This window comes from Phalangium opilio, unplaced genomic scaffold (genome assembly GCF_054372755.1).
Source record: "Phalangium opilio isolate 3A_F unplaced genomic scaffold, DU_Popi_V2 ptg000077l_1, whole genome shotgun sequence".
Taxonomy (NCBI): Eukaryota; Metazoa; Arthropoda; class Arachnida; order Opiliones; family Phalangiidae; genus Phalangium; species Phalangium opilio.
Window position 1 is genome coordinate 8,824,490 of NW_028324185.1, and position 70,522 is coordinate 8,895,011.

The 70,522-nt window shown below is 36.5% G+C and overlaps 2 protein-coding genes, 2 long non-coding RNA genes and 21 other non-coding genes across 27 annotated transcripts; 22 read left to right on the forward strand and 3 right to left on the reverse strand.

Moving 5' to 3' along the window:
* Positions 1–8,728: 8,728 nt before the first annotated feature.
* LOC149657576 (uncharacterized) lies at positions 8,729–10,905 on the reverse strand. Its single transcript, XM_089844804.1, has 7 exons — positions 10,751–10,905; positions 10,518–10,594; positions 10,354–10,461; positions 10,089–10,285; positions 9,811–9,879; positions 9,644–9,739; positions 8,729–9,581 (listed from the first exon to the last, which is right to left on the reverse strand). The coding sequence occupies exons 1-7, from the start codon at positions 10,851–10,853 to the stop codon at positions 9,311–9,313; spliced, it is 921 nt and encodes a 306-aa protein (XP_089700930.1). The 5' UTR covers positions 10,854–10,905; the 3' UTR covers positions 8,729–9,310.
* A 2,101-nt stretch (positions 10,906–13,006) lies between these two features.
* Positions 13,007–13,328, reverse strand: LOC149657577 (uncharacterized). The gene is made up of 3 exons (XR_016370063.1): positions 13,245–13,328; positions 13,125–13,181; positions 13,007–13,070 (listed from the first exon to the last, which is right to left on the reverse strand). It is a non-coding gene; the product is annotated as an uncharacterized LOC149657577 (long non-coding RNA).
* Positions 13,329–13,977: 649 nt separating this feature from the next.
* TRNAE-UUC (transfer RNA glutamic acid (anticodon UUC)) lies at positions 13,978–14,049 on the forward strand. Its single transcript has one exon. It is a non-coding gene; the product is annotated as a tRNA-Glu (tRNA).
* A 79-nt stretch (positions 14,050–14,128) lies between these two features.
* On the forward strand, positions 14,129–14,200 carry TRNAE-CUC (transfer RNA glutamic acid (anticodon CUC)). Its single transcript has one exon. It is a non-coding gene; the product is annotated as a tRNA-Glu (tRNA).
* Positions 14,201–14,279: 79 nt separating this feature from the next.
* Positions 14,280–14,351, forward strand: TRNAE-CUC (transfer RNA glutamic acid (anticodon CUC)). The gene has a single exon. It is a non-coding gene; the product is annotated as a tRNA-Glu (tRNA).
* A 7,797-nt stretch (positions 14,352–22,148) lies between these two features.
* TRNAE-CUC (transfer RNA glutamic acid (anticodon CUC)) lies at positions 22,149–22,225 on the forward strand. Its single transcript has one exon. It is a non-coding gene; the product is annotated as a tRNA-Glu (tRNA).
* A 79-nt stretch (positions 22,226–22,304) lies between these two features.
* TRNAE-CUC (transfer RNA glutamic acid (anticodon CUC)) lies at positions 22,305–22,376 on the forward strand. Its single transcript has one exon. It is a non-coding gene; the product is annotated as a tRNA-Glu (tRNA).
* A 230-nt stretch (positions 22,377–22,606) lies between these two features.
* On the forward strand, positions 22,607–22,678 carry TRNAE-CUC (transfer RNA glutamic acid (anticodon CUC)). Its single transcript has one exon. It is a non-coding gene; the product is annotated as a tRNA-Glu (tRNA).
* A 79-nt stretch (positions 22,679–22,757) lies between these two features.
* Positions 22,758–22,829, forward strand: TRNAE-UUC (transfer RNA glutamic acid (anticodon UUC)). The gene has a single exon. It is a non-coding gene; the product is annotated as a tRNA-Glu (tRNA).
* A 219-nt stretch (positions 22,830–23,048) lies between these two features.
* On the forward strand, positions 23,049–23,120 carry TRNAE-UUC (transfer RNA glutamic acid (anticodon UUC)). The gene has a single exon. It is a non-coding gene; the product is annotated as a tRNA-Glu (tRNA).
* A 79-nt stretch (positions 23,121–23,199) lies between these two features.
* On the forward strand, positions 23,200–23,271 carry TRNAE-CUC (transfer RNA glutamic acid (anticodon CUC)). The gene has a single exon. It is a non-coding gene; the product is annotated as a tRNA-Glu (tRNA).
* Positions 23,272–23,641: 370 nt separating this feature from the next.
* TRNAE-UUC (transfer RNA glutamic acid (anticodon UUC)) lies at positions 23,642–23,713 on the forward strand. The gene has a single exon. It is a non-coding gene; the product is annotated as a tRNA-Glu (tRNA).
* A 79-nt stretch (positions 23,714–23,792) lies between these two features.
* On the forward strand, positions 23,793–23,864 carry TRNAE-CUC (transfer RNA glutamic acid (anticodon CUC)). The gene has a single exon. It is a non-coding gene; the product is annotated as a tRNA-Glu (tRNA).
* An 80-nt stretch (positions 23,865–23,944) lies between these two features.
* Positions 23,945–24,016, forward strand: TRNAE-CUC (transfer RNA glutamic acid (anticodon CUC)). Its single transcript has one exon. It is a non-coding gene; the product is annotated as a tRNA-Glu (tRNA).
* A 79-nt stretch (positions 24,017–24,095) lies between these two features.
* Positions 24,096–24,167, forward strand: TRNAE-CUC (transfer RNA glutamic acid (anticodon CUC)). Its single transcript has one exon. It is a non-coding gene; the product is annotated as a tRNA-Glu (tRNA).
* Positions 24,168–24,246: 79 nt separating this feature from the next.
* TRNAE-UUC (transfer RNA glutamic acid (anticodon UUC)) lies at positions 24,247–24,318 on the forward strand. Its single transcript has one exon. It is a non-coding gene; the product is annotated as a tRNA-Glu (tRNA).
* A 220-nt stretch (positions 24,319–24,538) lies between these two features.
* TRNAE-CUC (transfer RNA glutamic acid (anticodon CUC)) lies at positions 24,539–24,610 on the forward strand. The gene has a single exon. It is a non-coding gene; the product is annotated as a tRNA-Glu (tRNA).
* Positions 24,611–25,099: 489 nt separating this feature from the next.
* TRNAE-CUC (transfer RNA glutamic acid (anticodon CUC)) lies at positions 25,100–25,171 on the forward strand. The gene has a single exon. It is a non-coding gene; the product is annotated as a tRNA-Glu (tRNA).
* A 380-nt stretch (positions 25,172–25,551) lies between these two features.
* Positions 25,552–25,623, forward strand: TRNAE-UUC (transfer RNA glutamic acid (anticodon UUC)). Its single transcript has one exon. It is a non-coding gene; the product is annotated as a tRNA-Glu (tRNA).
* A 79-nt stretch (positions 25,624–25,702) lies between these two features.
* On the forward strand, positions 25,703–25,774 carry TRNAE-CUC (transfer RNA glutamic acid (anticodon CUC)). The gene has a single exon. It is a non-coding gene; the product is annotated as a tRNA-Glu (tRNA).
* A 79-nt stretch (positions 25,775–25,853) lies between these two features.
* Positions 25,854–25,925, forward strand: TRNAE-CUC (transfer RNA glutamic acid (anticodon CUC)). The gene has a single exon. It is a non-coding gene; the product is annotated as a tRNA-Glu (tRNA).
* A 386-nt stretch (positions 25,926–26,311) lies between these two features.
* TRNAE-CUC (transfer RNA glutamic acid (anticodon CUC)) lies at positions 26,312–26,383 on the forward strand. Its single transcript has one exon. It is a non-coding gene; the product is annotated as a tRNA-Glu (tRNA).
* Positions 26,384–26,462: 79 nt separating this feature from the next.
* Positions 26,463–26,534, forward strand: TRNAE-UUC (transfer RNA glutamic acid (anticodon UUC)). The gene has a single exon. It is a non-coding gene; the product is annotated as a tRNA-Glu (tRNA).
* A 26,571-nt stretch (positions 26,535–53,105) lies between these two features.
* On the reverse strand, positions 53,106–54,416 carry LOC149657599 (uncharacterized protein F54H12.2-like). Its single transcript, XM_089844711.1, has 2 exons — positions 53,812–54,416; positions 53,106–53,619 (listed from the first exon to the last, which is right to left on the reverse strand). The coding sequence occupies exons 1-2, from the start codon at positions 54,414–54,416 to the stop codon at positions 53,106–53,108; spliced, it is 1,119 nt and encodes a 372-aa protein (XP_089700837.1).
* A 524-nt stretch (positions 54,417–54,940) lies between these two features.
* On the forward strand, positions 54,941–56,835 carry LOC149657600 (uncharacterized). 3 transcript variants are annotated; one of them, XR_016370066.1, is made up of 4 exons: positions 54,941–55,346; positions 55,406–56,174; positions 56,235–56,348; positions 56,692–56,835. It is a non-coding gene; the product is annotated as an uncharacterized LOC149657600 (long non-coding RNA). The 3 variants fall into 3 exon arrangements; XR_016370064.1 differs by having other exon boundaries at positions 55,406–56,348; XR_016370065.1 differs by lacking the exon at positions 56,692–56,835 and having other exon boundaries at positions 56,235–56,465.
* Positions 56,836–70,522: the final 13,687 nt, after the last annotated feature.

Sequence of the window (70,522 nt, forward strand, 5' to 3'; positions counted from 1 at the left end):
GCCACCATCAACAATCTGTACGAGAAACTAAATAAGCACTTCGAGCTAAAGGACCTAGGAAACGCCTCTTATTACCTAGGAATCCAGATTGAGCGAGGAATTGACGGAAGCTTTACAATCCATCAAGGAACCAAAATAGCGTTCATGCTCGAAGACTTCGGCATGCAAGATGCGAAGATATCCAAAACTCCTATGGATCCCTCTTATCCAAAATTGTCTGGAGACGAAGATATCCTACCTAACAACAACCGGTATCGAGAACCAATTGGAATACTTCTACACATCGCTACCGTTTCACGACCAGACATTGCAGTTAGCATCAGCTACCTATGCCGAAGAGTCACAAAGCCGAGAGAAAGAGATTGGACGGCCGTCAGACGAGTAGTGCGTTATCTCAAGGGAACAAAAGATGTCCGACTTCATTTCCCAGCTTTGAAGGAAACACCAGAACTTGTCGGCTACGTCGATGCAGATTGGGCCGGTGATCATCAAGACCGGAAATCAACGAGCGGATACCTATTCCAATTCGGATAGGGAACGATCGCATGGTCATGTCGGAAACAATCAACTGTCGCGCTCTCATCGACAGAAGCCGAATACGTCGCAGCAGCTCATGCCGCCCAAGAAGTCATTTGGCTACGACAGCTTCTCGAAGATGTTGGATTCCCGGCTACCACGCCAACCTACTTATTTGAGGCAAATCAAGGATGCATCAAGATGAGTCTTTCCCAACGGATCAGCGCTAGGACGAAACGCATTGACGTCCGATACCACTTCCTCAAGGATATGAGAGAAAACAACATCGTCGATATCAACTATTGTCCAACCAAGGAAATGGCCGCCGACATGTTAACCAAGTCTTTAACAAAAGAAAAACTAAAGCACTTGATGTCCAAAGCCGGATTATCCGATAATCGTCGAGAAGGGGTGTTGGGGAAATCGACTCTTATCTACTCGGATTATATTAACTCTGTACCCTAAGAAATGCGATGTTAGTTTTTTAACCGGTTAATAATATCTTAATACTGTTTTTTAGTAACTGCTATAAATAGCAATGTTATGTTATCATTTATATCACTCACTCTCTCACTTGTTTAATAAACAGTTCGTTATTTTATTTGGTCAATCTCTTCCTTGTGGATTATCTCTTTAATATAAGTTAGGTAAAAGGCTATGAAAATCTATCATATATCACAGAAGAAGAAAAAATATATACTAAAAAAATTAATTATCTTAATGAATGGAGAAAAAAATTAGAATTTTCTGTAACGAAAATTAAAATATTAGATGAACCAGATCATAATTTAAGAGAAAGAAAAAGAAGATATAAGGAGAATCTTCAAAAAATAATTGAAAATGTCAATAATGAGATGAATGAGCTAAAGGTATTTTATTTTTCTCATTTTCATGGCTATGTAAATAATGAAATGTGTTTTATTGTTGCATGGTTATTTTGTGTGACATAAAATAGACTATTTTGAAAAAATAAGACGAAAAATCTATTCAGTAAATAAAATTAAAATTTATTATTTGATCATTAATTTAATCGGCCCACTATATTTTAAAGTAAGTCTTGTGCGCCATCTATACATTTGTTTTTATTTTTAATATTAGAATTTAAATACAAAAAATAACTGAAGTTGAATGTAAAAAATTTTGTTTTGAAACGTAAGTACTAAAAATGAAAACTGAAGTTAAATGATATCCAGTAAACACATTGAAACATATCTCCGAGAGATAAACCCTAACAAACATACTTCGGTCAAAGTTGGGAAATACAAATGGGAGTAACAGAAATATTATATCCAGTCAATGTACTAGGGATGGTATTATAAAAATCTCCCTGCTTTGTACAACATTATACATCCCGGGAATATACACAAGGGATCGGATATTCTCGGGATATGGGTACCTTGGAGGGATATCCGTAGGAGATATGTGTTTGCTGGGTAGTGCGTTCTAGAAAACAGCTCTAAAAATGGTATTGAGGTAGAGCAAGTTGTTTTGGTCCACGAGGATAAGTTTCCAAAACACATGGGGAATTTTGGAATCATAACTGAGGTCGTAAAAGGTAGAGATGATCTAATAAGGTCTTTTTTTTGTTAAGATCGATAATGGAAAAACCGTTAAGCGACCGATTCAGTTATTATATTTGCCAGAATTAAAATGATCTTGCTAAAGTTAAAAGAAAAATAGCTGAACGCAATTTTGGCGTGGAGTGTTAAAACTTTAGCATTTTTAAGTTTTGGGTTTTGGGGTAGGGATTTTTGTATTTGTAAAGAGAAAGGTGAGTTACCATCTCGTCAACCATCGAATTTAGATGGCAATGATAACAAGGTGGAAAGGTTTACGGAAGGTTCGAGAGGTCGCGGAACTCTGCTTCCCTATGGAAAATCACTTTTCTTTTTTTTTGTAAAGCCTGGGTGGCCAAAGGATTAAAAAGAGTAACCCAGGCTCAGTTGAAACGACACCTTTTCTGTATTCTTTGAATCGAGAGGTCGCTGTATCGCAGCGAAATAAAATGTTGTTACTGTTAAACCGAGTTTTCAATTTATTCTAAATACGATATCAACGGCATTATAACCGAAGCTTAAGTTTTTCAGTCGGCGTAAACGATGTGGTAATTTCCTTACCTGCTCTCCCAACAAATAAGAGCTTTCGCAACAGGGTTACAAGAGCTCGTTTCATCAAAAAGGTAATTCCAGAAAAAAGCTCACCCTGCTAAACATCCGTTCATATGGAATGACTTGCATTGTAAACCATTCAAGCGTTTCGGACATAAATCTGTAACTGATTGCCCATTTCCAAGAAGCGCTGCTGCCATAACAGGAAGAGAGAAGAAACTATAAAACTAAGATTGAAAACCTTCGTTTCCATGAAAGAAAAAACTACGACCCCTTCACGACGATGCGATATTTTGTACGTAGGTAACCTCGTATTTTAAGCTTAAGTTGATACTGAGAATAAACTAAGGGGGGATTGCCGCTGTGAAGACCGCGCGCTATTAGTGACGCGGGAAGCTCCTATTTTGATTGCCGACTGACGACGGCTATGCTCTAAGCCTTTGCTTAACTGAATTTTCACTTTGATTAAAATATTAATTTTTCAAGCTAAGTATAATTTTTGTTATCTAAGTGAGACCATTTTTGTTCGTAATATATTTTTTTACTAATAGCTCCTAAGAAGATTGCGTCGTGTTGTTAATTTACTACTTTAAGAGGAGTTTTAGCATGACCATTGACGATGGTCAAGCAAAACTGTATGAGGCCATTGACCAACGTTCACTGAGCCGCTTAATCACATTATCTTACATTATCACATGTTATTATAACTCGTATATTCTGTTAGATTGTTTGAAGTTGCTAACTCTCGATTTTGAAGTTATCTGCTGTTTTGTCACACATGAAGTTCCGATATAATTTTATAAACAGATTAGCATCATTAGCCGACATTGTAAATTAACCGATGTCAATATGAAAGTTTAACCAATATTTTTTACACAATGAATCTAAAAAAAACAATATAATCTTTAATATTTAATATTTAAAAAATATTCAGGTAGTATTTATGCAATATTAATTAAAAGACGCAGTAATTGTCTCGATTTGTAAAATCAATTATCGGTAAGTGTACTCATACAAATGGGCAATTGAATTAAGTTCCTGTATAGAAACTAGATCAAATAAAACGAAAATTATATATTTCTCCTTTAATATCAGAAAACGTTAAAATTTCTATTTTAGAGTTGAAAAAATTTTGCGAATTAAGCTTAGAAGCTGGAAGCTTATCGTAGTGTAGTGTATGCTGAAATAAAAATTCGCAATGAAGGAGGAAGTGACGTACATATGGGATGGGTAAATGTTTGGCTGGAGATTCAAAAATCGATTTGGATTTGGGTTAGAAAAATAAGAGAACACGGTATTAAGCGCCCTCTTCATATGAACCCAACCCTATTATTTAGATTTAGATTTGGATTTCTAATCATTTAAATTTTTAGAGAATAGTGTCCCTGGATACTTTTGAAGTGTTTTGCTTATTTCCGCTCTCACGAATTTCCTGGAGGCTGAAAGTATTTGACTTATTTTTGCCCCTATTCAACCTTGTCTTGCTGTGAGTTATCAGGGTTCATACAAACCTGGAAAAATCAGGGAAATAAATAGTTGACAAAAACCTCAACGAAACCTCAGGAAACTTTAGAATTTTTAGTAAAATTCATTGAAATCGGGGAATTTTGGGTCAAACAGAGGCCGAATAATTAAGCAAATGTTTATGACATGAACATACCCTCCATAAGATTAACATTACACTATACTTTGGAGGCTCATAACTCTGGTTATATTAGAGATACGGGGATGCCCTTTGATTATGGAATTGTCCTATTTACCCTTCCTTCTTCGTTAACATTTGCTCCATACGATACTCCATATACGGGAAAATTCTGGGAAACTCAGGAAAGTATATCGGGAAAAACCTGGAAATCTCGGGGAAATTTGTTTTCCAAAAGTTGTATGAACCCTGCCTATTATATCGGTTTTTGCTTTGGTGCTGCCATCTATGGCAACACCAAAGGTATCAGCTCTTTAAAACGGACAAGATAAAAAGTTGAAAAAATTCAACTTTTTTTCTCTCTTTGCTCGGCACAGCCAATAGAGTACTTGCGATAATGACGTCACTCTTTGTTGTGTAGTATGCCACTCTGTGGAACTGTGTTTTCTTCGGTTTCACTAGTTCGAATCTCTTTAAATTTTAGCGATAAGTATATTAAAGGGTTTTAAATTATCGTGCAAAGTTTTAAAATGATAAGCCGTTTTCCTAACATTCACTAAAATTCTGTTTGTGAACAATTACAACCTAGGAAATTTTTAAGAACTATTCGTTTTAAAACTTTGCACGATAATTTAAAACCCTTCAATATACCTCTCACTGAAATTTTAGTGAAAACACATTTCCACGGAGTAGCAGAGTGTCGTCTGAACGGGCCTTTAAGCCGGACCGCCATTGGACAGGATTACTGTTGCTATGGTTCCTACCTTTTCCTTTACCGAATCCCCAGTGTCTCTCTTGTTTACATTTTTTTACCGTGTTATCATTATGTCGAGCGGCTCTAGCCAGAGGGGTTATCTATTCAATATTTGATCTAGTTCCATTAATTTTAAAATGAACATATAACTAAATAAACTTCATCTCGGTGCGCCAATCCTTTAACGACAATTATGTATAAATTGATCGTGTATTGTGGCCAAAGGGAGGATTCTAGAAGTAAGCAAGCAAAGGCTTAGCTTCGTTGAGTCCGAGTCTCCTTAACACTTAGAATCATTAGACTTACAGACCTATTTATATCCTCAAAACCATTCTGATTACAACAGTGGTTTAACATTAAAGGTGATTCAATCTGGAGTCTAGCTGTCTAGGACATTCAGTAAGAAAATATGAAGCCTGTAATATGTAACACTATTATGAATACGTAAGGAGTATTCCTACTAACATTAACGGTGAATCAATCTGATTATGACAACTAGGACATTCAGTATTGAAAAGATGATCGTAAAAACACCATTGTGTAAAGGTAAGCATTGTTAAATACAGCGTTTACAAAAAGAATGGTTTTTTACAGACATTCACGATGAATCTATGCATGGCTAAATTAACTAACATCAACATGTTTTTCTACTAACGGTAATGGTGAATGAATCTGATTATGATCGTATTAATTAAATTCGTAGGTTGGCTTAATTTTCAACTAATGCTGGTCAACATAAAATTTCATCTTAAAATATATGAACCTAATACCTGAAAATATAAATTTAATAATTCCTTTTGGACATGGTTGAATTTTTTTAAATTTTCAAATTTCTGTGAACTCAAATTAATAATGTGAGCTAGAAAATGTTTATGTTGGAAATCTTTAGTCTTTAAATAAATAATTTCAATCGTTATGACATGAGTAAGATATTATGTTTCTTTTAAATATAAAAAGGCAAAACAATTACATGGATAAAGGATACACGTGGGAAAGTTTGTTTTCACGCTTAGAGGATAGGCAACTCCCCTAGCGACTTATAATTATTTAACTTTATATGAATATGTTTCATTGACTTAAATTACATTGCTAAAAATTATTAGGTAGGTAGCGCTTTCAATTTTCTAATCTAATTGCAGGGTTGAATTGTAAACTCGTTCAAAATTTGTCAAATATTTTTTTAATTAACCATAAATTTAACAACGTGTGGCAAATTACTATTAATTTAACTTTGAAAATACGTTTGGTTAAAATAAGGACGTTAACTTAATAGAATTTTCTAGTCAAATTACAGATTTGAATTGTAAAGTCTATTAAAATTTGTCATATATTTTTTTAATTAACTGGGAACGCTTCCTACCATGATTAAACTAAACAACGCGGCTAAAAGTTTCTAGTCCAAAATTCAAATTCAGTTTCCTAGTATTATAATTGAAGTTCCTTAAAACTTAGCCCACTCGATCACGCGCGTCCGCGAGTGTGAATCGAGTGGGCTATGTTTAAAATAATTTTTTCAGGAGCCGGCCTATTTCAAAAGGGTGTATTTTATTTACGGCATCACTAAACCTAGAAGAACAATGGCGGGGACAATTCCAAATTCAGTTTCCTAGTATTATAATTGAAGTTCCTTAAAATAACTAGGAGAACAATGGCGGGACCATTTTATTATTTCGGACACTAGGGGGGAGGGGGGTCTCTGCCGCAGTTTGGGAAATAAGGATATTTTTAAACTAGTCCTTGGGACCAGTGACCCCCTAGTGTCCAAAATAATAAACTGTTCTCAGGACTGATCCCCACCTTTGTTCTCCTATAGATTTGCAATTAATAAACTGGTCCCGAGGACTAGTAACCCCCCCTTTTTGAATTAAAAAACTAGCGCAAGCAATTAATAAACTCTTTTTGGACCAGAAGAAATGTGCTATTTCCCAGACTGATCTCTGGTCCCAAGGACTAATTTAAAAAATATCCTTATTTCCCAGACTGATCTCTGGTCCCAAGGACTAATTTAAAAAATATCCTTATTTCCCAGACAGATCTCTGGTCCCAAGGACTAATTTAAAAAATATCCTTATTTCCCAGACTGATCTCTGGTCCCAAGGACTAATTTAAAAAATATCCTTATTTCCCAGACTGATCTCTGGTCCCAAGGACTAATTTAAAAAATATTCTTATTTCCCAGACTGATTTGTAACGAAAAGTTTCACTAGTGCCACCGTGCGGAGAAAACGCGAAGCTTCATCTAAAGGAAACATATAATGGCAGGTCTATAGCATAGCAACAACGGCAGAGTATGTGACGTTTAAACTTATAATTTAGTGCCAAATGAAGATTAGTACTCGAAATTTCTTGGAATGGATGAACCACAATTTTCAGGAGAGAATATGGTCAAAAATGGTAAGTGTTGAAAACCTAATTACCCTAATATTAACCAAATTAGACTGTAAACACTTAGACTGTAAGGCCTTGGTCATAACATGAAGATTATAAAAATTGGTAATACTGTTTTCGCTTTAATTAGTACCTGTTGCTCTCTCTCTCGTCAAAATTATGGACTATATTGGAAATGGGCAGAATTGCTTAATACAAGGGGAACAAAAACTAAGAGAAAATCATATTAATAGCTTTGGCGTTTCTGGAAAATCAAAAGAATTTTTAACTAAGTTATATTGAAGCGCTACTTCTTCAAAATTCAGGATTATCGGGAAGAGCCGCACAAGGTTAAATGGGCTGTTCGGACCGATGGCGGTGCCCCCGCGGATTTCTGGCCCACCCGTCTTGATTTAGGGGAGGGGAAGAAAAAAGGAAGGGGAGTGACTGAAAAGGAACTACATTTTAGTGAGAAAGGATACATGCTTTTGAGGCGTGAATTGGCCAGCAATAGCGTCATCTGCTGGTAGAGTTGTTAGGGTTTACTTCACGTGGTCTGTCTTTGTTGTTTGTTTGTATTCAAGTTAGAGACTAGTAGGCGCATTTTGGACTTGGAGTGTTTTTAAAAACTTTATTGAAAATGCCTTGTAATTGTAAAAGAAATTGCTTGAGCAATAGAAATAGGAACGTTTGTGATTGTAGAAGGGAGAATTTGAAATGCACCAGTACTTGTAAATGTGGAGAATATCTTGAATGTGCCAATGGGGAAAGTGTAATTTCAGGAGTTTATCTAGTTCCCGAGAAACGCATTGGTAAGGTAGCAAAATTGATGCTCCCGAAAAAGAGAGGTAGCACCAAAAGGGTTGTAAAGTCGAACCCATTAAAAAATGAAGAGGGTAAGATGGTGCTTTCAGAAGCAGAACCTCTTAGCTCAGTTAGCTGCAAAAGTAGTGGGTTTATGGAAGGGGTAGAAACAAATGATTCACTCGAGGTAAATGTAGTTTCTTTTATTTGATTATAGAGATGTACCCATACCAATATATCGGCTTAGCCAAATATCGGTATCGATACGTCATCGGCCCATCTCTATAGATATTTCGGTACCGATATTGGTATCGGTCCATCTCTATTTATTTATATTATGTTTTATTGTTCGCTTTTATTATGAAAATATCTTTTAACTGTCCAAACTGCAGAAAGTCAATGTTTTAAACTTGTCAACGGATCAGCTCAGGCAAATAGTTACGAAAGTTGAGGAATCCTACCCAAACATAGATATCCGTGGATTTTTGGGAAACCCTATTGGAAGTAAAATATCAGAAGCTGGAGAGCCCTCCCAATTCGTTAAAAATTTTCATAGTGCCCCAACCGAAGAGGAGATCCCAATTCCCAATGATCCTGTTCCTAACCCTGCTGGGGGAAATTTTCATAGTGTACCCGAAAATGAGGTCCCAATGCCTGATGATCCGGTTCCCAACTCTGCTGGGGGAAACTTTCCAGGCTGGTGTAAATGTGATAAGTGTAGGGAGATGCCAACTCCTGATGAAAGGAAATGTTGCTCGAGGAGAAGGGGCATGGGATGTATTACAGACCATCCAAACTTTGATAACATTATTTTAAACAGAGAAGTCTTAGAAATCCAAATGGAAATGCGACAAAATTTATTGCACCTTCTCCTCGAGGATGGGGATGCAAATAAGAGGTACCGCCATGCTGGCTACAGACAATATACTTATTGGCAATGGGGCAGATTAGGTCAGGGTAATCGGAGAGTTATCCCTTCCTGCGTGGTTTGGAAAATTCGCAACACATATCCCAACCCTAACGGAACCTACACAGGCTACAAAGCTAATCGCTTGCTATAAAAGATTTTCTTTTTTAATTGTAATTTTTTCTTAATAAGTAAAATTAAGCTTCGTTCATTCAAAAGGAGTTTTCTTTTAATGGGGTTCCAAATTTTGTAAATTTTTCTCTGGCGGAGATCAGGTCAACCCTAGAGGGGCAAGGAGTCTTCGCAATGTTCTGACGATTTCTTATAAGTGCGGGATTTGTAGGAAACATATCCTTTACATCACGAACCACCTCCTTGGACATTGTTAAATGTAGTAAATTCTTTGCATACTGATGATTTTTGGGTATTTTCACTGGGATAATTGTCCATCGTGAAGTCACTTTGGAAAACTTTGTTTTCAGTCTGTTTAAAAAAAAATACAAATTTTAAATTTGCACAACATTTAAGATGAAAAGGCAGTTTACCGAGTTTCTCCATTTTTGTTCAGTGCTATTGGACGAAAAACGTTGCTGTTGTAGTCTAAAATTGCCAGCACATTTCTGGCAATATAGCCTTTCCAACTAAAGTACAAATATTAAACATATATATTAATTATTAAATAGATAATAAAAATTTAATCCCTAAATCTTACGGATAGTTTAGCCTCTTCGGAACGTATTTTAAGAGCATACTGTGGTATGACTCCAGAGCCCCAGTATGTCTGAAAATCAAATTACTGTCACTATAATTGAGTTCAAAGAGCTTGACATAGCAAGGTTATAAGGTAAAGTAGATTTCCACTATTATAGGAAACCTCAAATTTCACCTGTACTTGTTCAGAAATTTATTATCTTTAGAGCAATACTGTACTAGACACTTTTATACACTGTTTTTAATAAGATATGAGCTCCATTGTTTCAGCCAACTAACCTGAAGTTTTTGTAGTAAGGAAAGTATTTCAAAAACACTTTATCACAAATGATCTTTTGTAATTCTCTAAATGGCAAGCTCGTTTTGTTTAGCCATGGCTTTGAGCGATTACTTTCTTCAAGCTCATCATGCTTGCATTCACCAAACGGGAAATCATGAACATTTTGCACATGGTGTAAGAGAGAAATCCAAAGCATCTAACAATATTAATGTTTACACTATAAATTGTTATAGACACTTGAAGCACTTAATTTTTCTTTCTTACTATCATGTTGTTAGTGTCTCTTTCGCAGTTCTTAGCACACCACCAAAAATGCGTAATTATGTCATCGATCCATTCAGCTAACACACGACATCCATCTTGTTTGGAGACCTATAGAACATGATATTGTTATTGAAGCATAGGCTCAATTTTACAAAGTAGCTCACAGCTGCAATGCGTTTCTTCAGAAGTTTCGCAACATGCCAAATGTCATGAGAGTGTTTTATGTTTGGATACTCTTTCCCTAAAGTGGTTGAAATAGAAATTTTACAACTTCTGACTATTAATTTAAAATTTCAGTTGAAAGTTAGTTTCCTTTTTTTAAACTATGTTTATAAACGTAATTAAAAAAAAAGGTCACCATTGCCTTCAATTATAGAAGTAGTAACAGAATTCTAACTCATAATGGCCTTAATTTCTCGATGACCATCTCTCACAATTTCGCCTACGATGCAATGTTCTTCCAACTTATTTACAAGTCTTCGGAAGCACAAGGCCTCCATGTTCGGGCTTCTGTTTTCGGTGAGCCAGCAATCAGCGAATTCCACTGCTATAATTTTGCTAGTTTGTAGGTCTACAGCAGTGTACGTGCAGTGCTTTGCAGAGTAACCCGGGGAATCGTTTCGTGCATCACAGGAAATAATCAAAGGTTCTGGTCTATTTGTCAACATTGTTATCTGAAATAAGTCAGTAATAAACTATATAAGAATATAATCTATTAGTGTTGGAACATCTTACTTGCTCGGAATCCCAGAACTGCATTATTGCTGGGTAACATTCATTTACTTGTTTCTCTATGGATGTTGTTTTACCAATGCCTTTTACATTTAACAATTTACACAAATTGTCAAACTGCAAAGAAAATAACTGTGTTACGATATCCGTGAGGCTAGTATAATTATATAAAATATTTCAGACAGTCACATTATCTTACGGAAAATTAAGGTTTGATAACTTTTAACTATTAAATGTAAATATCTAACGTTTCAGCCTAATATAATAAAACGACCTGAAACCTAAAATGGCTATCGAAGGTGTGTGTGTCTGAAATATTTTGTATTGAACCATCTGTTACACTTTTGAATAAGAACATCCTGAATATAGCGATCCAGCTGACAACTTCAGATTAAAATCCCCTGTTACCGATTCCCATTTCTGGAAATGATAGGCTTTCCGTTTCTTGCATTTCCATGATACACAGAAATTAGCACCATTGAAGTAAGATTTGAATGAAAGTTCTTTTCCACAATCTTCCATAGTGCATATTGTTCCATCGGAAGTTTTAACAAGATTTTCAATTTGTTTTGTAGATGCAAAACAATGAGTTTGATAATCGAGGTTTTCCACAACGTCCTGACTTTCATCCAATGACAAATCAATCGATTTAGGATCATTGGGGCTTCCATTTGTAGCACTATTTAATACAATTTATTTATTTATGCAGCAAATTCAAATAAATAAATATACTAACGTCGTCCTAATGCTTCGATTTCCCACAAAACTATTTGGTGTGCTGCAGGTTGATAGCGGCGATTCATTCAGCGCAAATATTGAGCTAAAATAAAAATTTTTAAATTTTTAAATTTTAATAATAAAACAAAACAGCAATTAAATGCTAAATATTTTACTGGAGACGCTTTCTCTTTGGAGTCACCCATTCACCAATCTTGATAGGTGTGCTACAAGTTGGTTTACTATTTGTTTGCGTTTGAGGTTTCATTTTGTCACCTTCATCAACTGATAAAAGAGTCACTGAATATTTTGAAGTCTCTTCGAGATCATAGTCGTGTTGTTCCGGAATTTTATCGACAAAACTACAGTTTAATTGTTGTAACATTCTTAAGAATTATAGAAGCTCATATTTCATAAACGAAAACAAACTATACTTCTTTGACAATGGACGTTTCCTTTTGGGTGTAACATGAATTTCTTCACGTGTTTCTGAGACATTTGTTTCCATGTCTATGACATCTTCAGGCAAAGGGTTCGCTGGGGAGATTGAAGGATCTTCAAGTTCTTCATCTCCTTGTGGCAGAATTTCTTCGACAAAACTATTGTCTCCCTCTATACCGATAAAAATGTTATATGGAAATTAAAATCATCCTCACATTCCATCTAGAAACACACTTACCTAAGGACCCAGTGGGTTCCTGGTACATTTGACCCAATGAACTGTCATTCACGGTAATATTGTTCTTCTCAATTTTGAACAAACGGGATATTTCTATCAATGTAAGAACTCTAACTTTCAATTAAATCGTGCACAAAAACTTACTTCCGATTACATTATTTAAAATCAAATAGAAATAATTCCATATCTCTGCTGTGAGAAGCTGTTAAAGTGGCTAACAAAACTTAAGCTAACCTAAGATAATTTTGCATCGCTATAGCCATGGGGTACACCTTTAAAGCTTTGCAGAAAATATCGTGTATGAATTAAAAATCCCTCCCGAAATGCTAAAGAATAGGCCTGTGCGAGTAGTGGCAAGTTAAGTCCAAATACTCGGACTTGGACTCACAACCTGTTTTCCTGGAAATTTGCGGGTACTCGTGAGTCCTCCGCAAAGCTAGTAACCAATCCTAAAGACCTACTAGATAAGGCAATAATGTAAGAAACTATAATATACTGTCAGTTCGAGTCATGAATTGTTCTTCACTTTCCGATAATATGGAAACGAGGCCAAGATTTTCCTGCTGAACTTTCAACATACGGGATATTGCTATTAAATTAAAAACTTTAATTATTATGTTTACAAATGGAAATTTTTCGTTACCTTTAGTTCGATTCATAAATTCTTCTTCACTTTCTGACAATATATGAAGCATAGTTTCTACAACATGGAAATCTTGTTTTTAAAAATTCTTTATGGTCAATTTGGAAATAATTTTCTCACCTTTATCACAAAAGCAGTTGGTACAGAATTTTTCATGTATATCCATGAGATGTTGAGCAAAATAAAAGTTAATTTTGGGGATGGTGGAAATATTAATACTCTTCCGTTTACTTTTTAGCGCCAATTTTTCAAATATTTTTGGGCAGGAATCTTTTGATTCACTATTCTCATACTCCGCCTTGGTCCAAGGCCTAAAGGGTTTCCCTCGTATTCCAATATTTACCCCAATCCAATTTTCTAAACAATTTTGCCAATCCTCTTTAGCATCCAACAGGTATACTTTAGATTTCTCACGTTTTAATTGAAGCGACCTTCTTCTTTCAGAATTAAGAATTCTGTCTCGTTTTTGCAGGCCGACATTTTGAAAATAACTCACAACCAAAAAAAAAGTAGTTTCAATTGTTGCCGCAGTCGCGGTCGGGGTCGCGGACTCGCAGTGGAGGGATATCACCGCATTACAAAACGAACAGGAGAGGAAATAAGCAAAAACGGGGAAATCGCCCAGGTTGAAATTTGAGGAAGATCGTCTATGAAGAGGGGGCCAGAAATCCGCGGGGGCACCGCCATCGGTCCGAAAAGCCCCTTTAAGCAAGTCCGATATGGTCTAGTGGGTAGGATACCCAGAAGGCCCGAATTCGATTCCCGGTATCGGAGCGAGTGCTTTTGTACCGTATTTCAAGAATAGACTTAAGGACATAGGTTTATGAATAGAATTAAGACTTGGTTAAGCAAGTCCGATATGGTCTAGTGGCTAGGATATCTGGCTTTCACCCAGAAGGCCCGGGTTCGATTCCCGGTATCGGAGCGAGTGCTTTTGTACCGCTTTTAAAGAATAGACTTAAGGATATAGGTTTATGAATAGAATTAAGACTTGGTAGAACAAGTCCGATATGGTCTAGTGGCTAGGATATCTGGCTCTCACCCAGAAGGCCCGGGTTCGATTCCCGGTATCGGAGCGAGTGCTTTTGTACCGCTTTTAAAGAATAGACTTAAGGATATAGGTTTATGAATAGAATTAAGACTTGGTAGAACAAGTCCGATATGGTCTAGTGGCTAGGATATCTGGCTCTCACCCAGAAGGCCCGGGTTCGATTCCCGGTATCGGAGGGAGTGCTTTTGTACCGCTTTTGAAGAATAGTCTGAAGGATATAGGTTTATGAATAGAATTAAGACTTGGTAAGAGCAAGTCCGATTAATAAAAACTGTCTTTGTACACAAAGACGCGAAAAAGTAAGAGATAAGTGTAGAAAATTAATTGTTTGAAGTAACAGATATTCAAATTTTCATTTTTGAAGACGTGATTATAAAACATCAATTATTTGAAAAAATTTCTTATCTTAGTTATTTTTCACCAAAATTCCTTAAGTTAAATATTTTATCCTTAAACATGTGCATCATTTTAGAAGTAGAAAACTTATGCATTTTATTTATTTTTAAAATTTAGAGTTAGTTTGAGTATTCGGGCCTATAAGGAGAATAAACTGGCAGAAAATTGTTGATAGCAGACAGAATAAAACAAGCATGAAAACTTAACAAAACGTGTTCGTTTATTTTGAAGTTTTCGAGGTTTCAAAAATTGACGTGTTGTATATCTCTCAAAAGATCACAATCAAGCTACAGATCCTTTTGACTCTAATAACTACATCACAGTCAAAGGGCGAATGTAATTCTCGGTTCGCAATATTTTCAATTTTTAAATATAAAATAAATATTTCTAGCTCTATTTTTCAGATATCCGAGTATTTGAACTTCCTCGAAGCAAATGTTTCTCGAAAATAAACAGTAGTATCAAGGTAGTTTCTCTGAAATTTTTGTGAAAAAAACTAAGATAAGAAATTTTTTAAAATAATTGATGTTTTATAATCACGTCTTCAAAAATGAAAATTTGAATATCTGTTACTTCAAACAATTAATTTTCTACACTTATCTCTTACTTTTTCGCGTCTTTGTGTACAAAGACAGTTTTTATTAATATCTGTAACTTCAGTCTTAATATGAATTGAAACTGTTTAGAAACTAGTATTTTAAAACGTATACTGAAAAGTAGGCGCTCCATTTAAGTCTTGTGGTGTTGCGCGTTTATTAGTTACCGCGTTTGAACTTGATTGCTTCAACGCCCAGTCCAACTCAAATTGCCTTCCCGTCGTTTTCACGTGCAAAGCACAGTGGATGCAATAATACAAATAGATTCGTAGACCTGTGTACAAAAACAATCTATACACCTGTGCACAAACATATTCCATAGACCTGCGCTGGGTGACCACATTTCCTAAATTTTATAATTTTTCCTATTTTCGGATGTCTTCCTATTAGTTCCTATAATTTCGATTATTTTCCTATATTTTCCTATTTTTTGAAATTGTAGATATTTTGTGCTCTCTCACTTTTGGTTTTGTTATATATCACCAAAGCTATGGAAGCCTCTAAAAATAATTGTCACGGAAGTCTGTGATGTTTTAAATTTATAGCATATGTTTCTAAGATTACGTTTCATAAGTATGACACTTCCTATATTTCAAAACGCTAGAGACTTAATGAGAGCCCCAGAAGGCTGAAAATTTGGAGGAACGTTACTCGTAAGTAGTAGGCGCGTACTAAGAACGATTTTTCCAATCCGCCGCCATCTTCATAAATGGCGCCCAGAAATGTAACAAATCTTCTCTTTGTAAGAAAGTCCGCGAGTTTCAACCGATTTCACAAATATTTAGTACACTGGATTCCTTTAACCTATAGACGAGCTGAATGGTCTTTCGGGATCGATTTGTTGCCATCATTTTAAATGGCGGCCAGATATTTAAAAACCTTTCTTTATAGAATGTCTGTGTGTAATGTAATAAAAAATGTCCCGACGAGCTGAGGGGCGACGCCGAGTGCCTTCGCTCCTAGGATGCTACAAAAATATTAGTCGAATCAGTAAAATGTACCCATACTTGATGGAAGTTCTTACTACACTCAAGCGATGCCGCGGGTAACAGCTAGTCTCTTATAATTTCCTGTAAATCAATAGGCCTTTATAGAAAGTTTTTACAGCTTGCGCACCTTGTTGATTTGTCCCGCCGCGCCTGCGCATTATAACAGCCATACGTCACCAAAATTCTCTCGGAAGTGACGTCACTAAACTCAACAACCAAGGCTTAGATCAAAATTCTTAAATAAATATACTTTACGTTAGATCTAATCATTATAAATTCATACGAGTATCAAATATCAACATTAGAATAGTTCGGCACAATATGAATAAGATTTGCTGGCACAAAGTAGAGAAACACAAACGAAGAACAAACGCTTTAAAAAAAGCCCACCATTTTATCAGTCTGCTTTATCTCTCCAAATCTTGCCTCCAGTTCGTGTTTTTTATAACACAAAACTGGCTGAACTGAACTGACTCAGTTTGAACTACAAGAGGGTACAAGTACCCATAATTCCTTTAGAACTTTCTGTAAAGGCCTATTGTAAATTTCCTATTTTCCTATAACTATTACAAGGTTATTTGTGGTCACCATGAGTACACAAACATATTTCGTAGATAACATAGACTTGTGAAAACACATGTCATATAATTGTGTACAAACTGATCCGGTAGACTTGTGCACAAACAGATCCCTTAGAATTGTGCACAAACTGATGTAATAGACTTGCGCACAAAATGATGTCATAGACTTGCGCACACACTGATGTCATAGACTTACGCACAAACAGATGTCATAAACTTGTGCAAAAAGAGGTGATATATACCTGTACACAAAAAGATTCCATGGGCCTCAGCAGAAAAAATTCCATACCCCTATGCTCAAGAATATCTCGTACACCAGTGCACAAAAATACTGCATATCCATATGCACAAAAATATCCCGTATCCATTTGCAGAAAAATGTTCTTTAGACCTGTGCACAAACAGATGCAGTGGCCTTTGCAAAAACAGATTCCTTAGGCCTCTGCACAAACCGATTCAGTAGGCCTGTGCACAAAAATATTCCGTAGACCTAAGCACTAAAATATTCCGAAGACCTGTGCACAAAAATATTCCGTAGACCTGTGCACAAACAGATACCGTAGACATGTGCACAAACAGATTCCGGAGACTTGTACACAAACGGAAGTCACAGGGTTGTGCACGAACAGATGTCATAGACTTGCGCAAAAAATACATCATAGACTTGCGCAAAAAGAGATGTCATGGATATGTGCACATCAGATTCCATGGACTAGTGCAAAAACAGAAGTCTTAGACTCGTTTACAAACAGAAGTCTTAGACTTGTTTACAAACAGAAGTCTAAGACTTGTTTACAAACAGAAGTCATAGACCTGAATACATAAAGATTCCATAGACCTGTTTACAAAAAGATTTCATACCCATTTGCACAAAACAATTCCATACCCAATAGCACAAAACGATTCCATACCCATTTGCCCAAAACTATTCCATAGACCTGTGCACAAAAATATTCCATAGACCTGTGCCCAAAAAATATGCCGTAGGCCTGTGCACAAACAGATGCCGTAGACCTGTAAAGAGACAGATTCCGTAAACCTATATACAAACAGATACCGGAGATCTGTGCACAGATTCCGTAGCCATGTGCACAAACAAATTCCGTAGACTTGTACACAAGTGGAAGTCACAGGCTAGTGCACAACAGATGTCATAGACATGTTCAAACCAGATTCCATATCTTTGTGCACAAACAGAAGTCATAGACCTGTGCACAAAAAACATTCTATAGACTTGTGCACATCAAGTTTCCATAGACCTGTGCACAAAAGATCTCATGGAGATGCGCATAAAAGATTTCATGGAACTGTACACAAAACATTATATAGGCTTGTGCACATAAAGATTCCTTATACCTGTGTACATAAAGATTTCATACCCATAGCACAAAACTATTCCATAACCATTTGCACAGAAATATTCCCTAGACCTGCGCACAAAAATATTTCATAAAACTGTGCACAAAAAGATTCCATTGACCTATGCACAAAATATTCTATTGGCTTTTGTATAAACATGTGACATAGACCTGTGTACAAAAATAATCCATGGACCTGTGCACAAAAACATGCATTGGACCTGTTCAGAAACATTCCATACCCCTATATGCTCAAAAATATTTCACACCCATTTGCACAAACATTTTCCGTAGACCCGTGCACAAACAGAGTCCGTAGACTAGCGCATAAACAGATTCCATAGATTTACGCACAAATATATTACGTAGACTCGTGCACAAATAGATTCCACAGACTTGAACACAAACGGAAGTCACACGGTTTTGCACAATCCGATGTTATAGACTTGTGCACAAACAGATGTCATAGACATGTTCAAACCAGATTCCATATCTTTGTGCACAAACAGAAGTCATAGACCTGTGCACAAAAAACATTCTATAGACTTGTGCACATCAAGTTTCCATAGACCTGTGCACAAAAGATCTCATGGAGATGCGCATAAAAGATTTCATGGAACTGTACACAAAACATTATATAGGCTTGTGCACATAAAGATTCCTTATACCTGTGTACATAAAGATTTCATACCCATAGCACAAAACTATTCCATAACCATTTGCACAGAAATATTCCCTAGACCTGCGCACAAAAATATTTCATAAAACTGTGCACAAAAAGATTTCATTGACCTATGCACCAAATATTCTATTGGCTTTTGTATAAACATGTGACATAGACCTGTGTACAAAAATAATCCATGGACCTGTGCACAAAAACATGCATTGGACCTGTTCAGAAACATTCCATACCCCTATATGCTCAAAAATATTTCACACCCATTTGCACAAACATTTTCCGTAGACCCGTGCACAAACAGAGTCCGTAGACTAGCGCATAAACAGATTCCATAGATTTACGCACAAATATATTACGTAGACTCGTGCACAAATAGATTCCACAGACTTGAACACAAACGGAAGTCACACGGTTTTGCACAATCCGATGTTATAGACTTGTGCACAAACAGATGTCATATGCTTGTGTAAAAACTGATTTCATAGACTTGCTCAAAAAGAGATGTCATCGACATTTGCACAAGAGATTCCGTAGACTTGTGCACATAAAGATTCTTCAGACTTGTGCACATAAAGATTCTTCAGACTTGTGCACAAACATATTTTGTAGACCTGTACACACAGAAATACCATAGACGTGTGCAAAAATAGATGTCAAATATTTGTGCAAAAACCCATCCCTTAGACTTTTGCACAAACTGATGCCATAGACTTGTGCAGAATCATATGTCCTAGACCGGTGTACAAAACATTCTATAGATTTGTGAACAAACATGAGTCATATACCTGTACACAAAAAATATTTCACGGACTTCTGCACAAAAACATTCCATATACCTGTACACAAAAATATTCCATCGACCTCTGCACAAAAACATTCCATAACCTTAGGCTCAAAAATTTTCCTTACCCATTTGCACAAAAATATCACGTTCACCTGTGCACAAAAATATCACGTACACCTGTGCACAAAAATATTCGGTATCCATTTTCACAAAAACATTCCATTGACCTCTGCACAAAAACATTCCATAACCCTATGCTCTAAAATTTTCCTTACCCATTTGCACAAAAATATCATGTTCACCTGTGCACAAAAATATCACGTACACCTGTGCACAAAAATATTCGGTATCCATTTTCACAAAAACATTCCATTGACCTCTGCACAAAAACATTCCATAACCCTATGCTCAAAAAATTTCCTTACCCATTTGCACAAAAATATCATGTTCACCTGTGCACAAAAATATCACGTACACCTGTGCACAAAAATATCACGTACACCTGTGCACAAAAATATTCGGTATCCATTTTCACAAAAACATTCCATAACCCTATGCTCAAAAATTTTCCTTACCCATTTGCACAAAAATATCACGTACACCTGTGCACAAAAATATCACGTACACCTGTGCACAAAAATATCACGTACACCTGTGCACAAAAATATCACGTACACCTGTGCACAAAAATATTCGGTATCCATTTTCACAAAAATATTCCGTACACCTGTGCACAAAAATATTCCAAATCCATTTTCACCATAATATTCCGTACACCTGTGAACAAAAACAGTTCGTAAACCTGTGCACAAAAATATTCCAAATCCATTTTCACCTAAAATATTCCGTACACCTATGCAAAAAAATATTCCGTACACCTATGCATAAAAATATTTCGTACACTTGTGCACAAATAAAAATCACGGGCTTGTGCACAAAGAAATCTCGTAGACTCGCGCAAAAAGAGATGTTATAGACATGTGCACATCAGATTCCATAGAGTTATGCACAAACATTTTCAATACCCCTATGCTCAAACAGATTTCAAACCCTTATGCTCAAAAAGATTCCATACCCATTTGCACAAAAATAATCCGTAGACCCGTGCTCAAAAATATTCCGTAGACCCTTGCTCAGACAGAGGTCACTCGCGTGTGCACAAACAGATGTCTTAGACTTGTGAATAAACAGATGTTATAGAATTGCTCACAAACAGGTGTTAAAGAATTGCTCACAAACAGGTGTTTTAGTCTTGTGCACAAACAGATGTTTTAGACTTGTGCATAAACAAATGTTATTGACTTGCGCCAAAATAGAAATGAGCAAATCAGATTCTAAAGACCTGTGCACAATCAGAGGTCGTAGACCTGTGCACAATCAGAGGTCGTAGACCTGTGCACAAACAGAAGTCGTAGACCTGTGCAAATAAAGATTTTTCACTTGGGCACATAAAGATTCTTCAGACTTGTGTGCACATAAAGATTCTTCAGACTTGTGTGCACATAAAGATTCTTCAGACTTGTGTGCACATAAAGATTCTTCAGATGTGTGTGCACATAAAGATTCTTCAAACTTGTGCACATAAATATACCATAGACCCATGAACAAAAAATTCCATAGACCTGTGCACAGAAGATTCCATACTCCTATACTCAAAAGGATTCCATGCTGATTTGCACAAAAACATTCCGTAGACCTGTTTAAAACAATATTCCATAGGCCTGTGCACGAAAAGATTCCATAGCCCTGGAAACAAAAATATTCCGCTGACCTGTGCACAAAAAGATTGCATAGGCCTCTGCACAAAGAGATTTTATACCCCTTTGCACAAAAATATTCTGTAGGTCTGTGCTTAAACTGATTCCGTAGACTTGTACACAAACAGATGTTATAGTTTAGACTCGTGTAAAAATTTAATTACCTATAATTGGTAATTATCTTTAATTGCTTATTTTGTTTAATTAAATTTAATCTGTACTTCGCAACTAAATTAGTTGGACGCGTAAAAGTTATAATGACAATTAAGCTAGCTAATTTGATTATCTGCAGTAAAACGACGTAAGTCCTAGAATGACTGTCTTCATTACTTAACCCAAGCAAAAAAGTCTTAAGTTCCACAGTTTAAAGGTAAACCACGTAATTCGGAGCAGGTACTTAAAACTATTAAAAACAATACTTATACTTTGTTTTTCTTAATGAAACAAAAATTGGCGCCCACTTTAAAAATGGGGCTTTCATTTAAGACCATTTTCAAATCTATCAAACGTATAGTTATTTTTGTAAGGGTAGTTACAAAATGGGTAAGTTTGGAAAATTTCCCATGTTATTTCTATGGAGATTCTCTAGTTTTTCGCCAAAATCTGTGATTAATTTTATGGAAATGAAAACCACCCTTAGCAACTTTATGCATTATAAAATAAACTATTGGATGGATCATCTTGAAATTTTTACCACATATTAAGGGCCCGGATGTTAGTTCAGTAGAAAAATTTCAAAACAATCAACTTAATACGAAAAAAGTTAAATCCAATCCAAAAACCTTCCTTATACATTAGAGCCGTCATCAGGCCTTATCTAAGGGAGCTACCGCTCCCTTAGAATATGGTCTAGTGGCTAGGATATCTGGCTCTCACCCAGAAGGCCCGGGTTCGATTCCCGGTATGGGAGCGGGTGATTTTGTACTGGTTTTGATGAATAGACTTAAGGATATAGGTTTGTGAATAGAATTAAGCCTTGGTAGAGCAAGTCCGATATGGTTTAGTGGCTAGGATATCTGGCTCTCACCCAGAAGGCCCGGGTTCGATTCCCGGTATCGGAGCGAGTGCTTTTGTACCGCTTTTGAAGAATAGTCTTAAGGATATAGGTTTATGAATAGAATTAAGACTTGGTTAAGCAAGTTCGATATGGTCTAGTGGCTAGAATATCTGGCTCTCACCCAGAAGGCCCGCGTTCGATTCCCGGTATCGGAGCGAGTGCTTTTGTACCGCTTTTCAAGAATAGACTTAAGGATATAGGTTTACGAATAGAATTAAGACTTGATAGAGCAGGTCCGATATGGTTTAGTGGCTAGGATATCTGGCTCTCACCCAGAAGGCCCGGGTTCGATTCCCGGTATCAGAGCGAGTGCTTTTGTACCGCTTTTGAAGAATAGTCTTAAGGATATAGGTTTATGAATAGAATTAAGACTTGGTTAAGCAAGTCCGATATGGTCTAGTGGCTAGAATATCTGGCTTTCACCCAGAAGGCCCGGGTTCGATTCCCGGTATCGGAGCGAGTACTTTTGTACCGCTTTTCAAGAATAGACTTAAGGACATAGGTTTATGAATAGAATTAAGACTTGGTTAAGCAAGTCCGATATGGTCTAGTTAGTAGGATACCCAGAAGGCCCGGGGTCGATTCCCGGTATCGGAGCGGGTGCTTTTGTACCGGTTTTGAAGAAAAGACTTAAGGACATAGCTTTATGAATAGAATTAAGAACTGGTTAAGCAAGTCCGATATGGTCTAGTGGCTAGGTTATCTGGCTTTCACCCAGAAGGCCCGGGTTCGATTCCCGGTATCGGAGCGAGTGTTTTTGTACCGCTTTTAAAGAATAGACTTAAGGATATAGGTTTATGAATAGAATTAAGACTTGGTAGAGCAAGTCCGATATGGTCTAGTGGCTAGGATATCTGGTTCTCACCCAGAAGGCCCGGGTTCGATTCCCGGTATCGGAGCGAGTGCTTTTGTACCGCTTTTGAAGAATAGTCTTAAGGATATAGGTTTATGAATAGAATCAACACTTGGTTAAGCAAGTTCGATATGGTCTAGTGGCTAGAATATCTGGCTTTCACCCAGAAGGCCCGGGTTCGATTCCCGGTATCGGAGCGAGTGCTTTTGTACCGCTTTTCAAGAATAGACTTAAGGACATAGGTTTATGAATAGAATTAAGACTTGGTTAAGCAAGTCCGATATGGTCTAGTTGGTAGGATACCCAGAAGGCCCGGGGTCGATTCCCGGTATCGGAGCGGGTGCTTTTGTACCGGTTTTGAAGAATAGACTTAAGGACATAGGTTTATGAATAGCATTAAGAACTGGTTAAGCAAGTCCGATATGGTCTAGTGGCTAGGATATCTGGCTTTCACCCAGAAGGCCCGGGTTCGATTCCCGGTATCGGAGCGAGTGTTTTTGTACCGCTTTTAAAGAATAGACTTAAGGATATAGGTTTATGAATAGAATTAAGACTTGGTAGAGCAAGTCCGATATGGTCTAGTGGCTAGGATATCTGGTTCTCACCCAGAAGTCCCGGGTTCGATTCCCGGTATCGGAGCGAGTGCTTTTGTACCGCTTTTGAAGAATAGTCTGAAGGATATAGGTTTATGAATAGAATTAAGACTTGGTAAGAGCAAGTCCGATATGGTCTAGTGGCTAGGATATCTGGCTCTCACCCAGAAGGCCCGGGTTCGATTCCCGGTATGGGAGCGGGTGATTTTGTACTGGTTTTGATGAATAGACTTAAGGATATAGGTTTGTGAATAGAATTAAGACTTGGTAGAGCAAGTCCGATATGGTTTAGTGGCTAGGATATCTGGCTCTCACCCAGAAGGCCCGGGTTCGATTCCCGGTATCGGAGTGAGTGCTTTTGTACCGCTTTTGAAGAATAGTCTTAAGGATATAGGTTTATGAATAGAATTAAGACTTGGTTAAGCAAGTCCGATATGGTCTAGTGGCTAGAATATCTGGCTTTCACCCAGAAGGCCCGGGTTCGATTCCCGGTATCGGAGCGAGTGCTTTTGTACCGCTTTTCAAGAATAGACTTAAGGACATAGGTTTATGAATAGAATTAAGACTTGGTTAAGCAAGTCCGATATGGTCTAGTTGGTAGGATACCCAGAAGGCCCGGGGTCGATTCCCGGTATCGGAGCGGGTGCTTTTGTACCGGTTTTGAAGAATAGTCTGAAGGATATAGGTTTATGAATAGAATTAAGACTTGGTAACAGCAAGTCCGATATGGTCTAGTGGCTAGGATATCTGGCTCTCACCCAGAAGGCCCGGGTTCGATTCCCGGTATGGGAGCGGGTGATTCTGTACTGGTTTTGATGAATAGACTTAAGGATATAGGTTTGTGAATAGAATTAAGACTTGGTAGAGCAAGTCCGAAATGGTCTAGTGGCTAGGATATCTGGCTTTCACACAGAAGGCCCGGGTTCGATTCCCGGTATCGGAGCGAGTGCATTTGTACCGCTTTTCAAGAATAGACTTAAGGATATAGGTTTATGAATACTCTAGTGGGTAGGATACCCACAAGGCCCGGGTTCGATTCCCGGTATCGGAGCGAGTGCTTTTGTACCGCTTTTCAAGAATAGACTTAAGGATATAGGTTTATGAATTGAATTAAGACTTGGTTGAGCAAATCCAATATGGTCTAGTGGGTAGGATACCTGACTTTCACCCAGAATGCCCGCGTTCGATTCCCGGTATCGGAGCGAGTGCTTTTGTACCGCTTTTCAAGAATAGACTTAAGGATATAGGTTTATGAATAGAATTAAGACTTGGTAGAGTAAGTCCGATATGGTCTAGTGGCTAGGATATCTGGCTCTCACCCAGAAGGCCCGGGTTCGATTACCGGTATCGGAGCGAGGGCTTTTGTACCGATTTTCAAGAATAGACTTAAGGATATAGGTTTATGAATAGAATTAAGACTTGGTAGAGCAAGTCCGAAATGGTCTAGTGGTTAGGGTATCTGGCTTTCACCCTGAAGGCCCGGGTTCGATTCCCGGTATCGGAGACGGTGCGTTTGTACCAACTTTAAAGAATAAACTTAAAGACACATTTATAGGAATAATATTTAGATTTGTTCAAGCCAGTCAGATATGGTCTAGCGGCTAGGATATCTGGCTTTCACCCAGAAGGCCCGGGTTCCACTCCTAGTATCGGAGCATCGGCTTTTGTACCGCTTTAAAGAATAAACTTAGAGACACATTTTTCCAAATAATATTTAGAGGTTTTCAAACCAGTCCGTTATGGTCTAGAGGCTAGGATATCTGGCTTTCACCCAGAAGGCCCGGGTTCGATTCCCGGTATCGGAGCGAGTGCTTTTGTACCGCTTTTCAAGAAGAGACTTAAGGATATAGGTTTATGAATAGAATTAAGACTTGGTAGAGCAAGTCCGATATGGTCTAGTGGCTAGGATATCTGGCTCTCACCCAGAAGGCCCGGGTTCGATTACCGGTATCGGAGCGAGTGCTTTTGTACCGCTTTGAAGAATAGTCTTAAGGATATAGGTTTATGAATAGAATTAAGACTTGGTAAGAGCAAGTCCGATATGGTCTAGTGGCTAGGATATCTGGCTCTCACCCAGAAGGCCCGGGTTCGATTCCCGGTATCGGAGCGGGTGATTTTGTACTGGTTTTGATGAATTGAATAGACTTAAGGATAAAGGTTTGTGAATAGAATTAAGACTTGGTAGAGCAAGTCCGAAATGGTCTAGTGGCTAGGATATCTGGCTTTCACACAGAAGGCCCGGGTTCGATTCCCGGTATCGGAGCGGGTGCTTTTGTACCGGTTTTGAAGAATAGACTTAAGGACATAGGTTTATGAATAGAATTAAGACTTAGTTAAGCAAGTCCGATATGGTCTAGTGGGTAAGATACTTGGTTTTCACCCAGAAGACCTGGGTTCGATTCCCGGTATCGGAGCGAGAGCTTTTGTACCGATTTTCAAGAATAGACTTAAGGATATAGGCTTATGAATTGAATTAAGACTTGGTTGAGCAAATCCAATATGGTCTAGTGGCTAGGATATCTGGCTCTCACCCAGAAGGCCCGGGTTCGATTCCCGGTATCGGAGCGAGGGCTTTTGTACCGATTTTCAAGAATAGACTTAAGGATATAAGTTTATGAATAGAATTAAGACTTGGTAGAGCAAGTCCGAAATGGTCCAGTGGTTAGGGTATCTGGCTTTCACCCTGAAGGCCCGGGTTCGATTCCCGGTATCGGAGACGTTGCGTTTGTACCAACTTTAAAGAATAAACTTAAAGACACATTTGTAGGAATAATATTTAGAGTTGTTCAAGCCAGTCCGATATGGTCTAGCGGCTAGGATAACTGGCTTTCACCCAGAAGTCCCGGGTTCTACTCCTAGTATCGGAGCATCGGCATTAAAGAATAAACTTAGAGACACATTTTTCCAAATAATATTTAGAATTTTTCAAACCAGTCCGTTAAGGTCTAGAGGCTAGGATATCTGGCTTTCACACAGAAGGCCCGGGTTCGATTCCCAGTATCGGAGCGAGTGCTTTTGTACCGCTTTTCAAGAATAGACTTAAGGATATAGGTTTATGAATAGGATTAAGACTCGGTAGAGCAAGTCCGATATGGTCTAGTGGCTAGGATATCTAGCTGTCACCCAGAAGACCCGGTTCGATTACCGGTATCGGAGCGAGTGCTTTTGTACCGGTTTTGAAGAATAGACTTAAGGATATAGGTTTATGAATAGAATTAAGACTTGGTTAAGCAAGTCCGATATGGTCTAATGGCTAGGATATCTGGCTTTCACCCAGAAGGCACGGGTTCGATTCCCGGTATCGCAGTTCGTTCTTTTTTACCGCTTTTTAAGAATAGACTTAAGGATATAGGTTTGTGTATAGAATTCTAAGGGAGCGGTAGCTCCCTTAGATAAGGCCTGATGACGGCTCTAATGTATAAGGAAGGTTTTTGGATTGGATCTAACTTTTTTCGTATTAAGTTTATTGTTTTGAAATTTTTCTACTGAACTAAAATCCGGGCCCTTAGTATGTGGTAAAAATTTCAAGATGATCCACCTAATAGTTTATTTTATAAAGCATAAAGTTGCTAAGGGTGGTTTTCATTTCCATAAAATTAATCACAGATTTTGGCTAAAAACTAGAGAATCTCCATAGAAATAACATGGGAAATTTTCCAAACTTACCCATTTTGTAACTACTCTTACAAAAATAACTATACGTTTGATAGATTTGAAAATGGTCTTAAATGAAAGCCCCATTTTTAAAGTGGGCGCCAATTTTTGTTTCATTAAGAAAAACAAAGTTTAAGTATTGTTATTAATAGTTTTAAGTACCTGCTCCGAAATACGTGGTTTACCTTTAAACTGTGGAACTTAAGACTTTTTTGCTTGGGTTAAGTAATAAAGAAAGTTATTCTAGGACTTATGTCGTTTTACTGCGGATAATCAAATTGGTAGGGCAATTAGCTAGCTTAATTGTCATTATAACTTTTGCGCGTCCAACTAATTTAGTTGCTTAGTACAGATTAAATTTAATTAAACAAAATAAGCAATTAAAGATAATTACCAATTATAGGTAATTAAATTTTTACACGAATATAAACTATTACATCTGTTAGTGTACAAGTCTACGGAATCTGTTTAAGCGCAGACCTACAGAATATTTTTGTGCAAAGGGGTATAAAATCTCTTTGTGCAGAGGCCTATGCAATCTTTTTTGTGCACAGGTCAGTGGAATATTTTTGTTTCCAGGTCTATGGAATATTTTTGTTTCCAGGTCTATGGAATCTTTTCGTGCACAGGCCTGTGGAATATTGATTTACACAGGTCTACGGAATGTTTTTGTGCAAATCTGCATGGAATCCTTTTTAGTGTAGGAGTATGGAATCTTCTGTGCACAGGTCTATGGAATTTTTTGTTCATGGGTCTATGGTATATTTATGTGCACAAGTTTGAAGAATCTTTATGTGCACACAAGTCTGACGAATCTTTATGTGCACACAAGTCTGAAGAATCTTTTTGTGCACACAACTCTGAAGAATCTTTATGTGCACACAAGTCTGAAGAATCTTTATGTGCACACAAGTCTGAAGAATCTTCATGTGCCCAAGTGAAAAATCTTTCTTTGCACATGTCTACGACTTCTGTTTGTGCACAGGTCTACGACTTCTGATTGTGCACAGGTCTACGACTTCTGATTGTGCACAGGTCTTTGGAATCTGATTTGCTCATTTCAATGACATCTCTTTTTGCGCAAGTCAATAACATTTGTTTATACATAAGTACACAAGACTAAAACATCTGTTTGTGCACAAGTCTAAAACATCTGTTTGTACACAAGTCTAAATCATCTGTTTGTGAACAAGTCTATAACATCTGTTTGTGAGCAATTCTAAAACACCTGTTTGTGAGCAATTCTATAACACCTGTGTGTGAACAAGTCTATAACACCTGCGTGTGAACAAGTCTATAACATCTCTTTGTAAACAAGTCTATAACATATCTTTGTACACAAGTCTATAACATCTGTTTATTCACAAGTCTATGACTTCTGTTTGTGCACACGCGAGTGACTTCTGTCTGAGCAAAGGTCTACGGAATATTTTTGAGCACGGGTCTACGGATTATTTTTGTGCAAATGGGTATGGAATCTTTTAGAGCATAAGGGTTTGAAATCTGTTTGAGCATAGGGGCATTGAAAATGTTTGTGCATAACTCTATGGAATCTGATATGCACATATCTATAACATCTCTTTTTGCGCGAGTCTACGAGATTTCTTCTGTGATCTCTATTTGTGCACAAGTGTACGAAATATTTTTATGCATAGGTGTACGGAATATTTTTATGCATAGGTGTACGGAATATTTTTATGCACAATTGTACGGAATATTTTGTGTACAGGTGTGCGAACTGTTTTTTTACACATGTGTACGGAATATTATAGGTGAAAATGGATTTGGAATATTTTTGTGCACAGGTGTACGAACTGTTTTTGTTCACAGGTGTACGGAATATTATGGTGAAAATTGATTTGGAATATATATGTGCACAGGTGTACGGAATATTTTTGTGAAAATGGATACCGAATATTTTTGTGCACAGGTGTACGTGATATTTTTGTGCACAGGTGTACGTGACATTTTTGTGCACAGGTGAACGTGATATTTTTGTGCAAATGGGTAAGGAAAATTTTTGAGCATAGGGTTATGGAATGATTTTGTGCAGAGGTCAATGGAATATTTTTGTGTACAGGTATATGGAATGTTTTTGTGCAGAAGTCCGTGAAATATTTTTGTGTACAGGTATATGACTCATGTTTGTGCAAAATCTATAGAATGTTTTGTACACCGGTCTAGGGCATATGATTCTGCACAAGTCTATGGCATCAGTTTGTGCAAAAGTCTAAGGGATGTGTTTTTGCACAAACATTTGACATCTATTTTTGCAGAAATATTTAACATATATTTTTGCACAAATATTTGACATCTTTTTTGCAGAAATATTTAACATCTATTTTTGCACAAATATTTGACATCGATTTTGTGTGTGTACATGTCTACAAAATATGTTTGTGCACAAGTCTGGAGAATATTTATGTGCACGGAATCTCTTGTGCAAATGTCGATGACATCTCTTTTTGAGCAAGTCTACGAAATCAGTTTTTACACAAGCATATGACATCTGTTTGTGCACAAGTCTATAACATCGGATTGTGCAAAACTGTATGACTTTCGTTTGTGTACAAGTCTGTGGAATCTATTTGTGCACGAGTCTACGTAATATATTTGTGCGCAAATCTATGGAATCTGTTTATGCGCTAGTCTACGGCATCTGTTTGTGCACGGGTCTACGGAAAATATTTGTGCAAATGGTTGTGGAATATTTTTGAGCATATAGGGGTATGGAATGTTTCTGAACAGGTCCAAGGCATGTTTTTGTGCACAGGTCCATATGGAATATTTTTGTACACAGGTCTATGTCACATGTTTATACGAAAGCCAATAGAATATTTTGTGCATAGGTCAATGGAATCTTTTTGTGCGAAGTTTTATGAAATATTTTTGTGCGCAGGTCTAGGGAATATTTCTGTGCAAATGGTTATGGAATAGTTTTGTGCTATGGGTATGAAATCTTTATGTACACAGGTCTAAGGAATCTTTATGTGCACAGTCCCATGAAATTTTTTTATGCACATCTCCATGAGATCTTTTTATGCACATCTCCATGAGATCTTTTGTGGACAGGTCTATGGAAACTTGATGTGCACAAGTCTATAGAATGTTCTTTGTGCACAGGTCTATGACTTCTGTTTGTGCACAAAACTATGGAATCTGGTTTGAACATGTCTATGACATCTGTTGTGCACAAGCCTGTGACTTTCACTTGTGCACAAGCCTGTGACTTCCACTTGTGTACAAGTCTACGGAATTTGTTTGTGCACATGGCTACGGAATCTGTGCACAGATCTCCGGAATCTGTTTGTACACAGGTTTACGGAATCTGTTTCTTTACAGGTCTACGGCATCTGTTTGTGCACAGGCCTACGACATATTTTTTGAGCACAGGTCTAAAGAATCTTTTTGTGCACAGTTTTATGGAATCTCTTTGGGCACAGGTCTATGGAATATTTTTGTGCACAGGTCTATGGAATCGTTTTGTGCAAATGGGTATGGAATCGTTTTGTGCAAATGGGTATGGAATTGTTTTGTGGAAATGGGTAAGGAATCTTTTTGTAAACAGGTCTATGGAATCTTTATGTAAACAGGTCCATGACTTATGTTTGTAAACAAGTCTAAGACTTCTGTTTTTGCACTAGTCCATGGAATCTGATGTGCACATATCCATGACATCTCTTTTTGCACTAGTCCATGGAATCTGATGTGCACATATCCATGACATCTCTTTTTGCGCAAGTCTATGATGTATTTTTTGCGCAAGTCTATGACATCTGTTTGTGCACAACCCTGTGACTTCCGTTTGTGTACAAGTCTCCGGAATCTGTTTGCGCACATGTCTACGGTATCTGTTTGTGCACAGGTCTACGGAATATTTTTGTGCACAGGTCTTCGGAATATTTTTGTGCTAAGGTCTACGGAATACTTTTGTGCAAAGGCCACTGCATCTGTTTGTGCACAGGTCTAAAGAACATTTTTCTGCAAATGGATACGGGATATTTTTGTGCATATCTATATGCAGTATTTTTGTGCACTGGTGTACGAGATATTCTTGAGCATATTTTTGAGCATAGGGGTATGGAATTTTTTTCTGCAGAGGTCCATGGAATCTTTTTGTATACAGGTATATAACATCTCTTTTTGCACAAGTTTATGACATCTGTTTGTGCGTAAGTCTATGACATCAGTGTGTGCGCAAGTCTATGACATCATTTTGTGCGCAAGTCTATTACATCAGTTTGTGCTCAATTCTAAGGGATCTGTTTGTGCACAATTCTAAGGGATCTGTTTGTGCACAAGTCTACGGGATCAGTTTGTACACAATTATATGACATGTGTTTTCATAAGTCTATGTTATCTACGAAATATGTTTGACCACAAATAACCTTGTAATAGTTATAGAAAAATAGGAAATTTACAATCGATTTACAGGTAATTATAGGAGACTAGCTGTTACCCGCGGCATCGCTTGAGTGTAGTAAGAACTTCCATCAAGTATGGGTACATTTTACTGATTCGACTAATATTTTTGTAGCATCCTAGGAGCGAAGGCACTCGGCGTCGCCCATCAGCTCGTCGGGACAATTTTTATTACTTTACACGCAGACATTCTATAAAGAAAGGCTTTTAAATACCTGGCCGCAATTTAAAATGATGGCAACAAATCGATCCCGAAAGACCATTCAGCCCGTCTATAGGTTAAAGGAAACCAGTGTAGTAAATATTTGTGAAATCGGTTGAAACTCGCGGACTTTCTTACAAAGAGAAGATTTGTTACATTTCTGGGCGCCATTTATGAAGATGGCGGCGGATTGGAAAAATCGTTCTTAGTACGCGCCTACTATTTACGAGTAACGTTCCTCCAAATTTTCAGCCTTCTGGGGCCAGCGGTTTGGGCTGGGCGACGATTATAAGTCAGTCTGTCAGTCAGTCAGGACCGAGGGGGAAGACACTTGAGAACTCAGGTGTACAATATGACTTAAACTCAGTGTACTGTCAAAGCTGAACTCTGAGTTCCAAAGGATTTGAACTCGATGCACTGTCAAAGCTGAACTCTTTTGAACTCAGGTGTAACTGAGGTCTAGAGCGTCTACCCCCTCGGTCAGGACTTTGATTTATATAGATATAGATGTATAATTAAAAAAGCAGGAAAAGACAAGAGAACTACTCTTGAAAAAATAGCAAAATATAGGTTGCAAATGCTTTGAATGTAATAAAACAAGACTTACAAAGGAGCTTTGGTTTAATTATAACCATAAGTTCGTAAGATATGTTACATAAATTTGTCACTGTTAACTGAGAGCTTGTCTCGAAGTGACGTAAATGAAACGTCATGGATTCTCGTAAAGCGACGCCTGATGAGGCCCTGTCAAAGGCTTAGTACATACTAAATAGGATGATGGAGTAGAAAATCGCGTGTAGTCAATTCTCGCGTCGTTCTCGAACTTGCTCTCATTAAGTCTCTAGCATTTTGAAATATAGGAAGTGTCATACTTATGGAACGTAATCTTAGAAACATATGCTATAACTTTAAAACATCACTGACTTCCGTGACAAATATTTTTAGAGGCTTCCATAGCTTTGGTGATATATAACAAAACCAAAAGTGACAGCGCACAAAATATCTACAATTTTAAAAAATAGGAAAATATAGGAAAATTATCGAAATTATAGGAACTAATAGGAAGACATCCGAAAATAGGAAAAATTATAAAATTTAGGAAATGTGGTCACCCAGCGCAGGTCTATGGAATATGTTTGTGCACAGGTGTATAGATTGTTTTTGTACACTGGTCTACGTAATAATTTTTTACCCTAAGTCTTCGGAATCTATTTGTATTATTGCATCCACTGTGCTTTGCACGTGATAACGCCGGAAGGGCAATTTGAGTTGGACTAGGCGTTGAAGCAATCAAGATTAATACTTCTATAATAGATGGTTAGGGCCTTGTTAGTTCAAACGCGGTAACTAATAAACGCGCAACACCACAAGACTTAAATTATATAAAAAAGGACTTGGTTTGCTCAAGCCTAAAAAACAAAACGATAAGAGTTTTTTCCAGTTGACTGAAGCGCGGATATTTTATTTTTCTATATAATTTTAAAGACAATCTGTATTTTACTACTCTTTAATTCAATCTCCTGATTTTACTGGTAATGGATTTATTTCCTATAAATTAATTGAAATAAAATATCTTATCTCAGATTTTTCAACAACAATTCCATTTTCGTAAAAATTTTGTCATGAAAAATCCGAGATAATATTTTATTTCAATTAACTTATAGGAAATAAATCCATTACCAGTAAAATCAGGAGATTGAATTAAAGAGTAGTAAAATACAGATTGTCTTTAAAATTATATAGAAAAATAAAATATCCGCGCTTCAGTCAACTGGAAAAAACTCTTATCGTTTTGTTTTTTAGGCTTGAGCAAACCAAGTCCTTTTTTATATAATATCTGTTCCTTCAGTCTTTATTTGTATTAATCTATTATTAAGAAAATCCCGTCAGGGGTTTTCTATTTATACTCAATCCGAAATCGTAATGTTAAACTCTATGGAGCTTAACATCATGAGGTGCAAACATTTTCGCGACCAAGGGGGTACACTTTTTTCACAGCCTAACTTAACAGCACTAGCAAAGGCTGAAAAGGTATAGAATCTCATTTCTCGTAGTGTAAGGTTAACTTGGCCTTTTTGTATAGGTTTCAAAAAAAATATTTTTAAACCACGCGCTAGCTCACGCGCCAGCACGCGCTGCATTTCAATTAAAGTTTCAATTCAAATCTCGCGCTTAATTTCACCATTTTGATTCTCTAATTAAGTTCACGTGATTTTTTTTGAAACTCTTTGGGCCAAATTTTTGTCTTTGTAAGCCTAACGTTAAATGATCACAAAGAAATAGTTGAAGAATTTTTATAATTTTCACATGGTTTCAACGAATATTTAGCATAGTGTGTTTTTATACAGTGCATTGTATTATCCGACCATTCCAATTTCCGAATGTAAGTTACGATTTAGTGAAATACTATATAATTAGTCTTAAAAAATTGGACGAATGAGTTTCACTATTCCAGAACTAATTTATTCTCAAATAACGTTTCTCCCCAAAAAGGGACAGATATTATACAAAAACGAGTTTTGCTTCGCAGTCCTTAAAAAACTGCATTTATACACAATCCGCGGCACTTTTTCAAACCCACAAAGGGCCAGAAATTGGAAATTATTTTATGTATTGCAATTTGAAAATAAGTTTAATCGATATGAGAAATTTGGTTTTAATTGCGTAGTTCAAACATTTGTTATGATTAGAAATTTTACAACAAAAACGGGTATAAATGCGGCGTTTCGAGATAAAGGGAGCTTAGATTTTCACGTATGAAATTATATAGAATCTTTTCCCCTAAAAACTTATCCCTGTCAAATAATTAAAGCGAAAAAATAGAAAATGAGCTTTTAACATTTTAATTTTTCAGGGTGGAAGAGATAAGAACACTTATTTCGAGTAAAATGTCGCTTTACTACTCCTAAAATGAGGTCCCTCATTCTGATTTGTGGCTTTAAAAAGCAGTGTCGTATTTCTGACATTTATCATACATCTTGTATACGTTTTAAACTTCAATTCGAACTCGTCTCATAATCGTCCTTGATTTAGCTCTTTGTTCCGAAACGCCGCATTTATACCCGTTTTTGTTGTAAAATTTCTAATCATAACAAATGTTTGAACTACGCAATTAAAACCAAATTTCTCATATCGATTAAACATATTTTCAAATTGCAATACATAAAATAATTTCCAATTTCTGGCCCTTTGTGGGTTTGAAAAAGTGCCGCGGATTGTGTATAAATGCAGTTTTTTAAGGACTGCGAAGCAAAACTCGTTTTTGTATAATAAAATAATATTTGCCTGAAATGCGAAATTTTTCACTTCTAGGACGAGGTTAAAAATGGTTCTACACTTCTACTAATTCTTATATGATACGGCTCACAATTCGTTTTAGAACCCGAGCTTTATAGTCAACTTCAAAACAAACCTGCCACGATTTCAAACTATCAAAGCCGTATCTTTTATAGTCCACTTTACGATTGCAATTATCCATGACATTGCGTGCACTGCCCTTGTACGTTTACAGTGATTGGCACCGTGGACAGTTATTTTAATTAAAATACCTAGGCCACAGGTCCAGTTTTAAAAATATCCTTATTTCCAACACTGATCCATCTATCCTTCCAGCTTTTACAATCACCCATTGCATAGACTCACTCAATCGCGACTCAATAGTCTGCCTAAGCATGGATTTATAATAGAAGCTTACGCTTCCTGGATATTTCACTCACCTTAAAACGCGCACAACATTTATTCCTCGTCTGAAATAGTACCAGCCTGGCACGCGCGTTTGTGAAGTAGAATTTGAGGCAAATTCAGAGGGGGGGTTGAAGTTTTTCACGTGATCGAGTTCTAATTTTGAATAGCGCGCGCGAACGCGCGCCAAAAGAAAAAAGTTTGCCTCAATTTCTACGTCCCCACCCGCGCGAATTTTTGTGACATAAATGTGTTTAAAATCAAAATGCCTTACTGAAGGCTACAGGGAAATATCCATGAAGCGTAAGCTTCTATTATAAATCCATGGCCTAAGTAAGGCAACTTAAGCCTTGGTCGAAACTAACATCTAAAATATAAATTAAAAAGGTATCTTAAGTATAGAATTTCAACCGAGACACATAATTAAACGAAAATTAGGCCCGCCAGAGAAGTTTTTAATAAATATAGTGTTATATTTATTGAAAAATATCAAGTTAAAGTTTCAAGGCGGTGAAATGGCAAATTAGCGTCGTCTACTGTAGAGTAACGAACAATTAGCGTCGTCTGCTGTAGAATGATCTTTTGAGGTACTTACATTTTTAATTAAATTAACATACTTAGACTTAATTAAATTTGGTGAAACTTGAAAAAGGCACACCTTGAATAGTTACTTGTTAATTTAAAAGTATTCCGAAAGCTAACTTCCATGTAGTTTTTAAATGATTCGATGTACAGGAGCACCAAAAACCCCATGTTATTCCTATGGGAAAATCGGCGAAAATCTGTGAATTTTCATTTAGCATTACGGGAGGGTGTGGGATCTTATCTAGAAGGGCCTACCGGCCCTCTAGAATGGAGCGCCTGCTTTTCAGTATAGGTTTTAAAATACTAGTTTCTAAACAGTTTTAATTCATATTAAGACTGAAGTTACAGATATTAATAAAAACTGTCATTGTACACAAAGACGCGAAAAAGTAAGAGATAAGTGTAGAAAATTAATTGTTTGAAGTACAGATATTCAAATTTTCATTTTTGAAGACGTGATTATAAAACATCAATTATTTTAAAAAATTTCTTATCTTAGTTTTTTTCACAAAAATTTCAGAGAAACTACCTTGATACTACTGTTTATTTTCGAGAAAGATTTGCTTCGAGGAAGTTCAAATACTCGGATATCTGAAAAATAGAGCTAGAAGTATTTATTTTTATATTTCAAAATTGAAAATATTGCGAACCGAAAATTACATTCGCCCTTTAACTGTGATGTAGTTATAAGAGTCAAAAGGATCTGTAGCTTGATCGTGATCTTTTGAGAGATATACAACACGTCAATTTTTGAAACCTCGAAAACTTTAAAATAAACGAACACGTTTTGTTAAGTTTTCATGCTTGTTTTATTTTGTCTGCCATCAACAATTTTCTGCCCATTTTATTCTCCTTATAGGCCCGAATACTCAAACTAACTCTAAATTTTAAAAAGAAAATAAAATGCATACGTTTTCTATTTTAAAAATGATGCACATGTTTAAGGATAAAATATTTTACTTATAAGGTGAAAAAAACTAAGATAAGAAATTTTTTAAAATAATTGATGTTTTATAATCACGTCTTCAAAAATGAAAACTTGAATATCTGTTACTTCAAACAATTAATTTTCTACACTTATCTCTTACTTTTTCGCGTCTTTGTGTACAATGACAGTTTTTATTAATTTTTACACTGGCATGATGATCAGCGAGACTTCAAAAAGGTTTTTTGCAAAGATGTTTTAAAAAATGATTACGGACCAGTTTATTATCGAAGCCCTCCAAATATTCTCTCTCAAGGAAGTGTTCTCTGGACCAACAAAGACACAATTGATAAAAATGCACTGGAATCTATTAATACAATGTAGGTTTATGCTGCTTAATGTATGAGTCGTAAAATTGTTCGGGTACACCTTACAGCTTTCACTGTTTTTGTCGACGTTACACAGAGGCGTTCAGTGCACATAGCTAAGAGATCCATTATATAAGAGTACATTTGATAGATTTTCCTTACTATACGCACGCCCTAACCTTTTCTTAGTTAGTCATCAGTCAATTCCAAAAGTACGAAACAGTAATAATTGACCTTGAATGATTTTACGATTCATCTATTCTGAAACGGAGCAGCAGCAAAACTATTTTGTTGCAAGTAAAAAAACATAGCCCTGAATTTAGGAAATCCTTATTTAGTTTCCCAATCTGTGAGTCTACCTTTAAACAGTGTACTTTGAAACTGGTTAAATATTGTCTTGAAACTTACCTTGAATTACAACAAAAGAAAAGAAAAATATACTTTATTTCACGTTCCCAACGTGCACCCAGCTTTAAAGAGTACTGGATGATCTTGAGATATCATGGATACGCCTTATGGATTCCCCACTAAAGGTAAAAATGCATGCAACCAAATATGCGATACACTCATGTATGTGAGGTTGCGCTAAATTATAGCGGAAGGACCTAGGTCTTGTCTGAGAAAGGAACTATACATCTTCGGAAAATCCTGAGTTGTGAGCTTAAAATTTCGCCCATGCGCAAAAAGAGAAAGTACGAATTTCTCTCTTCCTCAGTATCTCAGAAGGTAAGGGAAGGAGAGGTAAAAAAGATTGCAATGTTGATAATGACATTAGGTAACATTTCCTGGCTTTCGTTTAAAGGAATAGTAGCATATAAATTTATCATTATATTTCGGCTTGAAACTTTTTTCGAGGATAGAAAACGTATAAAGAAAGCCTGTTTCCATTGAAAGTTTTTGGTTTTTCGAGCTTTCCATTTTTATATTTGCGATTTAAGAGGCCACTGTCGACATACCCAAAACAGCCCGTCTTGTCTGTGACGTCACGATCTTGCTTGCTAGAGAACAGTCTCGAGACGGGCTCACGCGAGAGCTGAATAGGGCCCGCGCATAATTGTATATGGGCACACGAGCTACAATTAGCGAGCTCTTCCCGATTTCCCGCCATCTGCGCTAGAGGCGATTCCCGCTAAAAAAATTCTTGATTGTGACGTCACTACTACTTGTTTTATTTTCTGTTTTGAGAATATTTATGATTTTCAAATAAAAAAAAGAACTTTATAGGCTTAATTTTCACATTCTCTAGTATTCGAAACTATCAAAACCTTATACAAGTCGAATTTTAATGCTACTATCACTTTAACTAAACTTTGATTTAGTTAAAGGAAAGCTAGCCTGCTAATTTTATTTGGTAACAATTAATTACTTCTAATGACATAACTCAAATCCGCCGTTGTAAACACACCCATGATGAAAGACGTTTTTTTCAATTTAAACAGTATAGTATTTAAATTTGTCATTTCAATTGAATTAGTCTAGTAATTAACCATACCATTCAAGTTTAATAATGCAGAATTCATAAAGGCCTACTTTATGTATGGATATTTTGCAGATAAAATATGTGAATAGGGTCCATTCGCATTATGCCAAACAATGCAATCTTACATAGTATATCTGCATATTTTATCGGTAGAAATTTTGCAGATAAAATATGTGAACTTATATCTATTAAGCTGGATTCTCACGATTCGCATTATGCCAAATAATGGATAATCACTTCAATGTTACATAATTTGTCTACATGCTTATTCGTTAGAACATTTGCAGATAAAATATTTTAACTAATATTACATAAGATATTTGCCTATTTTATGGGTATATATTTTGCATCTAAAATATGTCAACTAGTATCCCACAAAGTTACGGAGTAGAACCCACTGCTATCTTTGAGAGACCCTTTCACTTTCTTGAGCATCTTAATTATAAGTTCGACGTCTTGCGCGGAGGAAGGAACTCTTAATTTAATGAAACGTAATAATAATTCACGAGTTATTAATAAATCAGTTCAAGTTGAAAAAGGAAATAGTGTACTATTGTATTTTCGCGAAGAATAAACACCTCTTCATCACTGGTTTTCTTACTGGCGACATGGCTATTGTTTTATATGAGCGCAAGTAAGAAAACCAACCAAAAATTTAATTCAATATAAAACTATTTTATTTTTTCCCCGAGGGACCGAAAATTCTCAAATAAAGAAGTATAGCTTACACCTTCATTTGAGTTTAGACCATCTAAATAATCAAAAACAAACCACCCTTTTACAGCGTGAAGTCTTATAATAATAAACAGCCCGCGCTTTCAAACCGTCGTCTGCTCTAAGTCTAAGCTGTTAAATGGCAACTTATGTCCAGCACTGGTACCAAAAAATGGTCTGATCATAAACCAACCTTAAAAATTAAAGGTGGCAGCACATTCTCTGATTTTTTTGAAGCTGTGCGGACAAGTACAACTCTAGGGGCGAATCGTGAGCAGATTTCCGCTTTAATTGAGATTATCCAACGAACTATTAATCGAGATTTTCTAACGAACTATTAATCGATATTATACAACGAACTTTTAATCGAGATTAAACAACGAGACCAAAAGAAAGAAACAACGAACCAAAGTTTCACACGATGGCCGATGCACCCGATGACCGATACGAGGAAGCAAGAGGTCAGAAGGAAGGTCTTCTAGAAGTGCATGGGACAAACGAGGCACCGAATTTTATCTCTCTTGGGCGTTTGAAGAGGCGTTAAAGAACGCGGTAAGCAGCGCTGTAGCGGCTACGATGGCAGCTAAGCAACAAGCCAACGTTAATAACGGACCGAACCAAGGGCAAGGAGGAAACGTAGCCCCACCACAACCTCCTACAAACGTCGCTTATCATCAATGGGGAGATGTAAGCCTAGCGGACTAGACTCTTCGGTCTCGCGCAGACGTAGAACAATATCTACGCATGCATTCAATCACAGATGTGACGTCTAGTGATTTTAATTTTTCCCGTCAAGCAATCTCGCGAGAACCATGGGAGACTATTCGGAACGCAACACAACGTTTTGACGCGGCCCATGGAATTCGCCATCGCGAGAATTAGCAGCGAGAGAAGACTGCTGCCGAGGCCAGAAGGCCCTCCTCGCCGCCTGCCCAAGACTCAGCGGATTGGGAACAAGATTGCCGCAGCAGACGACTTTTCTTTGGGGGGGGAGGATGTAACCGTCCACCGCAAGCACCTCCTTCCCGGGAGAAAAACCGCGTCGTCTGCTTTGTTAATTTTTCATTTTTTACACTTATTTTTGTATAATGGTAAATTATCCCGAAGTGGCGATTATTTTTTTTTGCTCCTGTGGGGAAATGCCGAGCTAGGGTTTATGGGAAAACCTTACAGCTCCGGAAAAAGAAATAAAGAAATAAATGGGCAGAAACGGGGCATTATATATTATAATTTGAGGTACCCTTTCAGTGCTGACTTAAATTGGGCAATAGATTTTAGTGATACAATCTCTGGGGAAAGTGAATTCCAATGGGCGAATTGTTTAAGGTTGAAGTTGAGAATTACTCTTTGGCAGAATTCTTTTTCAATAGTTTATGCTTACGATTTTTAATTAAATTTAGCGCTTATTTAGGGTTACGTTAAAATACTGTTTGAATTTAAAAAAATTGACTTGTGTAGATGAGTTTCGCCCCTCAACTTGAAGAAACTGTTACTAGCTTTTTGAAGTGTTTCAGATTTGTGTTGAATAACGTATTGAATTTGGCGGAAATTTGACACAACCGTCTAGATGCGAAGGTAATTCAACAACGACCGCTGCTTTTAAGTAATGTATAAATTACTGGCGTAAAGTTATGAATAATTATCTCAAAGGCGAGTAATTTTTGATCGTTAATTTCAAAATTTTACGAGTGCTTAATGTTGGACCTTTTACTAATGCATTATATTGTTTCAAAACAAAAGCGTCGTCTTTTCGAAAAGGATTTATTTATTATTTTCTCCGGATGGTTTTAACTCCAGTTCAATTTCAGAGGATTTTTGATTGTCTCGAAACACTTACTATAGGAATTTAGTAAGCTGCTAATTACTATACGGTAAAAGGAGAAGAAAAAAATTTATTTCAAAAACTGCAGAAAGCGGTTTCAAAGCGTCAAAACGGCCAAATGTGAACATGGCTGTGATTCCACATTTAGGTAAACTGATTTAACGAGTAAACAACTCAAAATGACAGTTTTTATTTTTATTGGAACCAACTTAACTTAAAAAAAAACCAATACTAAAATAAAAGAAATCTCTCTGAAAAACCTTTTAAGGTTGACACTGTATTTAATGTACGCATCTTTGTGGTAGCTAGTGCTAAGATAACTTGCTTTGCTACTGGTTTCACGCATCTTCCATGCTTTGCTACTTGTTTCACGCATCTCAATATTGAATGACCCAAAGGGTCAAAATGCTTGTTAAGGACAAGATAACTTGCTTTGCTACTGGTTTCACGCATCTTCCATGCTTTGCTACTTGTTTCACGCATCTCAATATTGAATGACCCAAAGGGTCAAAATGCTTGTTAAGGACAAGATAACTTGCTTTTCTACTAGTTTCAAGCATCTCACCATTGAACGACACAAAAGGTAAAAATGCTAGTGAAGGATAAGATAAGTTGCTTTGTTACTTGTTTCACGCATCTCTTTAATGAAAGGTACTGATACTAGTGAATGATAAAATAACTTGCTTTGCTACTGGTTTCACTCATCTTCCTTGCTTTCCTACTTTTATCACGCATCTTCCTTGCTTTCCTACTTGCTTCACTGCACCTCATGATAAAACGATCAAAAGGTCCAAATGCTAGTAAAGGACAAGACAACCTGATTTGCTACTTGTTTCACGCTTGACCGTACATATAAAATGGCGCGAATCGAGGCTTCGTGACGAAATATAAAGATATGGTCGGCCAAAGTAAAACCGAAAGCGAACGTGACGAAACTTGTCAAAAATGCCAATCAGACAACTTTGTTTAAACCCTAAGCATCGTCCGGTCCCCTAATATATAAGAAAAAATGTTATTAAATAAATAAATACATTAATAATATAAAAAAATAAAAACTTTCCACGAAAAAATACGCGAATGCTAAAATTTTGGGAGCGCGCGAGGGGTAGCGTGCGACTTAGACGGGAAAATGCGAGCTACTGACAAGGTCGCTCTTCGGCAGCAAACACTATTTAACCCCAAATTATTTTTGCCGAATTACCCCAAATTTTAAAATAGTAGAAATCTCCCATGCGTCGTCTGCTAAAACATCCTAAATTCAGTGATTCTTTGGCAACGTGTAAAACAGTGATAGTATAGAAGGGATAAGACTCAGAAACCAAAATTCCTAGAGGTTAAGGCACCATTGCTCTTTCTAATTTGAAATGCATTATTGTTTTTTATTGATACATTTTTTCTGTTACCCTATATGTTCAAATTTCGCGCCTTTTCATGTTCTAATAGATTCATACAGTTTCGTGTTAATTGATAACTTGGTTCTCACTCAAAAAATGCCTTTTTTAGGTTAATTTAAATAACCTACTTACGTTTATTGGAGTTTTCGCACTTTTAAATTTATCGCACAAAATGTTCTGCCGAAACTCATTATTTAACCCCTTAAAGCAGAAGCTAAAAGTTATTAAATTGTTTTAGCAGACGACGCGTAGAAAGATTTTTGCTATTGGCAAATTAGTACCTCACTGTAAAAGTTGGTCAAAAGTAAATTTAGAATTAATAGTGTTTCAAGGAAAAGTGTTCCTAAGTTCGTATGATACTGGTAAGTGACAATGTACATAAGTGTTTATGGTCATATTTTTAATATTTTTAAAATGTTTCGTATGTTATCTTAACAGCGAAACTGTGCAAAGAGTGATGGAATTTGTTAAAGACTGTCGTGTTATGGTCGATCGTTTAAGCTGGTAAGTGACGGATATAATGCAACTTGGATGTCAACATGGCATGTAACGGATCCAAACCTTAACCTATAGAATAAATTCTCTCCCTTTTCCAAACTGTTACTTAAAGTAGATATATATGTTTTGACCCCTGAATATCGCTTCCGTTTCAAAATTATTGCTGATTAGCGTGTTTATTGCCTCATTTTCAACAATATTTTTAAATTTGTTTCATTGTACCCCCAAAAAAGAGGCGCGCATTTAGCCACTCGTGTAACTTTGTAAGATCTCCCAGCTATTGGTCGCTTTAGTTACGCGTGTGAGATTTACCCGTAGATATAGGATGTACCCTCGTTGCGAAATATTGAACAGTAAAACCGTACGAAATAGTGACTACTCAATATCTGAATTATGCCTCTTGAGTAGTGAATACGCATCTACCCATATTATTTTCTCCATCATATCAGACATCGGTATAGCTTTTACGAATGAAGCCTTTTGCTGTATTCATAAAATAGGGGTTGAGGAATAGAGTAGTGTCGGTAGAGAGGGGACTAGACTGTGTATCCCTCCCTCCTGGGCGCGCTTTGGTAAGAGGAAATACTGTACGCGCTTGGTAGGGGGGATAACACTGAGCTAAGAGATAGAAGTGTATGACGTTTGCATACGTATAACTGACATTACTATATAGAGCTATCTCAATTGTGACGTCAGTGCCTTGGCAAAGCGTCACACGATTGACTTTGGCATGGTAATGGGCGGCGCCAACAGCTTGGGTGACGTCACACTAAGGTTTCTAAACAAAATTGAAGCGTTAATTATCACAATCTTTTGAACTAGTTAAGCTTTGCCGTGTTTTTCTTAGCTTTTTTTAACATTTCTTGATATTTGCTTTTTTTTATTTACCCTAAAGTTTAAAAAATTATTTTATTTTAGGGAAGATGTACAGTTTCACAAACATTCTTTACAAAATTACGAAATGAGTTTTGTAAATCTTCAAAGACTGGCGATTAAAGAGGAATTTGAGAGATTATTGCAATATTCCTTGTTTAAGGCAATCTGGAAAGTAATTGTAACTTTGTTTTTAGGAAATGGACCACGAAGAAAGTTCTAACTATGATCACTTAAGCAAAGATGATCTAATCGATGAAGTTAAAGCTAGAGATGATAGAATTAGGAAACTGGAAGCCGAGGTATTTTTCAAAGCACAGTGGAGCGCAAACATATGAGACCTTTTTGGGATCATAGCCAATTTTATATGCGCAGGATGAGTTTTTCGAATCTGTTGTCTCTTAATTAAAGGCTCTAATCTAAGGGGATTGTAACATAACCGTCGTTATTAACCGAGAAACCCAACGAGGACCTTCTTGCGTGTCATTGGTTTCCCTTTTTTCTTGCTTGCCCCTTCCAAATACGTTCAGCCAAAGAAAGTCCGAAGATTGTTTTGTTATGGAATCTCATTTTGTTTAGTGTAATGTCTTAATTTCAAACATGGAAAAAGAGAGAGTGAAAACGACGTTAACGATAAATAAGCAAATAGACGAAATTGGAAGACTCAATAGGGTCATTAAAGGCTTGGAAAGGAGAATCAAAGATCTGATGGTATGGAATATCCTTCATTTTAGAATTATTTTAAGAATGAAAGTTATTGTTTAAAAAATAGGAGAAAAGTGGAATATGTCAATTAGATATGAAAACTGAACTCGTTGAAAATGATATGGAAATTTATGTCCAGAAGTTATCCCTTCCTATTGCGATGCGCAGTGTCCAAGGCGTTCTGGATAAAGAAGATATTATTCAAGAATCACCTGTTTTTACCTCTCCGAGTGACGATGACGTCACGGAGAGGTATTGCACTGGACGTATCTGTGTGTCTGTCTGTGTGTGTGTCTGTCACACCCCACGTGACCGCGTTCGCAGTTTGCGTATCGGAGCAAACGTGTTCCCAATTTCCGGACTGCATTGACAGTTCACGGAAATTTGGAAAATTGTGTTTTTCTCCGCTGGCTATTCTACTTGAGTTCCCACACCACCAGTTTTGGTTTCCGTCCACTTCACATGGACACTAGTCTGTACTTGCTGGCTTCCAAGCACCACCATCTCCTGTTCTTCGTCACTCCCACATTGACACCAGCTTCTATGCACCACCATCTTCAGGTCTTTGTCCATTCCGGCTTCTTCTCCATCAGTAGTATAGGGCTACACTTCGTACCTCCGTAGGTGTAGAATGTAGGTGTAGAGTGTAGGTGTAGAATGTCAAGGTCACAGTGTCAATGCCCTCTCGCCACGCCCCCAACTCGCGCGCGCCCCCTCGCGGGAAAACTTGCGCGCCCCCTCGCGGGAAAACTCGCGGGCCCCCGCGCGGCCCCTGGCGGCTGCGCCCCCTGGCGGGAAAACATTGCGCGGGTATCTGGCAGTCCTGTCTACAACTGTATCTGTGACGTCATTGGCGGTAAAATCTACAACTGTATCTGTGACGTCATTGGCGGGAAAATCTACAACTGTATCTGTGACGTCATTGATAAGAGACGAATGGAAGCTTTAAACGTACATTGCCAAGGCTTAAATCTTCTACAATTGTATCTGTGACGTCATTCAAAGAGTTGTTGTGTCGCGTAAGGGGCTAGTTTTATCATTGTTAAATGAAGATGTGTCAAGTTCATAGTGTAGCGGATAAAGTAGAGGTTTGGATCGGTAACGTCTTATCCCCGGAGGTTTACTGGAAAAGGACTGATACGGGTGTAGAGTTATGTTTGCAAAAGGACCTATGGTGTAATATCTTTGAGTATACCAACGAGATTGATACGTTCTTCAAGGGTAATTCGCCGCGTTTTTCCGTTTGGTTATATCCTACTACTTCAAATTTGAAATTGGAATGTTTTACCCGTGGAAAGAAACGTATATTGGACATTAGAAAATACACTAGAGGAAAATGTGAAAAATATAATGTCATGTACGCTACTGGCGAGGGAATTTCCCTTAATCATACTTGTTGGGAACACTTTAAAAAAAATTAGAGGACTGCTTGACAATGAGTTGGTAGAGAAAACTAGAGCCGTGGAATCCATGAGAGAAGCTGTTCTTAAGAATCTGACTGAAATATTATTGGAAATAACCAAATATTGTCAAAACGAGGCCTGTCAAAACCAGATTGCTCACGATGTACAATGTGAATTAGAGGAAAGTGATTGGAATGAAAGAGTGCAAAAAAACCTCATTAAAGCCTTGAAAAAAATTGATTATGAAAAAGTTTTGGAAAATTATAGAAATGATTTTGGTTCTAACCAACCAATTGACGAGCCATTTCTTTTTAATTGTATCATAAACGATATTGACTTTTTCAAAACTAAGTTAATCTATACTTGATATTCAAGTAATCTCAATGTTATTTGTTTATGATCTGTATAATTGCTGATTTAAATAAAAAAACCACAATAAAATACACTAAAAGTAAATAAAATACACTAAGGTACAATAAATCTATAATAAAACACAATAGAACACTCTAAAACTACACTAAACCAAGATAAATTATCACTATGCAGCCAAAGGTAGAAAAAACTAGTTGGTTTATATTGAACTAACATTGGGAGAAAAGCGTTCAAGAATGGTACACCTACTGTTTCCGTTTTGTCGTGACAGATGTTCGTGGAATGGTTAGTTGATTCAAACGAAAAATATCGTAATAATTTTGGAGTGATATTGGGGATGTAGGTAAGGAAATTTATTTCGTTTTACTTTAATGTTATAAATGCACAATATATAAATAAACTAATAATAATAAACTAAATACACTAATAATAAACTAAATAAAAAACTTTGTTTCACGTGTTATTATGATCAATATGATATTGAGTCTTACAGAAACTTTGTGAAAATACACATGTACCCCACGTATTACGTGATATAGGAAATATAATACAAAAGTAACAGAAATTAAACAATATTTTACAAGGATTTTTAAATTACACGGGAACTGGGGGGGGGGTAAAGTTTAAATTTATACATTAAAAGTAATATTACAAGCGGGGGTATTTTAAGATTTTGAATTCGACGTCTGTTTCATCGAATATTAGGGGACGTTTAACGGCGTGGTAAATATTTTTAAATGTTTCTTTACAAATGGTTTCCGGAAAAATAGTGAATAAGGGGGTAGTGTAGCAATTGTTACACCAATTGTTACCCTTATCCAGAACGATATTGTCGTAAATATCTTTTCTATCTATAATTGAATGATATTTTACACGGGTCACTTGATCAAAGTCTTTCTCAATATTCATATCGATATCGTAATAACACGTGGAACAAAGTTTTAATATACGTTTTGAATCGTTTTCGTGACACCTTAAGCAATGTGTGTTTTTGTTGGGGCACGCAAAAACATTTTCTAATTTAAAATAGTCTTTTACAACATGATTACCGTGACGCCAATCGGGAATATTGTGAGGTAATTCCGAGGGGTGCGTCATAACATAATTGTACTGAAGAAATGAAAGTTTATGATGCGCTTTAACTCGAGTGTCGAAAACATCTTGCGCCGAAAGATAGTTTAAAATGTTTGAATCGAGGCACTGACCGGCGGTAGCGAGTGTTTCTTCAAGTTCAGTAGCGATATGAGTTGGTAAACAACCCGAATAAAGATCATGCCGAGAAGCGAGTTCATACTCGTATAGTATATTAAAAGTTTCGCGCGACGCTTCTTTAGCCAAGGTATACAGAGAAGGTATATTCGATAAAGACATGACTATTATTATGGCGGGGAGAATTTGATAGTTTTTAGATCTGAATACAGTAACTTATGGTTAGTAGCGAACTTGATTATCCAGCAGATATACTTTTCGTCACGGGGGGAAAGAATCATATTATATTAATAAAGCCACGGTACTATAGTCATCAACCGAATACACCCTCAAGTAACATTGGCTCGCTCGTTAACGTATCTGCCTTTAAACTCGTTGTTCTCGTCACGGGGGGAAAGAATCATATTATATTAATAAAGCCACGGTACTATAGTCATCAACCGAATACACCCTCAAGTAACATTGTCTCGCTCGTTAACGTATCTGCCTTTAAACTCGTTGTTCTATGTATCACGAGTTCGAATCCCCTTAGCGAGAGTCCTTAACAAGCGAACCAAGGTTACTTTTGTAAAGGATATATTTTTATAATAAACAGTTGTTTTTATAAAGCGAAAACAAGGTTGGTTGACGTCAAAGATAATTGGAAATATATTTTTCTCTCTTATAACAAACAGTTGTTGGTTATAGACTTCGTTCCATAAAATACTATTAAGCTAGCTAGGATCCGAGGCTTCGTTATACCTAAGGTGAATAATATAGCGCCTATACCGTATTATATTTTTCTCTCTTATAACTAACAGGTGTTTTTATAAAGCGAAAACAAGGTTGGCATCAAAGGTAATTCGAAATATACGTGTGACGTCAAGGTTATAGACTTCGTTCTACAAAAATCTATGAACCTCGGTTCAGCATACCTTAAAGGACGAGAATCATTCGGACCGGAAAATACTTTACTAACAACTTGCTATAACAAATTTCCATAAAAAGGTGAGTACTTTATACTTTTCAAATGGACTAGAAAATTTAGTAAAAGGGAAATAGTTATTTTATACAGCGAATCAAAGTAAGAGACACGCTCTTGTGACCGAAATGGAAGAAGAAAATATAATAGAATCTCCGAGAAAAAAACAAAAAATAGAAGACGTTAAAGTAACGTCTTTACAAGATATCGCTATAAAAAATTTGATGCATGTTTTAAAATATAAGTTGCATAATGAAAGATATTTTAATTTTAACGATGTAAAAAATTTTATACCGAAAACTTTTTGGGGGCAAATAGAATCAGTCTTTTTTAAAGCCGCCGAAGTAGAGAAACATCGACCACCTGGAACTTTCGAAGATTTGGATATAAGTAAATCAAAATCGTCTATAGAGAGAAAAATAGTGTTCGACGAATTCATTCCCTTAACGTTTGAAGAATTTGAACTAGTGCATCGCAATCGGATAGAAACGCCACCATTTATCTTAACAAATGAACAAAATCATTTACATTACCAATATTTTGCAAAAATTTGCTATTGTGGTTGCCCTCAAAATTATAGACGAATATGTCCCGGTTGCTATTTTCATCATAGTTTAAACGATTGTTTAAACGCTAAATATGAACAGTTAACTGATCACTATCAGGTTAATAGTAAAGATGCGTTACACTATTATATCTGGAACTATAACAAAAGTTGGTGTTCCAACTGCATTTTACAACCATTATTCTCATTAAAAGATGCTGACGATTGCGAACAAACTACTGATTGGCATAGTCCGTCAAATAATTATCCCTTCGAACACGGTTTTATGGGGGAAGACATTAACCGTAACACTACTCCAAGACCTACAATAGAAGACGCGTTCTAACAGTTAATTACGTACAGGCGCCGCTCCAACTGAATTTTACCATAAACTCTAAATTTCCCTGAATTTTTTGCCTTAGTTTTCCCAGTTTCCCAGGTTTGTACGAACCCTGAATTCAACCTAGTACAGATAGGCAGTTCAACTCTATTATGAAAAATACAGAAATAATATCCTAATAACTTAATTGATTGGTTAAGAAAATTAAAATTAATAATAAAACAGTTCACCACAATGTTTAATAGTGTCATTTATTTTATGTTTTTCTTTACAAACAAGAGATGTTTCATTAAGAGTTTGTTTTTTTTAAAATGAAGAGATATTGTTGTTGTTTATTTGTCCTTGATATTTCTTTTTTCGTTCTTTTTATTTTTAATAAAACAAGGGGGCAGGGACCGAAGAAACGATTTCATCTGTTTCTGAGGTTTATTTCAAGTAACGTACTCTAGTCCCTAGATGCACACACGCGCTGCTGTTTTTCAATTAAGCGCAATTTTTGACAATTACTTCTTAACTTCTTCAACGTAATTCGCGGGGAAATATAAACCATTTTGAAACACTCAACCTCAATCTATACTCCTATTAAACTTCAAATCCCAACCCGTAACTCGAACTCAAACCCCACCCGTAACCCAAACCCTAACCGTAACCAACCTCGAACCCTATACCTAACCCGAACTCAATCCTAAGAGATGTTTCATTAAGAGTTTGTTTTTTAAATGAATAGATATTGTTGTTGTTTATTTGTCCTTGATATTTCTTTTTTCGTTCTTTTTATTTTTAATAAAATGAGGGGGCAGAGACCGAAGAAACGATTTCATCTGTTTCTGAGGTTTATTTCAAGTAACGTACTCTAGTCCCTAGATGCACACACGCGCTGCTGTTTTTCAATTAATCGTAATTTTTGACAATTACTTCTTAACTTCTTCAACGTAATTCGCGGGATACATATCCACGAGGTCGTCTTGACGACTTTTGCACCAGCCTTTTTCGTACGTATATATTAACGTTTTTCTAAAAAAGGTTTTATTCACTTATTATAAATTATGGCATGCAGATTAAAATTTATTCATCCTTATCAAATGGTTTGCTCCGGACCAACTATGTCGGGAAAATCGACATTTGTATTTAAATTGTTGGAAAATAGTCGATTAATGATTGAGCCACCTCCAGATCGTATAGTTTATTGTTATTCTATGTATCAACCAAAATTTGACGAATTAAAAAGAAAAATTGGAAATATCGATTTTATAAAAGGTTTACCGCCTAATGACGAAGATTTCTTCGATAGGACTAAAAATAATCTGTTGATTTTCGACGACTTATCATCCGAGTGTAATAGTAGCAGTCAAATTTCTGATTGGTTTGTCAAGGGGTCTCATCATCTCAATACCTCGTTGATTTTAATTACGCAGAACCTCTTCGCTAAGGGGAAAGAGGCCAGGACAATAAGTCTTAATTGTTCTTATATAATTATCTATAAATCTCCGAGAGATTCGTCCGCTGTTGAATACCTAGGACGGCAAACGTTTCCCAAAAAGAAACATTTTTTAGCTAAAGCCTATGAAATGGCTACGGAGAAACCGCATAGTTATATATTAATTGATTGTAAACAGGACCAAGATGATAAACTTCGTTTAAGGAGCAATGTCCTTCCTTCTGATGGTCCTATGATAGTTTTTGTCGAGGATTAAATTAACGTGAACTCGCCAAAATAAATTATTTACCATTACGATGGTACCCCGATCACTTCGTCCACACTATCCCTTCTTACACGTTTTAAAACATAGTAAACAAAGAAAAAAATTCTTAAAAATAGTAGCAATGCTCAGATAAAAGCTATTTGCAATATTTGTCATAATATTACAACTGGAGGCTTGCCAATCACCAAGACTCAAAAGGCAAAACTTAGGAGTCATAAAAGGGTTATAAGAAGATTAGCTTTGAAATCTTTGTCATTAAAAAAGAAACGTCGTTTGATGACGAATCAAACAGGAGGATTCTGGCCTTTACTACTAGGAACATTGGTACCTAGTGTAATTTCGGCGATTAACGCTGCACGATGAGAAAAATGATACTAGTTCCGGCTTCGACAGTTTTGTCGACCGTAGATAGAGAACTATCCGATTTAGACAAAGAAATGAGTGAAATTCTTGAAAAACCAGGAACATCCGAAACAAAATTGAGAGAATATTTGACAACGCTACAAAAGTTTCTAAACGTTAAGAAATTTGTTGAACCACCGACCGTAAAATTAAGTCAACCCTCTATTGTACAACCATTGCCAGTTCCAATGGTTCCCACATCGACACCTAGTCTAATACATACAATGCCTCCAAATATAATTCCATCAACACCTACAAATGTGATGCCAACGCAGTCACCAGCAGTAACAGCACCAGCTCCGCCATTTACATTTACTGCTCCAGTATCTACTGTATTACCAAATCCTGAAAGGTTTAAAAAGAATAGGAAAAACAGTATGGCCCAAGTAATTCACGAATATCAAGAACTGAAAAAATTGTACTCTCCGCTTGAACTAAGAAGGAAACCTAAAAAAAATTCCAAACCAAAAGAAGAAGAATCAAACATAACTGTAAGACGACAAAACAAAAGACGAAAGACGGAAAATAAATGGATCGATTTATACGAATAAAGTTTATTGATTACAATACATGTCTTTATGATTTAATAAATGATTGCACATAAACAAAAGTACCATTGCTTCGTTATACTTTAAATCATGAGGATTATATAAGTCTTGAATAATCATATCTAGGGTATAGCCGTTACACATGTTAAATAAATAGAAAATACAATGTAGTCCACACGTTTCTGACAAAGGATATTGTATAGGTACGTTGTTAAAATACCATTTACTAGCGTAAAGGTTAAGGTCTACAACATTGTAGTAAAAAGGATCATTTCCGTAAGAATCAAAAAAGGTACCTATTCCATTATCTACGTAGATTGCTAACCAGTGAAGGCCTCGGCTTGATTTTGGTTCCGTATTCAAACAAAAACAATATTTTTTCTGTCTGGGTGGTAATGGTTTTTAATCAAAGGCAAAAACACCGAGAAAAAATGGTTTTGTTACGGATTCACACGTTAAAAATTCGTTTATTTCTACGGTGTTCATTCTCCTGAGGGATTGTAAATCACGGTGCGATCTTTTGAAATTATTATTTCCGATTCAAATTCCGCGTAAACAATAGCCGTTACATTATGAACCAACGGAGACTTAAATTTCATTGATATTCTCAAGTTTCCTTGTTTATTCCGTGATAGATGGTCAGCACTAGCTTGCTCTTCCGGGGTTAAATCAAATCCGTAGAGAACGTTACCTTCTTTATATTCTTCGTAAGAAACACAATTTCCTTTATTTCTTTTGAACAAGTCCAAAGCCGTATAATTTGAAAGATACTCTCGGGAATACTCGTTAACGTTATAGTTTGGCGTAAACGGAGGGTTGCGAAATGTTTGGTTCCCTATTGTTAAGGCCAAGTAGTTTAAATTGAAATGAGCAAATTCGAAACCATTTAAACTCAGATCGCCGTTAAAGGCTGCCGTTCTAACTAAACCAATAATTACCCGGGCTGGCATTTTGTTCATAAATACATTTTCGCGTGTAATATCCGTTAAACCACTGCTAATAGAAAAGTATTTTAACACGGTCCGGTTAATAGGGTAAATAACGTTATGTTTTTCATGAACCATAGCGTGAGCTAAGATTATTTCCGCATTGACCTTAACCTTTTTAATTAGTAAAGTTACGTCTAATATTTTAAATTTAAATTTTTGATTTGCTATTGTTGAGATAATAGCAAATTCGTTTACTGACTTTATGAATCGAAACCTAACATCTACGTTATTTAAAAGAAACTGGTCCATTCGACACACATCAAGATGTAAATCACCGATCATATCAACGGGGTTTGAGAGGGCTACCCGATTTTTCCTTTTCAACATACCATTGTTATCATTTTTATTCGCAGCTAAAAACATTTTTGCGGCGTCTACTGGATTATCTTTGTAGTACATTATTGCAGATAGATAGGAATTTTTTGCACTGTCACCGTAATTTAGATGCGTTTCAAAGAATGCCAAATACGGATATGCGTTTGTCGAAGTATTAACTTGAGTATCTCCGAAAAACACATCTTCTTGATTAAACAGAGCAGCGTGTAACAAATTCACAGGACCCACATCCGTTTCTAGAGCAGTTAATGCAGAACCATCATCTTTGAGTAATTTTACTCTAACTTGTAACAATGTTTTAGCCAAGTCCGTATAGAGATCATTAGATCCTGGAACAAAGAACTCAATAGGGCCTTGATCCGAAATTGATGCCAAAGGCTTGTAAATTACGTAGTCACTATTTTCAACATTGTAATTCGCCGGTGGTACCGCGAATAAATCCAGTTCTGACATCATACCCTCAACCATGTTTATTGTTTTTTAGTCCAAAAAGTCAGTCTTGGTTCGTTTTTTCTTTATGATTCGATTTCTAGTCTTCAGCTTTCTACGGCGACCCGAACCAGTTTGCCGTTGTGACAAGTGTTGACTCGCTTTTTGTAATAAATTTGCTCCAGCTTCGCTCAAATTAGATTTCAGAGACTCTTTTAGGTTTCTACCCGCAATGTAATCACCAGCTATTTTGGACCCAGTTCTTAGGGCTTCTCTTCCTAGTGCTTTCCCAACGGGCTTAAAAACTGGTGTTATAAATCTTATTAAGCTTTTAAAAATGCTCCCAAGACCATTTCCTCTCTGAAATACTGGTCCCCGGAAGTGACTTAGACCACTTCCGGTAAGACCACTTCCGGTTTGGTTCAAGTAGTAATTTAGGTATATGTTACTTCGTGTCATGTTTGAGTATGAAATGAAGTTTTATGACTGATTTGTTTAACTTAAACATAATATTCTCTCCATAATCAGTTCTCATGTCTATTTCTATCATTTCCAATGACGGACATCTTAATGGGTAATAGTCAATGTTTTGAAACCGATGGACGGCTAACGTTGTTGATTTATCATTGACTATAGGCACAACCCTTAGTAACGGAGCATAGACATCACCAACTACTTGAGGTAGTATTAAATTTGTATAAATATATAAACTTGCAGTGCCCTTGTCAATATCCGCTATACTCTTGCTAGTTGAATTTCTAAGAGGATAGTCCATTTGATCCTCGTGAAACCCTAACAATCTTCCAAGACCCGACTTTTCTTTCGTGAACAGTAGATAATAATCATTTACACATTTGATATTTACTTTTCCGTCGGGATTCAGGTTTATTTTAATCATAGATCTATGTTCCGTAGGAATTTCATTGGTCATAGCTTCGATGACGTTTTCAATGCTTGTATATTGACCAGGTTGTATTTGTAATATCAACTCTCGAGCATTTTTATGACCTTTTCTCTTCCTGATATAGAAAAAATTATTGGAACTATCTAGGACGAGAGGGTCCTCTTTCTTTCTTTTAACGAGTTCTTCAGGAAACGTAAATCTTTCTTTTATCCATTCCATGGAACTCAATCCTAGGATTTTACCCATCTCCTCAGGTATTTGAACTTCATACCCATTTTTAGCCCTAAGGGCGCAAAAAGCTTTTTCATTATCGTCACTATATGCTACAAACATGTATACCGAAGATCGTATTTCCGGTGGTATGGCATTGTTCATAGTTTTTAATAAATTTTTGTACGCGTCGTAACCATCTCCGCGTAAAGTTCCGCCGGTAAATTGCACCTTTGATTGATCCCAAATATTATCCGTATAATCGTAGACTCCGGCCCTAAAATAAAGATAGTCTGAAGACACATTATCCCAAGCTTTAGGTAAAAATGCTTCGGCTAAGCCCACATGCCAGTTTCCATTCAAATGCAATGGAGCTGGTAATTGAACTTTAAAATGAGATTGCGTGTTTCCCGGAAACACGTTCATAGAAGCCGTACTCACGAGAGTTACGTAAAATGAATCGTTCGACATGACTCGTTAACTTTAAATGTTTTTTATTTTTCAATTACTATTCTTTATATTTTACAAGATAACTTTTTGAAGTTCACATTCGTAAAAGGCTCCCCTTATTTCTTCATCATCAAAGTCCTTTACAATATAACAAACGGGGTTTCTGTACAGAATTTTTGAAATGATAAATATTTCCTTGGTCCAGTACCCTTTGTAACCCTTTTCGAACAAAGGTTTGCTTTTTGATAGCCTAACAAGATCACCGACCTTTAACATTGGTGGTTTTGCCCTAGATTGTTTACCATACAGACGTTTCCACACTAAATGCTCATTTTGCATATTGACATCAACAGGAGCGAAACCAGTACTTGAATGTACAGTTGAATTGTAGGCTTTCATTATTTTGGGTAAGGCATCAATGTAATTTAGTTTCTTCGTTCTAGTTAATAACTTGAAGATTTTATCCTTTAAAGTTCTATTAAACCTTTCAATTACTCCGCATTTAATCGCACCTACACTAGTATAAAGACTTATCCCCTTTTTTCTTAAATAATCTTTAAACAATTTTGATAAAAATTCGCTACCTTGATCAACATTAATTCGTAACGGCTTTCTTTCTTTAATAACTCTCCGCAAAGCTTTCAAAACCTCTTTACTAGTTTTATTTTTCAAAGGAAGACTCCAAGCATATTTTGAGAGGATATCAATAATAGTTAGAATATATTGAAACCCTTTATTATATTTCTTAAGATTTCGTAGATCGATCAAGTCGCACTGAAATACTTCATTGGCTGTTGTAACGTAAGTACGATTTCTTGGAAAGTATATCCTCCTTGCTTTGTGAATGGTATATGTTGGTTGAGACTGAAGCCATGTCTTAATTTTTTTCTTCGAAACATTTTTCACACCTTGTTTCAATTTCTTTACGCTACCGTAACTGAGAGGACTTTCACTGTTATAATACACTCGGCTTAACTTATTTTCCATAATTACACTTTCTCAATGAAAGATTTTCTATTTAACCCTTGTCAATGTATGCTTAAAGCTATAAGTTCAACCTTTATCCATTCATCCTCATCTCTTATATCAATGACGTCACAGATACAGTTGTAGATTTTCCCGCCAATGACGTTACAGATACAGTTGCTTTCTACTATTACGTCTAAGATGATTTTCTTATATATTAATTACGCTTTTACGTGGAGCTTTTAATTACCATTAAAACAATACCATAATCAAAATAAACTCCTTGAAAAAAGGTTGAAATTTTGAGTCAAACTAAATATTACAATGGATTGCGCAACTTTCAGCCTATCATTAACCCTTGGCAATGTACTAAAGCTATCCATTCTCGTCTCTTATCAATGACGTAACAAATACAGTTGTAGATCAATGACGTCACAGAGACAGTTGTAGACAGGACTGCCAGATTCCCGCGCAATGTTTTCCCGCGAGGGGGCGCGCGGGTTCTCCCACGAGGGGGCGCAGGGGGCGCGCGCGAGCTTTCCAGGGGGCGCGCGCGAGTTTCCCAAGGGGGCGTGGCAAAAGGGCATTGACACTGTGACCTTGACATTCTACACCTACACTCTACACCTACATTCTACACCTACGGAGGTACGAAGTGCGGGGATATACTACTCATACGTAAGTATGGAAAATACCCCGTACTTTTTAATTTTACACGGAATTTTAATTACGGTAAAATTTAAGAAACGGCACCAAAACCCCTGTCCCTGTCCCGGACGCGTCTGCGAAACGAACGCTAACGATGAGAGAGAGAGGGAAACCGGTCGCGTCCGCGAAACGTACGCTTACGATGAGAGAGAGAGATCGCTAGCGTACGCGGTGGCGATACGAAGCTCCGCGTAGAGAGAGAACTGCCTGCCTGGTATATTAGTGAGAGGGGGAAGAGGGAGAGGGGGCATCCCGCTCGGAGAGAGAGGAAAGAAAGGTAGTTTAAATCTCGCGGGCTTTTTTGAGTGAAGGGAAACAAGATGATAATTTTCGTGCACTACTGCACTTTGTGCGCGTGATACATCAGAGATTATGCTGGATGGTTAGGTTAGGTTTCGTAAAATAGAGGGGACGCTTTACGGTCATAGTGATTTCTGGTTTAGGGGATCCAGGATTTTGTTTAAATACATTATTTGATTCGTATGGTTTTTAAAAATTATACTTTAGTGGGGTGCACAATTTAGTTTCATTAATATTATTTGAAATGTGACGTTATTAGAAATTAAAGGGATACACGATTGTGTTTCAGAAATGTTTTTAGTTGTACGATTTATTGGAGATCAACTATACGGGGGGTCACGTGAGCCGTGTAAAATTACTATTAAGGCCCAGCCCTTGGGCCATCTTGTTAAATATATCTTCACTAATATAAATAATCCTAACAATGTCCATAAATTAAATATATAAAGAGTTCCTTTGAATTTGGACGAGATATAATTAAAGGAAATATTTCTTTCTGGAATTCGTTTTTTGATTTTCTTCCAGCGTATATTCTTAACAATATTCGAAACGTATCGTAAGTAAATCGATAGTAAATTCATATTTTTGGTGTAATTGATAAAATCAACAATTATTTACGAATTCAGTATTTCTGCTTTTTTATTAGATTAAAATATTTACCACTTTTAAACATTTCGGAAACTCTTTTGAAGGATCACGGTTATCAAAGTAATAATTTGGCTAAAAAGCTTGGTACCGCAACACGGGAAAAGATTAGTAAATGAAATTTTTTCTGATGTTTTTGATCATTCATTTTACTCTTATCGTACTTATACACCTCGAGTGTCGGATTTTGCGATTTTCACCGTGAATTTGTTGGATATTAAGGTATTTCCCGTGATTTCCTCGGATTTTGAGATTTTTCTCGTGATTGCGTCAGATTTTGAGATTTTTCCGGGGATTTCGTTGTATATTAAGGTATTTCCCGTGATTTCCTCGGATTTTGAGATTTTTCTCGTGATTGCGTCAGATTTTGAGATTTTTCCGGTGATTTCGTTGTATATTAAGGTATTTCCCGTGATTTCCTAGGATTTTGAGATTTCCCCGGATTTTGAGATTTCCCCGGATTTTGTTGGATTTACTCGGATTTAGAAATTTTCCTCAAGATTTCGTCGCATTTTGAGATTTTCCCGTGATTTTATCGGATTTTGAGATTTTTCACGTGATTTCGTCGGATTTTGTGTTTTTTTGTTTTGTTTTTTGTTTTTGATTGCGTGAATTTTGCAAGGGATTTTGCCATTTCTTTAAGCAACGAATTAGTCACATAAAGACGAGAATAGATTTCAGGTTCATACCCGTGAGGTCAGTCATTCACGAAATCCCGTATACGCTATCCGCAAAATCCAAGTTAACAAATCCGAAACCAAATCCGAGGAATAAAGGGAAATGTAGCAAAATCTGTTGAAATCAGGGGAAAAATCTCAAAATCCGACGAAATTCGTCGGATTTTATTGAATTTTAAAATCAATCCAAATCGGACGAAATCAAACGAGATCCGAAGAAATCAAATTAGATTTTCAAAATCCGTGCACTTTTCCAAAACGTTCGACCCCTCGTGTTTATCTTTATAAACTTTGCTAGGGGGATTAGAAAAATCCCAATCGTATCCTTCCTAAAGACTTATCAAAAATGACGAAAAGAGTATACTGAAAAGTAAAACTTTTCTCATTGTATATCCCGGGGTTTGCACCTCCTTTATATCTTTAACGTTCGCATAAATTTTTACAGGTTATTGATATGACTGACGTAGTCTATTCAGTAGAACTTGAAGAAGTTTTTCTATATTACGTTTCTCCTACTGTCTTAATGGGTGACAATCGCATTGCAACGTGTTTAAACATAGTAAGTGAACATGACACGCGTTTATCGGTAAATGGTTTAGATACGCCCACGTGGTGCTTGATCGCTACGGCATTGCTAACAATGTCTTTGGTATCGTCGTTGGCTACATCCTTTTCCTTAGCGGAAAAATACAGAGTTCAGAGAGGTATTTATGCGAAACGTAAAAAGTTGACTTTTTAATTAAAGAGGCAGTGATTTTTACGTTTCTCAAACAAAGATATTTCACTTGTTCTAGGATGGATACCTGCTTTATCGATTAACTTCAATCAGTATGTTTGGCAATATTTATCGGATTTCCTAGAAAACAGTTTCGAGAACATTAATTCGAAATCGCCAAGGTTCTTGCTGTGCGGATGGTTACTCGGGTGCACTGTTTTGTCCAGATGCTTTTCTGGTGCTTTGAAATCGGAACTGCTCTTATCAAACACAAAATACATAAATACCATTGAAGATCTTTGTGAGCAGAAAGACATTAATTTAATGATACCGGAAAACTTTCCTATTCACTTGTCGATGAAGGTAACACCCTCCATTTTCATACTCATCGTAATACTTCCGGTGGAGAATCGGTGTGCGCTTTCAACCTCACAGGACTGAGCTCAGTAAAGTGGTTAATTGGAGATGTACACGTGAGCCCCTAACTCGAAAGCTAAAGCAAGTAGTCCCCTAAGCCTTGTGAAACCGTATCGTTAACGTAACGTCACGTATCCAAATACGAACAGAACGCCATCTGATAACGATGCTTTCGGACTTACGTAATGGGCGCCCTCTTTCGGATGATTTACGAACTTAAAACGGTAACGATACGGTTTCTCAAGTCTAAGTGGACTACTTGCTTTAGCGACGGTGAGGTATCGAGCTTTACGTTTCGATACAACTAGAAATTAAGAAAATAATTTAGCACAAGAAATAGACAAAATTTTCAAACCTGAGCGAAAATCTTTATTTGAGTAGTTTACAATTTGGAAGCTTCATGTGGGAGATATTCTGTGATACTCATTTAAAAATAAAGTTTCATAAAGCAAATCAAATATATTTTATTGTACCACAAATGTTTAATATTTAAACAGTAAAAAGCAAGTGGAAGTGCTGTGACGAGGTAGATAGTCGGGCCCCATTCCCTCCCACAAGTAGCTATTACGAATTTTCTTTCGTTCTTGTTATTTTTGCGTTCGGTCCGTTCGGGTAAGTTCAATAGTATCTAAACAAAGAACTATAAAACTATTTTTCTACCATTCAGAGAAACTCGTCTTTTAGCACCAAACTTCAGAAAAAGATTGATCAAAACGGTTTCATTTACAATGATACTATTACGAGTTCTATACTTAGAGACATTTTTCCCCGTGGCACTTCTGCGCTTTTTGTAGATAAGAAATACATTGAGACATCCATACTCGATTATGTTAAACTCACCTTGGTGAAATCAAGAAGAAAAATTTACATTGGAAAAGAATCTTACGAAGCGAGATATTATTATTATCCTATAGACAAACACGTCCCTCGTGGCATACTTGAAAACATCAACCATTTGTAAGTACTGTAGATGATGTAATCTATATGTATATAAGAGTGTTTTTTCGATACTTCTAACCCTATTGGCTTTTAACATCCTACTATACAACCGATAAAGTGGTCAGAATTTTAAAATTCAAAAAATTATTATTTTTTTATAGCTTAAATGCTAACTAGCACCCATTATTTTTTAAATTCATTTGGTTCCCCAATTCAGAGGTCTCATTCTACCAAAACACGGTTGATTTAAAAACTATTTAAAACCCGGGACGCTTTATGTAAAATAACCTTTAAAAACAATTCACTTAATTAAAAAGATAAATCGTATTTATTGCTCAGCCAGTAAACCTAATAAAGAAATGGAATGATCTATCTTCAATTTTTATTCAAATACTTTATTAGAGAATCAGTTATTTTAATTTGAATCCTCTAAATGTTTTTGTTGTACGCTAACCGAACCTAAAATCCGAAATATTGCTCGTTAATTTAATACTATTTATTTTTAGTTTGAGTTACCAAACGTATCCCATCCCATTCTAGCTTAAACTAAGCTACCCTAACCTTGCTTAACAAATCCTAACCTAAAATAAACTATTCAAATCTGGCTTAACAAAACCTAAGCTAACCTAGATTACTCAAGTATTTTTCTATACCCAAAAGTTGAAGTAAAACTTTCACCAATCAAATGTGGGCTTACTGAAAGGATACGAACCTTACCAATAAAATCCAGAATTATTTCCTATTTCGCGTGTATCTACAGCGTCTCAATATTTAGTAGATTGTGTTAGATGGTAATTCCTGACCCTTAACCTAACATAGAGTCTCACCGCCCTCAAATTGAAGCTCGATAACCATAATCCTTGGTCCCGAGCTTTTTCCCAAGGCTCGAAAACTTCTCGAGTGTATCAAAAGTTGTTTATCAATGACTCGCACAGGCCATGTATTCGTGTTTACACGCAAACGTGTCTTTTGATTTCAAATAATTACAATTTAAGAAGCTAATGTCTACGAATGGATGTCCACACTAACCACTACTGCTTGTTTTGAGGCGAAATGATTAATTTAATTTTTTTACTCAGAACACTGATGTTTTCGGAGACTAGTCAAGGAACTCCAAGAGAAATTGAGGAAGCCTTTAAATTTCGGGAATTGCTTTTGACAGACATCAATCAATTGCAAGAGACGACTTCGTTGTCTCTTGGGTTTCTCAGTCCCGTTTTCACCATCTACTTTTACTTTGTGAGATTTTATCCAATTTAAAGAAGTTGAATTTTATTCATTAAAAGCGGATTACGCACCAAAATCAGTTTTGACAGTGGATTACGCACCAAAATCAGTTTTGACAGTGGATTAATGATTCGCAGTAAAATTGTGATTGCACTTAAGTTGTTACTCACGTTAGTCTGCCCCGAAATTTGATTAAATAACCGGCTTCTCTATTGGTATTTTTAAGCAAACCATTGCTCAATATAATCGAAAAAAAGCTTCTTGAAATCCTTGTACTTCAAAAGTAATCAGATAATTTACTTTCATTCCCTGGAGACATTAGAAACATCTCAATGAAACATCCATATTTTTTATTTTGTTTTTCACTCGCAAAATAATACTAGAGCTTTTTTCATAGCAAATCAATCGATTGATTTTTTCAGTTTTTAGTTAACTAAAACACGTAGTTTTGAAATGTAAATTAAAAATTAATATTTATAAAACTTTAATGGATATATTGTACAAACTCTAGAAATGGGAATAATAATGATAATTACGAATTTTTATCATTTAGATCTTTTCAAGGGAAAGAAACTTAACTTCGTGTTGTTTAAGGTAGTTTCTAAGATTATATTACGTTTTAATTTATCGCAATTTTTTATTGATAACCAATGACACTTAACATAATCAACCAAATTTCAAATAGGGAATGTTCATAAAATTCAAATACTAATTTAAAACAACTAGGTCGAGCTATTTTTCATGAACATCAACCTTTTAATTTTATTAGAAACCATACACTGTACAAAATAAACGTAATGGCTTTGTACATTTACGAAAAAGTCTACTTTCTCAATGAGCTATTTTCTTTAAAACAATGATAAAATATTGAAATTTTAATCGAAATTCAATAGTATTGTGAGTATAATGCTGCCTCTACAGGCTCAATTTGTAGCACAAATTAAATTCGGGATATGTATGAAATTTATCTTCTAATCGATTATTACCAAGACCTTTCAATAATTGTGTAAATCAAAATCTATCATAATGTTGAATTATGAATAATTTGAAAACCCATAAAACTTTTTTAAACAAATCTATTAATTAAATTCCACATAATTTATTCAATTATATTGAATATCTATTCGTCACAATAAAAAAATTGATGTTCAGATGAAATATCAGGTACCATTTTATTTTCCAAACATTTCATATAAAACGTCAAATACACTGACTTTAATGTTATTCGAATGCGAAATATTGTTCTATTATTTGAGAAACATTTTAAGCAATATAAAACCCACTCAACATATACAGGTTCAATTTTTACGTAGATAGTGTCGAAAATTAACTGCAATTGATATTCCATTTCCAAAAAATATTGAGGCATTATATTTGAACTTTGCAAAAATGCTAGTCTGGATAACATTTTACATACTTTTAACTAAAGCAACGGGCCCCACGTTTTACGCAAATTATTGAGCAGACGACCTACGTTAAGACACAGAAAAGAATGGAAAGAATAGAGAATGAAGAGTTTAAAATTTGCACAAAAAATATACAATCATTAATGACAAACAACTTAACTAAGAAAAATTAAAAATTTGCACACACAATTCCACAATTATGCGTGACTAATAACGTTACACTTTTACGCCAAGGTGTTTGTGATAAGTCTGGCATAATTTTAAGTATAGTGTAGGAGGGCCAGAGACAGACTAAACTTTTTGTCAATGGTCCCTGCAGGTCTCGTGCCAGAGACCTAATTTCGCTCAGCAGATGGGATATTAGGCTGGCTACCGGTCTTTTGACCGGGCACTGTCGGCTTAATAGGCACCTCCATCTGATGGGTTTTGCCGACGACCCTCTCTGTAGGTCGTGTCAGGAGAAGGAAGAAACATCCGCTCACGTACTTTGCGAATGCGACTGCTTCGCCTCGCTTAGACTAGAATATTTTGATTCACATACTTTGGAACCCTCGCGGGTCTCCTCTATTACGGTGGAGCGAATTCTTCGCTACGCTGCAGCTACGGGCCTATTCAAGGCCTGAATATGAGGATGCACAATATGCCTTTGGCATCGGTGCTAGGGCGCGTACCCTCCTCAACAACAATAATAAAAAGTATAGTGTATATTGGGTCAGACTAAGTTAAAAGCATCAAAGATCATAGGATCTAGTTAGACCCTATCGTTTTTCAAAATTGAAAGATGAAAGGATGTAAACGGCTGACTCTGAGGCAACACCGTTTTATTTTTTGTATAACGTGACTATGGTCCAAAATGGGAGTGTCGTATGAGAAGCCAGATTTGGGAGTTTCATCTAAAAATTTGATCTAAAATCATGTATTAAGGGTTCAATTTTTATCCAGAAATGGTGAGGATGTTATCCATATTTAAAGCAAGTGGGCAAAAATTAACTCGTATCCTCCCAATATTGGACTAATATCAAACTCTTATTGGACGAATATCTAACCGTTATTGAACTAATATCTAACCAATATTGGACGAATATCTAACCGATATTGGACGAATATCTAACCGATATTGGACGATTATCTAACCGTTATTGGAGTAATATCTAACCGATATTGGAGTAATATCTAACCGCTTTTGGAGTATCAAACCGATATTGGTCAAATAACGAACCGATACTGGTCTCGTATCGCTCATATTGGTTAAATAACGAACCAATATTGGTCTCATATCGAGCCCATATTGGTCGAATATTTAACCCATATTCGACAAATATCTAACCGATATTCGACAAAACTAGAATTTTTAAACCCTTATATCATGCACTTTCCATTCAAATTTGGATAGCGATTGGTCTCAATTTTCTAAGATTGTACGAAGATATGGGCTCTCAAACATTTTCGTTTAAAATAGGGTTATAGTTTTATTGCCTTGTTATAATGACAAAGAAACAGGAATGCAAATAATAAAAATTTCCCCTAGGAGCTAGCCGCCAAGATCTCTCAGAATCGTAAAGCCTAGTTTTTCTTGAACCATTGTACGCGCCTTTGTAAACATCACTTTCATGTTTCTTAACAGTCCAACAACAATTATTGTATAACCATGGACTAACACATACAGACGGACATCTTTTTCTAGAGTGAGACTTGCATTTTCGATGTCTGAATGACAGCGAAGCTTTCTACAATTGAAATTTTACCATTTTCTCCGGTTTCGAAGGGAAATTTTCGTGTTGAATCATTAGAAGTTTAAACTCTACTTAATCAGTTAAAGTCAATAATATCTCCTTCAATTTAATATTTTTTTATATATTGCTTAAACATATTTAATAATACAATTTACACATATATAAGAGTTTTAAGTAGCGTTCGGTCGTTCTTGCACTCGAAATATATGCGTCACAAATGCTGCAAGAGTTGTATCAATGTCCCTTAATACAACGATATGGAGAATTTTATGGTCGTAATACGTTTAGAATCTCTTCACTTGATAATGCTTAAGTGCGCGTGTTATATCGATATACAATTTTGTCATAGACTAAGCACGAATAGAAAGTCAGCTTTCCCACAAGAATTATGTTGATATTTAAGAAAAATATTTTTGGAGCTAAGGACTCAGAACATAAGATAATAAGATAACTGGAAGATCTACAATATACATTATTTTAGGCATAAAAGCTGATGATAAACACCAATGTCGAGAAAAACATGAGCAAAAACCCTTACATTTCTATAACATAAGTTCTACCTTTTTATATTTACAATTAGTCTATGAAATGAAAGCCATTAGAGGCCAGGATTTTACGATTAATAACGAATTCAAGACAATTAACTTTTCAAAACAACCCCGTTTACACTCAAATCGTTTTCGGCCGCTTTAGAAAGTAAAGTCCGACCCCAATGATAGTACGCCAAATTTCTAGTTTTTAACCCATCCTCCGTACATGCTTTTATTCGGGTCTCCGCCATGCCACGACGCCGAATTATGCCAACATGTCAACGACTTGGTGCCAGTGTACCACTGCCGACTTGTTAGTTGTTAACTCTCAAGGGTTTCTCGTTTATTTCTAAATTATCATGCTCCCTGGTTTAAACTTTGAGCCTGGAATAAAACTGTGCTTTTTTCCCGCATCATTTTCAGGTGGAAAGGACAGTTCATAAGGACTTTGTTGGCGTTATTTAATTGGAGTTGTTTTTGAAAACTTCCTACCCTACAGTATTTGTATATACAGTGGTTTTTAGCTACAACTCTGAAAAAGTAACGAGCTTTTGACATTATGATTTGCGAGTTTGTGTTTGTAGTTTGTTTCAAATAATAATTGTAAATAGCGAGTTTCAAATTTATTCCTAAACTAAGCGCTTACGCATAAGAACTTAACGGAACCCAACCGTTGGACCATCTGGTACATTACCTTAGGGAGATAGGAAACATGGTATTTTTCTACTTTAGCACAAGCTCTCGACACCACTAACCAAACCTATCTTGATTTTCGTGACTTAGTTTGGTTTTAGACAATTTTTATCAACTTACTTAGAAAAGACAGAAAGCTACAATAAAAGACACCAAGGTAAAATTCTACCTTTCGGACCTAAGCTTCGATTCGAAATATCGAACACGGTTGTGAACACCTTTTTCGCGGCGTCGGACTCTATTAGAACGGTCGAAATGTAACCTTTAGCTGTTAATCATATACATCTTTCACCACCGGAAAAGGTTCATTCTTATTTTTTAAGGGCAGGGCTTTCGTAAACGATTTTTAACGGGCTAGTGTATACCAAATGATGTTTGTATGAAAGCACATGAAAGCTTTAATATATCTCAAACTCTCGCTGGTCTCTACATATGTTTTGAACAGATAAGGCAAGAATTCCATAGGAATCCCGAGAAAAATATTTCGATACAATATTAAGTCCATATCTGAATTTTTATAGCAATTTAGTATTTAAGCTTGTATCTCTCTGAAATTCAGTTGTAGTTTATAGCGTTGTTACATAAAGGCAAGATGTCTGAAGGAAATAATTCACGGGAATTTATGTTTGGAACAGTATTTGTAAGTATACCCCATACGCGATTAAAGATATCTTCACTGATGTAAATAATCCTCATCGCTTAAATATGCACAGAAACTCGATGATTTTGGACTAGATATTTTAAATGGAGTTTTCACTCACAAATTTCCTTTGGTTTATTTTATGCCGGCTTATATTCTTAACAATATTCGAAACGTATCGTAAGTAGAAAATTGATTTAGTTTGGTACAATTGATAAAATCAATGTCTATTTACGAATTCAACGTTTTTTTCATTAGATTAAAATTTATACTACTTTTAACCATCTCGAAGACGCTATTAAAGACCCACGGTTATCAAAGTGATATTTTGGCTCACACGCTTGCCGTTGCAACGCGGAAACGGATTTGTACATCAAATGTTTCTAATATTTGAGATTTTTCCTTCAATCACATCGTACTAAAACACCTCCAGTGAACAGTGGTTTCATGACGATTTAAAGGGAGGGTGAAGTGGAAAATCAAGTGATTTTTTATGGATTCTTCTTCTAATTATAAGACCAGTCTGCACAGTGAAACATTCAGGAAATATCTCCGACTGATTTTAAAATTCCAATTAAATTCCGATTTTATGAATAATTTGAAGTATCCCCCTCCGACCAATAGCGTAACGCCCTGCCTTTTTGTTAACAAAATTCTCGTTAACAAATTCTTTCCAGAGGCTAATAGTAACTAAAAATTGTTCTTGCGAAAATATCGCAGTTAGTAAAGTGGGGGAGTATGTAGCATGGAGGCATAACACCCTGCCAGATCCAAGGAGTAGAAACTCCAGGAATCTGGCAGCCATGCTACATCCCTTCCCCCCATTAGGAACTCTGATTATATTGGAAAAATGTCAATTAATCAAAAGAAAAAAGGTTACCCCGAGGAACCTTGTAATTATTAGCAGGGGTCATTAAGTAGTATCACAAGTATCACAATTGTCTCTCTCTTTTTTTTCTTTTTTTTTCATACTGGAGCGAGGTCCTTGCTGGGATCGTCCTTCTTGTTTGCCAAACGGGCCAGTCTTCTAACTTCCCTCCTTTCTAAAGCGGCTTTACTCCGCTTTCCTGGGCAGTCTGACGCAACGTGATGACCGACTTTTCTACAACGCCAGCAGATAGTAGTGGTCCAAACTAACGGATGTCTTGCATCAACAATTTTTGAAGGGATTAGTATTTTCGGAGGGAATTTCGGGGTCCACCCCATTGATCCGAATCGCTCCCAATTCATTTCATCTTCATTATCCTCATCATCAGTATCTACCAGGGGAATCCATTGGCGTGGTACTTCGTTGGTTTTCGGGGAGGTATCCCCCTTGGTGACGGCTGCTTTAACTTCGTGAACCACTAATTGAGGTTCTTTAACTTCCGTGTGTTGAGGAGGAAGGGAAAGGAAAGGTGTTAGCGACCAAGGGTCCTCGACGCCCTGGCTTACTGAGGGAGGCGTAATCGGGAAAAACCCTCGTGACTGGTCCGAGACCGACTGAGGAACTGTGATTCCTTCCATTTCCTCTCTAGAGTTTTCTAACACCAGAACCTCTTCGTCATCTTCTTGGAACGGGCAAGAAGTAGAATTATGTCCCGGCTTATAGCAGTTTGAGCAGAAGTCAGTCGAGTCAAGATATTTATTGGGCATATAGCAGTCATTGGCGACATGTACATAATCGTTGCAGTTCCGACATATAGGGAGTTATTCCTCCAAATTTTTAACGGATTGTTCCGTCTTGCTTAGTACTTTTTGATCCTTTTTACGCAAGGTTAAATCTTTAGGAAGGTCGAACATCCAATTACAAGCCATCTGCAAGTATACAATATTAATATTGTCTTTTATTGGCTTGGGAGATAAACTCCCATGGGAATATAGAGATTGGCTCTCGGGAAAAACAGAAATGTTCCTTGGTTAGGTTCGGAATCTTATTATTATTAAGGTAAACTTGGACCTCATATGTTGAACTTAACCTTTTATTATCAGGAGGTCGATAATAGATATCAACTTCATTACCTCCGGGCCCAACCGTCGCCCTCTTACATACATCTCGTCGCCATCCCAATTTAAAAGGTTCTAAATATATATCGGGTAAGGTAGCCCTATTTAATCTAGGAGTTCTCATTGATTCCGATAACGTGGTTGAAGAACTATCAGACGCACGTAACGACTGGGATTGCGATTGAGGAACCTGTTCAGTGGGTGATATTTCTTCTGAAAGAGTAGAAATCTGTTCAGGAGGTACTATTTCTTCCGAAAAACCAGAAGATGGAGAATGGTTTAACGCCGGTTCTGATACTGATGGTTCAGAACTCGTTGCAGAACTCGTTGATTTGATTTCCGGCGTGAGGATTTCTTCTGTAAAACTGGATGTTGGTGTATGTAGCTTAGTTTCCACGACTGATTCATGATCAGACGGGGAAGCCTCCCCTGCCGCAGAAGGCGGACTGTCGTTAGAGGGATGATCGAGCTGAAAAGCCCTCATATCATGATAGGTAAAAAGGAGGAGAGGAGGGTCTTCAAAAAGGGCCATGCCCGGTTCACTATCAGAGTCTGTAGGTTGATGTGAATCATCTCGAACTGCAGGAGGGATCTGTTGATCCGCTGCTTGATCTTCTAGAGTAGTTGTTGTCGAGGTTTGAAGGACATCTGGTATAGCAGGAATGATCGGTTGATCGACTTCCTGACCGTCCTGAGGTGACGGTGACGTTGAAGAGGATGATGATTCAGATGAAGTAGTTGAGGAAGTCTCCTCAGGTTGGTGGTGCGCGCTACCACCATCCGTAGAAGGACTAGGCTCAATTTCGTCTGCAACGTTCGACTGTGAAGTAGGGCATTTTCGGCATTATCGAAGACAGCTACGTTTGTCCAGTAGAGTTTTAAATGTTCTAAGTTAACTTTCCCTACATTTTGTCCTGAGTTAGCATCTTCTAACTCGTAAACTACGGGAGAATGTTTTGCTACTATTTTAAAGGACCCTGCCCATTTAGGGTTAAGCTT

Coding starts and splice junctions, on each gene's coding strand:
- LOC149657576 (XM_089844804.1), bottom strand. CDS start 10,853: ATGGAGGCCTTGTGCTTCCGAAGACTTGTAAATAAGTTGGAAGAACAT. Junction 10,462..10,517: donor TGAAGAAACGCATTGCAGCT/GTGAGCTACTTT, acceptor CATGTTCTATAG/GTCTCCAAACAAGATGGATG. Junction 10,286..10,353: donor GAGACACTAACAACATGATA/GTAAGAAAGAAA, acceptor TAATATTGTTAG/ATGCTTTGGATTTCTCTCTT.
- LOC149657599 (XM_089844711.1), bottom strand. CDS start 54,416: ATGGTTGAGGGTATGATGTCAGAACTGGATTTATTCGCGGTACCACCG. Junction 53,620..53,811: donor GTTAGGTTTCGATTCATAAA/GTCAGTAAACGA, acceptor CTTTTCTATTAG/CAGTGGTTTAACGGATATTA.